Below are 72,089 nucleotides of genomic sequence, written 5' to 3'. Positions count from 1 at the left end.
AGTCGTAAAGGAACGCTCGCTTGAAGAACAAGACAAGAGGGAGGCGTGAAAGAAGGAAAGACTGCCTTTACGTCAGGTGGTCTAATATCCCAGAGTCGGAAGAAAACTAAATGTGATGGCCTACAGCAGGGCCTGTCAAACGCCCAAAATCTCACGCATGCAAACTGAGGCGCAGAGTTCCTGTGCACAGTGCATCGGTCCCACTAGGCTCGGCTTGGACCAACGCTTCGTATCTGGGCTAGTCGGCTAAGCTCGCCTCAACTCGGCTCAGATTTGGAGCGCTACGGAGCAAGTGAGGAAGAGGGAGACGGGTGGAGTGAGCGAGACAGGCGTGGGGAAGGAGAGAAACAGCGCTGTTGCTCCTAATCGAGAAGTGGGGGTCTGCACTCTGGTCCACCATAAAAAGGTCGTCTTTTGCACCGTGCACCCTGAGAGGCCCTGGCCTACAGTATCGAAAGCTCATAAAACTGATCAACAATACCATTATATTGATCACTGTTGTGATGTGATTTGTCTCTTCTGCTGCCACTCATCTCCGATAAATAGGATTACTGCTGCGTCCCCAGTGAAACAGCATGTTTGAATATTGGCGGAAAGTAGATGGGGAGTTAGATAACTTTACATATTCTGCGTGTTCGTCCCGTCAACGACAGGTACTGCCGCTAGTCAAGAAGTATAGACAATCACTGTTCAATGTTCTGTTTCGTCAAATAGTATTAGACTGCCGCCCCCACTGAGATTATATAGGGATTCAGGAGATATTTCACAAGCGTCTGTTTATACCTATGTATTTTTTAATTTTACAGTTTCCTTACTGCTCGTGTGCGGGTTACTGTAGTCATGCCCTTGTTCGTGAACCACGGGCAACGGCTGATGGGCCTAGAAAGTGCTCCCGAGAGAGGGGATACCAGTTGGTATGGAATGGGAGTGGGCATCTCGGATATATTGGGAGTTATGGCCCTGCTTGTGCTCTGGCGGCTAGGACTGAACAATTTACCGGTGGTCCCTAAACCGTTCCATGAGTGATTCTCACTGGAACAATGTGTAAGTAGTGTAGCGTCCTGCTTCACAGAATTTACCGAGCTCAGAATACTTTCAGCAAGCCTCGGACCTATGGGAGTAACAAGTGTCCCACTTCAATTCGGCAAAGGGGGACTTCTTGGAAACAATGTGGCGAAAGAAATGGAACTCGATGGGGGAGATATTAATGTCAGTGTGGCTTAAGAAAGAAAGAAAGAAAGAAAGAAAGAAAGAAAGAAAGAAAGAAAGAAGGAAAGAAAGTAGAACTGCCTGAGTCACCAAAGAGGATGTGACTGGATGTGTTAAGAGCTATTGATATTTAGGTAAGGGGAATAACAAGGAAAATATAGGAGATTATAAAGTGGTCTTAACAGGTGTTTGAAAAGGCAGAGTGTGGGGTAGGACTGTTTATCGGGAATGCCACATAGCTTCAGTAAGGCACGTAAATGAGCTAGTAATGGGAGAAGATTTGGCTGTTGGTTGAATTAGGACAAGAATTGTCTAAGTGTATTCACAATGTGAGGGTGCAGATGAGGAGGAGGTTGACAGGTTTTATGAAGTATTGAGTAACATCGTAGTGAGGGTCAACAACAAGGATAGGATAGTGCTAATGGGCGATTTCAATGCGAGAGTTGGAAATAGAACTAAAGGACCGAAAATGTGATGGGTAAATGTGGGGAAGATATGGAAGCTAATAGGAATGGAATGCCTTTACTGGACTTCTGTGCTAGTATGGAATTAGCAGTTACGAATATATTCATCAAGCATAAGGCTATTCACTGCTACGCATGGGAGAGTGCGGTCCCCAGATCCATAATAGACTATACCATAACCGACTTTGAAAACAGCAAAATCTGTTAGGAATGTACGGATTCTCCGGGGATTTTTGACGATACAGACCACTATCTGATATGAAGTGATTTATGTATATCTAGGCCTAGGACAAAGAAAGTGAAATCTGTCTGCAGATGAAGAAGGGCAGAAAATCACCAGGGCAAGGAAATTACACAGAAGTACATGGATACGATTAGTGAAAAGTTTCAAATAGACAGTAAGAATGTTCATGATATAAGAAGGGTGTGTGTAGCATATAGGAATGCTGCAGTAGAAACAGCGATGGAATGCCTAGAAAAACTGTGAGTAGAGATGGTAAAAAGCTAATATCTTGGTGGAATTATGAAGTGAAGGCAGCTTGTAAAAGCAAAGGGACGGCGTACCAGAAATGGCTCCAAACAAGGACTAGTGCAAACAGGGTATTGTACGCAAGTGAAGGAAACAAAGCAAAACTAATAATTTGTTAACCCAGAAGTTGTGGGAAAATTTTGGTAATATCCTTTAAAGACTAGGTCAAGCAGCAGGAAAACATTCCTGGATAATAATAAATAATCTTGCAGGGAAAAAGGAAATGAATAGAGTTTTGCGTAAATCAGGTGAACTCATAATAGAGTACGTCTGAGGACGTGGAAGAGTGGTTTTTAAACTCCACTGATATAAAGCTGCGGGAGTAGATACAATTAAACCTGAAATAGTGAAATATAGTGGGAAGGCAGGGATAAAATGGCTTCATAGAGTAATGAGATTAGCATGGGATGTTAGTAAGGTACCTTCTGATTGGACAAAAAGAGTAAATGCACCTGTTTATAAGCAAGGGAACAGTAAGGACTGTAACAAGTATCAAGGTAATTCATTGATCAGTATACCGCGCAAGGTGATCACTTGCATTTTGGAAGGGAGGGTGCGATCAGTGCTTGAGAGTAAACTGGATGAAAACCAGTGTGGTTCCAGGCCACAGAGGGGCTGTATGGATCAGATTTTCAGTATGCGCCAGGTAACTGAAAAGCACTACGAGAAGTTTGTTTATGTTTCGTTGATCTAGAGAAAGGGTATGGCGATGTACCGAGGGATAAGGTATTCGCCATACTGGGGGACTATGGGATTAAGGGTAGATTATTAAAAGCAATCAAATGCATGTAAGTTGACAATCGGGCTACGGTCAGAATTGATGGTACAACGAATTCGTGATTCAAGGTACTTTCAGAGGTTAGACATGGATGTAATCTTTCCCCTTTGTTGTTCATAGTTTACATTGATCATCTGCTCAAGTGTGTGAAGTCCGACTCGTTGGCTGAATGGTCAGCATATTGGCCTTCGGTTCAGACGGTCCCGGGTTCAATTCCGGCCGCATCGGGGATTTTAATCGCTTCTGATTGATTTTGGCTTGGGAACTGGGTGTATGTATCCATCACAACACTCTCCTAAACATATTCAGCCAACATACCACACTACCAATCACCACAGAAACACGCAATAGTGATTACATCCCTCCATACAGGGTTGGTGTCAGGAAGGGCATCCGGCCGTAAAACAAGGCCAAATTACCATGTGAAACGCAGTTCGCACCCGCGACCCCACTCGTGTGATAAAATTCGGTAGAAAATAAGAAGAACCAAAGTGATGTCAATAGGTAATAAATCTAAGATAATTGAACGTCAGGTTGGGATTACAAAACTTGAACAGGTGGATCATTTCAAATACTTGCCTTGTGTGTTTTCCTTGGATGGTAGTATATTACGTGAGATTGAATCAAGGTCCAGTAAAGCTTATGCAATGAGGTCGAAGTTGGCATCAACAGTACTCTGTAAGAAAGAAGTCAGCTCTCGGACGAAACTACTTTATCTTTACACTGGTCTGTTTCATACCAACTTTGCTGTTGGGAGTGAAAGATGGGTGGGCTCAGGATATCTTATTCATAAGTTAAACGTAATATACAGTACATGAAAATGGCCAGAATGTTCATTGGTACTAACAGGTGGGAACAATGACAGGAGGGTTCACGGAATGAGGGGACAAAGGATGTTGGGAATGACTTTGATCGATGAGGCTGCACGCAAGAAACGGCTTATTTGGTTATGTCGTGTGATTCGAATGGTGGAGGATAGTTTACCTAGAAGAATAATGGACTCGGTCATGGGGGGTAAGAGAATTAAAGGGAGACCAATGCGACGGTGGTTAGAATAGGTTTCTAATTATTTAAATATAAGAAGTATAGAACTAAACGAGACCACAGAGTTCTTACAAACAGAGCATGGTGACGGGTTTGGTAAATTCACAGAGGCTTGCAGGCTGAAAGCTGATACTAACTCTTCACTCTATAAATGAATAATTGTCGTATCTATACTTACGCTAGAAATATCTCGTAATAATTACATATAAAGCCGAGAAAGTGACTGCGTGGTATGGGTCATGTAGCTATCAGCTTGCATTCGACAGATAATGGATTTCAACACCACAGTCGGCAGCCCCGAAGAAGGCTATCCGTGGTTTCCTTTTTTCACACCAGAGAAATTCTGCAGTTGTGCCCTAATTTAAGGTCACGCTGAATTCTTTCCCACTCCCAGCCCTTTCCTATCCCATCTTCGTAAGGAGACCTATCAGTGTCAGTGCAACGTAAAGCAAATTGTGCATAAAACTTCATTAAAGACGTGTACGCCCATTAGCGTTTTAGAGTCACCATTACTATCGGAGTTGACTTTTGATACAACCAAAACCAAAACAATGTCATTTCCCTGATGAATTCCACACGTTTCACTTCGAATAATTAAGACACGCCACACAACCAAAACAATACCATTTCCTTGATGGATTTCACACGTTTCATTTCGAATAATTCAGACATGCTACACAGTCAAAACAATATCATTTCCCTGATGAATTTCACACGTTTCATTTCGAATAATTCAGACACGCTACCCAGCCAAAACAATATTTATCTGATGAATTTCACACATTGCACTCCAAATAATTCAGATACAGCACTCTAGAAATAATTTTGTAAAGTTTACTAACTCAGACGTTGCTGATGAAAGAGGAGTAGTGTTTGACTTACGCATATACTAGGACGTATGATACATCCGTTGAAATGAAATAAAATGGCGTATGGCTTTTAGTGCCGGGAGATCCCAGGACGGGTTCGTCTCCCCAGATGCTGGTCTTTTAATTTGACGCCCGTAGACAACCTGCACGTCGTGATGAAGATGAAATGATGATGAAGACAACACATACATCCAGCCCCGTGCTAGGGAAATTAACCACTGATGGTTAAAATTCCCGACCCTGTCGGGAATCGAACCTGGGGCCCCTTTGACCATTTAGCCTTGGAGCCGGACATACATCCGTTGAAATACCAAAGTTTTATATGGTGTGTGAGTTGCAGGGATGTTGGGAACAGTTCAAACACCCGGTCCCTGAACCAGTGGAATAAACCATTTAAGGTTAAACTCTCCAACCCGGTCGGGAATTGAACCCGGGGTCCTCTTAACCTAATGTGACTGCCCTGACCATTTAACCAAGGAGCCGTGTATGGGCAGGAAGTAAGAATAGGGATAGTCTGAGGATTTATTTTCAGTGAGAGACGAGGATATCTGGAAACACTGTACTTATCATTCTAGTCTGGTAATTTTACCATTTGTGTAAGTCAATGAAGTTTATACTTTATATTTCATAACTTGTAGATTTTTACTTTATTTTATTGTGGAGCATCAAGTTGCAAGTCACAAGAGCTACAGTGACAACCTTATATTCAACTCTTTCATGATATGTCCGAATTAATTCTGGCTTGTTTATCCATTTTTTATTATATATATTACTGTTATTCCACATCCCTCATAAGCACATTACTGTTTTCAATCTTCATGAATTTCAGGTAATATTAATCGTTTTTCTATCGACTGTCAAATTTAATTCGCAGTTATATACTTCTAACCCATTCAAGAATAAGTTTTCTTCCTCCCAAGCGCTGCGATGAAGACATGGCTGCGGTTGCCGCGTCGCTCTTGAAAGCAGAAGGGAAATAAATTCATTACACCTGACAGGGTTATTATTAATATGCCTGCTTCTTGCACACTGGTGTCTGGTATGGCACCTTAATTCCTGTCGTCGCTCGCATACCGAAGGAAAAGGGAGGAGATAAAGGGGATAGAAGCACCAATAATATTCCATCGTGATCAGCTCGCTCGAATATCCTGGGGAAATTATTCCGAAATGAAATACACAAGTAATTTTAATGGAGTATTATTTTTTTAATGAAAGATAATACAGTTCTGGTTGAAAAGAAATTGTACTGTACCCGTTCACTCCGAGTCCCAGACTAGCACTTATCTCGGGAGCGTTTGGTTCATCTCAAAAAATCTAACATCAAAGTATGTATTCTAATAGTGCGCTCATGTAATAGTAAGGGGTGAACGGGGCATGCAAAATTTATAGGGGTAAGGGCTCATCCATGTTAAATCAAAGCGGGCTGCAACGGACTACTTCACGATAGGCTTGAGAAGATAATATGATCAATCACCATGGGCAGGACCAACTACCTGCGATGTAAGGGACATGTTTCCTTTTGAAATGCACAAAGGAGCAATTTATTTAATCTATTTAATATAAGGTTTGTCGCTACGTTGAGCTGAAAATACATGTTTAAATAAGACTGAAGATAAACATACAAAACCATATAACATCCATAAAAGCATTCTGAAATGTGGAACAATGGCCACCTGGAGTCGAAGAGCAACCCGTATACTGTGACACACCGACCTGTATAGGTCGAACCACTGACCTGTGTGGGTCGAACCGATGACCATTTATGGGCCGTAGGTGCGAGTGCAAAGATATCTTGAAGTCGCTTCCACGTTCCCCGAGATGAACTACCCCAGAGTTCTTTATACATATATAGCCTGAAATCCAATGCTAATTATTAATCAAACAACATGCTATTAAGCTATCCCCGTGAAAAAATTGACTTCTTTTCTCAGGTTTATCTCCACGGCTGATCTCATGGTGTGATGTTATATCCCCACATTTTTTTCAACGGTCTTGAATACACGAGTTTTATCCCGTGGTCTCAAATTATAATTTAAAGAACATGTTCACCATGATTACTTAACCAAACACAATCATGAATTGAGCATATAGTTGGTAATCCCTAATCGCTCTTACTTTTAAACATTTCATATCTAACATTTACCACTGTTTACATTTAGATATTAGATTCAATTCCTGACGGTTGACGCCAATGGCAGCCACCAGCAAAATCTTAGCACCTCGGTTACATTTATTCTTAACAAAAGCGACCCTCTTTCCAAAACTGTTTAAAATTGCCCTTATACAACCTTTTCCAGAAACTTGGATATTCAACTCAAATGTTAAATTTGTGTTAGTGTATGGAAGTGAGACCTGGAAAGTGACCAAAGATATTAACACAAGGTTACAGACTTTTATAAATCGGTGTTTGAGGTACATTACGAGAATATGGTGGCCAAAGATCATCTTAAACAAAGACCTTTGGGAGGCCACAAGTCAAAGTCCCATACAGGAACAGTTAATGAGATCAAAATGGAGAAGGATTGGGCACACCCTGAGAAAACCACAAGAAAGGATGACAAAGCAGGCATTGAGTTGGAATGCACAATGCAGTCGCAGGCAAGGCAGACCGAGGATTACCTGGAGGAGAAGGATAGACAAGGAGATTGCTGGAGTTAAGAAGACATGGGGGGCATGGGCGGCAGATAGAACAAGCTGGAGAAATTTCGTCGAGGCCCTATGTTCCATTTGGAATTAAAGGAAATAAGTCAAGTCAGTTCCGAAACTTCCTCACGTCTACGTATAATAGATTATCGACCTGTTTGCATACTGTCGTCTCTCTCCAAGCCTCTTGAACACATTGTTCACGTGCCATTAACCGATCATTTAAATAAATACATACTATTTGACCCTTTACATTCGGGTTTCAGAAAGGGACACAGTACGGCCACTGCCCTGCTGAAGGTTACAGACGAAATGAGAAGTGCTATGGACGAAGGGCAGTTGACGTTACTTACACTTCTTGATTTTAGCAGCATCCTTGACACAGTAAATATAGAAGTACTGATTGCTAAATTGAAATCACTTCACCTTGGACAGACGGCTCTAGTATTCTTTCTGTTATATCTTACCTAATGAAAACAACGCCTAATTCTTCACAATAGGTCATCTGAATGGGTAATGAAATATACAGGAGTGCCACAAGGCTCAGTACTTTGACCACTTTTCTTTGTAATCTATATTCAAGATTTCTAGACACGGCTAAGACACTGTAAATACCACTTGCATGCTGACGATCTACAAATCTATTATCACTCCAAAATTTCAGACATCAACCAAGCAATAGGTTATATTAACATCAAGATCTAAAGTTATTTTTGTTGGGCAGATGAAACAAATTAGTGCGGAAAAAATCAAAAACATTCCTCTACCAACTTTATCTGGTAAAATTATTGTATTCCGTACTAAAAATAGGTAAGAAATCTTGGTGCAATTATATACGAGAAGTTTAACTGGGGAGAGCACATTACAAATATCTGTAGAAAAGTATACACCTCCATTCACACAGTAAAATATCATCAAAATATTCCGCCACTAAACATGAGAATTAGGCTTATAAATACTCTTCTCCTACCTATATTTTCCTTCTATGACGTAGTACTCTTTGATAACACGAGATAACAACTAAATCGATTACAACGTGCCAGACATAATTTCCTAAATGGAATCCCAGGAGTATGGGTTAGTGACTAAAAGGCGCCTACCTCAGTATGGCATCGTTACTTAACTGTGCCAGACTCCTCACATCCCACCTCCCTTTGTCAGCTCTTGTTTACTTCCTCTCCTGACGGAATTAGGTTTACGGGGCCTAGGAAGTCTTTCATTTTCACGCTCTTCGTGGGCCCTCTCTTTCCTTTGCCGATACCTCCATTCTTCGAATGTTATGACCTCTTCTATTTCGCCTCTGATTTGTGTTAAGGAAGCATGGGTGCCCAGTTGTACCTCCTCAACACTATAACCACAGTCTTGAGTGACTGTTGATATCGTGATTACAGTCGTCGAAGATCCATTTTTACATGGAATTCTAACCACAGAGATTCAGTTTCATTTCAGTGCGACACAACTTTACATTTCATGAACTTCGAGTTAATTTGTGTCCCTTTCACTTACTTCATCAATACCATACCTTCATACATAGAATGGTCAGAGCTCCTGCATCTTTCCCTGTTTAGCGTTAAACGGGATAGAAGTAGTAGAAAAAACAATAATTACCACCAGGCGAGTTGGTCGTGCCTTTAGGGGTGCACAGCTGTGAGCTTGCATCCGGGAGATAGTTTGTTCGAACCCCACTGTTGGCAACTCTTAGGACGGATTTCCGTGGTTTCCCATTTTGACACAAGGCAAATGTTGGGGATGTACCTTAATTAAGTCCACGGCCGCTTCCTTCTCTCTCCTAGTCATTTCCTGTCCCATCGTCACCATAAGACCTATTTGTGTCGGTACGACGTAAAGCCAATTGTAAAAAATGAATAGAAACAATAATTACCACCACTGTGAATCGGATTCCACACTAAACTAAATGTTCCGTACCTATGATCAACATGAAAAAATGAAATGTCGTATGGCTTTTAGTGCCGGGATATCCCAGGACGGGTTCGGCTCGCCAGGTGCAGGTCTTTCTATTCGACGCCTTTAGGCGACCTGCGCGTCATGATGAGGGTGAAATGATGATGAAGACAACACATATACCCAGCCCCCGGGCCATTGGAATCAACCAATTAAGGTTAAAATCCCCGACCCGGCCGGGAATCGAACCCGGGACCCTCTGAACCGAAGGCCAGTACGCTGACCGTTCAGCCAACGAGTCGGACTATGATCAACATATAAATAGCCCTATAAAAATACAAGCTTGCTTGCTTGTTTTGCATACTTATTTATCAATTATAACAATTGCGGAGAACTGGTGGGATTTTTTGAAGGATTATAAGCCAATACTGTTGTTTCTAATTGAATATTTCAGAAAGGAAGACATTTGCTTAAAAATATGAATGTAATGAATGACAAAACTGTGTAGTGGAGGGAGGTACAGATTATGTATGTACGAAGTGAGAGAGGGAGAGAGAAAGAGAGAGAGAGAAAAGAAAGCATTTTATTGAGGGAAAACGCTCTATTTTGTACTTTAAAGGTGTGAAAGGGGGAACGAGTTATTGAGAGAGAGTATTGACACTAATACGGGAGAGCGAGCGAGGTGGAGGAAAGTTTGATGATAAAGTGCGCACGGAGTACTGGGTAACTTTTATATTCGGAGATCCTGAATATACTATTATTGTCCCTGAAAATGAGTGAGCCTGTAGGAGTAATTAAAACACGGGTAAAGCAATCCTGCTCATTTTTATTGTGCGAACACTGGCTTTGTCCATGCTCCACTCAACACCGTAGCACCACTTGTGCATGGCCGAATGAATATTTTACTTTGGTTCTAGTGCAATCTACTACTACAACAAGCTAAAATATCTCCCTCTGTGTTCACGTACGTGGCTAGGGAAAGAGGACTTCCGTTGCTACCTGTATTTGTGTGCACCTAACAACAGAGCCGCAAGCTCTCTGTGCAGAAGGGTCCAGCTGTTACACATCATTTATGACACATTTTCATTTAGAAGAACGTTCTAGGGTTAGGTTAATTTATTTATTCAAAAGTGTATCAGTAAGTATGAAATGAAGACGCTTGGAAGACACTGATTCATCTTCAGACATGTAGATTCTGACACAAAAGTCTGAGTGAATGCCTTCGCTTCAGAAAACCTTCGTTTCGGTTCCTGGACGGCTCGGAATTTTAGCGGCATACAGTTAATTTATCCAGCTCATGGACTGGCTGCTTGTGTTCCTTTTAATACACGTATTTTGGTTCAGGTACATCAAATCATACTACTATCCAGGATAGAAAAAAAGTAATAGTGAAAACATTTATCTAAATATGGTTTTGGGTCAGAAAAGGGACGCGGCAGGTAAAACTGGGCTTAATTCACATCTAGTACCGACCTTAAGTAATTGGGGAAAGGTCAAGAAGAAGATTAAGGTTCTGACACCAGGAGAGACATCAGTAGCAGTCTAGACTTTATGGTGGAGGATGCTGACTGAGTCCCTGGTTATGCATTTTATAATTTTCTCCTGTATAAGTATGCTGTATCTTAAATATTTTTATAACATTCCATGTATATTTCGTCACACCACTTCTTCAAATAATAATAATAATAATAATAATAATAATAATAATAATAATAATAATAATAATAATAATAATAATAATAATAATAATAATATTTTTAGCTACTGGTTTAACGTCGCATTAACACATTGAAGGTTTTCGGCCAGGCAAGGGTGGAAAAGGAGTAGCACTGGGAACAAAGCGACGGTGGCCTTGATTAAGGTACAGACCCAAGATTTGCCTGATGTGAAATTGGTAAACCACGGAAAACCATCTTCAGGGTTATCGACAGTGGGGTTCAAACGCACTATCCCCCGAATGAAAGCTGATAGCTACGTCATTCAAACTGTGCAGCCACTTGCTCAATAATAATAATAATAATAATAATAATAATAATAATAATAAAAAAATAATAATAATAATAATAATGATGATGATGAATGAATGAATGGCGTATGGCTTTTAGTGCCGGGATATCCCAGAACGGGTTCGGCTCGCCAGGTGCAGGTCTTTCTATTTGACTCCCGTAGGCGACCTGCGCGTCATTATGAGGATGAAATGATGATGAAGACAACACGTACACCCAGCCCCGTGCCATTGGAATTAACCAATTAAGGTTAAAATCCCTGACCCGGCCGGGAATCGAACCCGGGTCCCTCTGAACCGAATGCCAGTACGCTGACCATTCAGCCAACGAGTCGGACATAATAATAATAATGATAATGATAACGCTGTTAGACAGGAGTAGGCTATGTGCCGACACCGAGTTTCACCGTCACCCTTCCTGCTATCATATATCACGTCATTAATTTCATCCCCACTCATCTGATGAGGTTGACGTCAGGAAGAGCATCCCGTCATAAAAACCCGCCACGAAAGATTCATCTCACATCATATCCGACCCTGTAGAGAAACGGGACAAAGATTGGTCTTTAATAATAATAATAATAATAATAATAATAATAATAATAATAATAATAATAATAATAATAATAATAATAATAATAATAATCATAATAATAATAATAATAATAATAATAATAAATTAACTACTAGAATTAATAGCAAGAGTAAAAAATGCATCCTTAAAATTTGGACTAGAGATCAACCTGACCCTGACTAATATTAGTTGTTAGAGCAGCACAGATCCAGCTGACAGGTCGATTACGGGAACTTGTGTGGTGAATGGCTTTATGTACTTTGGGTCAACCATCTGTGATACAGGAAATTCCATCAACGAGCTTAGGAAACGGAAATCCTTAGGCCCAACTGCCATGAGCAACATCACTAATTACAGGACAGAGCCAGAACGAATAGGATAAAGGTCAGACTGGTGGAATCACTTGATCGCATATATCGCATATAGAATCGATCCGTTGGAGACGCCGAGGTGTCAGAATTTTGTCCCTCAGGAGTTCTTTTACGTGCCAGTAAATTTACCGACACGAGGCTAACATATTTGAGCACCTTCAAATGCCACTGGACTGAGCCAGGATCGAACCTGCCAAGTTGGGGTCAGAAGGCCAGCGCCTCAACCGTCTGAGCCGCTCAACTTGGCAAAAATGTATTTTTACTTGTACAGTATTTCTTTTACGTTGTCGACTCTTAATGAATGTCTTTTCCTCCAAGGATAGTTAAGGACAGGAATTGGAAGTAATTCGACCACGGTATATCAAAAGTACCGTCCCGGCATTCGCCTGGAATTGAGCCTGGGAAACCGTGGAAAACCATTCCAAGGATGGCCGAGATGGGATTCGAACACACGCTCTTCTGAATGCAACGCACTACTAACTCACTGATAGTGAATTCGAAAATGCAACCGGCGCTCCATCAGAAGAAACAATGACTCATAGAGAGGCAACAATGCAGCTGGACAAACTGATCGCCTATTTAGAATCCTAGATTGAAACCACATCGGCAGAACTGTTGTTAGTAAAATGCCTTCGTGATCGTGTTGCGCACAAACGGTATACAAATGTAAACCAGAACAAACTTGCACATTATTTTAGTGCAAAAACAGAGTCGTAAATGTAAGAAAAAATTCTCATATTTTTTGCACACTTGAAAAAAGGGTTTTCACTTACGTTAATAGACTATATAACATCTACTGTATTTGTTTCTTAGTTTTCCGGATTATTCCGATTTTCGATAATCCGGATCAGTTCAGGCCCCACTTAATCCGGATAAACGAAGTTCTTGTGTACTAATTTTCTCCGACTCCCAATTACGTTACAAAAGCCATCAAATTATCATTACACCACCACAGAGTTTCTTACGTGTTCACTAATGTGTCAAAAGCAGCAATTAATTGTTCACAAGGAAAACTAAGTAGCAGCGGTAAGCCGCATAAATTGAAGAAGGTAATACTAAAGAAACTTGTTTGAACTTGGGCGTTTTCCTTCCAGTGACTTTAAACGGTGGCTGTAGAGAGGTGTTGAAAAGTGGTGAGAGGCTGTAATACCAATCGAGAAACCGTAGCGAAGGAACGTAATAAAGAAAATTACCTAATTATACCGTACAAACGGAACGATCACTTGTTCATAGAATTCTGAGGGCGTGGCTGGCTACCCCGACCACTCTATGTTTGTTTAGACCACTGTGTAGGATTGTAAAATTAACAGTAGACAGCATTAGAATTTAGACTGGTGTACCATTTTAAAGGTGAGGTGAAGTAACGAAAGGAGAATAGAAATATATATGACCTATTTTACGAAATACGGAGGCGTTACGTGCCCCATTTAATGACAAAGTGTCATATAGTGTCTAATAATGTGTAGTATGTGTAGTAATAGTAGCTCCTGAACTTATCTAGAGAGAATATAAAGCTCGAGTTGTATTTATTTGCGTATTTAGCGAATAAGTACAATGCTAATAAAATGAATAATTGTTAATAATTTCGTGTGGCTATTTCTAGCCAAGTGCAGCCCTTGTAAGGCAGACCCTCCGATGAGGGTGGGCGGCATCTGCCATGTGTAGGTAACTGCGTGTTATTGTGGTGGAGGATACTGTTGTGTGTGGTGTGTGAGTTGCAGGGATGTTGGGGACAGCACAAATACACAGCCCCCGAGCCGTTGGAATTAACCAATGAAGGTTAAAATCTCCGACCCGGCCGGGAATTGAACCCGGGACACCCTGAAACGAAGGCCAGTACGCTGACCATTCAGCCAACGAGTCGGACAATGAATAATTATGAAACACATTAAATAGATTGTTATGTAATTTCAGCAAACGATTTATGTACTGGTTTCCCTTTCCATATATACTTTTGGACCACAGCCTGCCAATATGTCAGCTATTTGCTACATCATAATTACAGTTAGATCCTGTTGATTTTGGGTAATCTGGTCAAATATATTATTGAATACAAGTGATGTTTAGGAAAAAGAAGCTATAATAAGGATGCTTCAGTGCATTGCTCTGACGAATCTACAGTGTTTCAGTTCACTGCTCAGATTAATTTATATATATCAAACGCACTTAGATGCAATAAAGCGGAAGCAATAAAAGGAAAAGGATAACTTTGTGGCGATAGGCAGCTGTGATTTCCTGAAATTCCTGATATTCTTATGCTGGTTTATAATCACTGTAACACTGTTGGCCAAACAACAGTCTACCAAGCTTGATAGCTAAAGTCGCTTATATGCGGCCAGTATCCAGTAATCGGGAGATAGTGGGTTCGAGCCCCACTGTCGACAGCAGCTGAATATGGTTTTCCTATCCTATCGTCGCCTTAAGACGGTGCGATGTAAAGCAAATAGCAATAAAAAAATAGTCTGATGACACATGAAGTTCATTCGACTTCGAATAATTTATTAAGAAGACAAAGTTTAGTTGGTTGAGCATGAAATATCCTGATTACAGTATCTTCTCAATTTACCTTCAGTGCCTGCAGGAAAATAATTGTATCTTAATTCTATCAACTACGGTCCTTCAAAATAGCAGGTTTACGTACGCACACACACACACTTACACATGAGGCTGCCTAAACAAAATGAGTCTGAGTCAATAAATAAAACACACACAAATCAGTTGACATCCTTATAGCTTCTTTAGCCTAAACATCACATGTCTTCAATAATATATTTGACCAAAGAGTGCACAATAAAGACGACCTAAGTCTGTTATTACGATGCAGTCAACAGCCGACATATTGACAGGCTGTGGTCAACAAAGTATGTAAATCGTATCGAAATTTTATGATTATGCTTGACCATCTTTGAGATGTTTATAATTTGGCTTCCTTCCTTTTCTTCTTCTTACTGATTTTTATGTGGTTTCTGTTGTGACCTCTTGATCAACGCTTGTATTTTAATTGAATACAGCTCATCTTCTCCTTTGGGCATTTCTGTAACATGCAACTTGATCTCTGAATCCTTTTCCGTTCTTATGTTTTGCTGTAACATGTGACTTGATCTCTGTATCCTTTTCTGTTCTTATGTTGTAGTAATTCTTACTTGATTTCAACTTCAAATATACTTGCAATTATTGTAAAATTATGATAATTGAATTAATTCTTCAGGTTATGAGTCTGAGACAATACCAAAACGCATACTCAAAGCTGTGACCCTAAACTCCGACACAATGTGTCCCAATGGCTGGTAGGGTAAGATCCTGTAGATATGCATGACAGGTGTGAAAAAGCCTGAATTAGGAAGGAACTGATAAACTCTTAATAAACTGAATCCACACAATTAGAATTCTAGAAACAAGGGTAAGTTAAGTTTCGAACAAAATTGAACCTGACCAGAGAGAAATTGAATTTTTAATGTCATTGGTAGGAACGTACTTGAGTGTGAGGTCGCAAGTGCAGTGTTTTATTAGGACAGTTCGAAATATTATCAGTACTAACAAATGTGGCAACAAAATATTAGCTGGTAATCACGTGCGTAGTAGAAGGACAAAGCTGGATGTAATGGGAGGTGCAGAGAGCAACTTTCTACGTAATTTATTCAACACACTTCAAAATTAACTATATAGACGTTCGCCAAATGTTTAAAACAAGCCTTTAATTTGCACTGTGAGCATCCAGTGGAAAAATAAAGCGCCGCAGTTATCACGAAAGTTTGCACCAGCAAGATCAAAGGCGAACTCCTCTGGTGTTGTAAAGCATTCAGACCATCAGCATCGAATGAAAGTTTTTCCCTTAAAAGCTGTCACATACTCACGTTTCCTTTACTCAATACCTATGATGATATTAAACGTTTAAAATGACACCATGCCTTCATATCATCTTAAGGATACAGTAGAGTGAATATGTAGCGAATACGTAGTTTGTCAGAAGAAGGTGATGTAACTCTGTAGTGCATTCCAATAGAACCCATAAACGAAGCACGTTTGAAGACATTTACGTTATCTCGAGAAATATTTGGCACATTTTGTAAATATTGTTTCTGAATTTTCAATACCTAGTGTAGGTATTATTAATGTAGTTCCATTTTGAAATAACAAAGTTTGTACCGTTTTCTCGGCAGATATTGACACCCTGGTAATATGTATCAAGTTCGATTGCGAGTCCCTTGGTAACATGAGTAAATGTGAAAATATATTTTCGATGTCTTTAACGGTTTACGAGTTATTTGAGATGAACTTTATTATCTGAAAATATACGTATTTCCGCATATGTAAAACAGGCTAATGATATAGAGACGACAAAAAACCTTTCAATATTTAATTTTCTTTCTAGCATAGGTTTATTTTTATGTTTGTAAGATTTATTCCTCGTAGAGTCCGACTCGTACTGGCCTTCGGTTCAGAGGGACCTGGGTTCGATTTCCGGCCGGGTCGGGGATTTTAACCTTAATTGGTTAATTCCAATGCCACGGGGGCTGGGTGTATGTGTTGTCTTCATCATCATTTCATCCTCATCACGACGCGCAGGTCGTCAAATAGAAAGACCTGCAACCTGGCGAGCCGAACCCGTTCTGGGATATCCCGGTACTAAAAGCCATACGACATTTCATTTCATTCCTCGTAGTTTGCAGGCATTGGGAATATCACGCTGAAATACTTCATTCGATTCTGGAAGAAAATATGCCCATGAGATCTTTCTCTAGAAATGATCAATATATAACCTAGTGAATACAACTAAAAAATAAAATAAAAATGAAATCTTAAGTGGAATGCATTTTGAATATCTAGCTGTTCGTCATACCGTCAATGCATTTATACGAAAATAAAGCGATAAACAAATAAACAATGCAGACGGAAATATGAATTGTATTGTAAGGATTTGCAAATTTGATATTCAAATAGCACAAGATTTCTTGTCTCTTTCCCTTCCTCTACTCTTCTTCTGGTGCCCTACATACACAAATATACGACCAAGAGTCTAAAAATAAAGGGGAAAAGTCAACAGAAGTGAAAATCGAATTAGTGAAATCATGTAGAATGAAAACAAGTTTTCTGTTTCTCTGCAGGATAAAGAAGGAAATCACAAAGGAGGCAGAGTGGAAATGAAATGATAGAGGTTTGAAGAAGTGTAAGGTGTCATGAAGGCAAAGACGTTGCCAGATATGTCGTGAGAACATATAGCAATCTTGACGACAGAATTGGTGTATTATATTTTCCTTTGTAGACTGGCAATATAGGTGCCAGATATGTTATGATCTTGTAGGTGCGCGCGCGCGTGTGTGTGTATATATATACACGCTCTCCTTTACTCTGAATCTCCCTTGAGGGATTTTGTGCGCCTTTTTTTCACTCGAAAGAAACAGCAGAGTATGAAAGCTAAGATAAGACAAGGAGAAACTAATAAAAGGTAGAAGGATAAGAAGGTCTTTTCTCCCCTAAGCTGACCCCAGGCCATAAGGCTTTAGCATTAAGAATTGGATTCTCAACGTGCCGCATGCTGATTGGTTCAAGCCTGCCTTTGTTCTGTTGTTCTCTTTCACTACACATTCTGAAGTAAGCTCAGGCATTGTACGTATAAAAGTGACGTCTCTTCAAATTCATCTGAGAAAGGCATACGTTATTATACGAAGACAGCAGTCACTACATATAATTATTATAAAACAATCACGTTTCAAGGTATTGCAACTAAAACATGAAGCAATAAAATGAAGTTAATATTATATGTGAAAAAAAATTACTGCAAAGGAGTAATCATCATTCGAAATCACATTGACATATTAAAATATGTTCATCTGAGGCACTAAATAGACAAGAGGTGTTCAAGAAACACAGCCTGACCAGTCACCCAGGTAAAACAACATTGGATGAGTGGATAAGGTTTTAAATTATGTTATTTGTTTTAGCTCCAAGTAAATATTTGCATAGTGTTAGAATCTTAAAAAAATATACATGAAATTATGCAATAAAGAAAAATATGAGCTCGAAAAAGACAAAATATGACATGTTATAAATTAATGTGCACACCAATATGTTCTCTCGATGCCAAAACTGCTGTTTATTATCGTGCATTTTCAAACTCTCCTTCTCGTGTTCTCAGTCACCACTGTCTTGTACCATGAGAAGCTCCCGTGGAACGCCACAAGACGTCTCGAGAGCGTACTTAAATGAAGTCAAGTCACTGCAACTGAGTTCAGAATCGTCTTCACTCAAAACAGCTTCACCACCTTGTAAGATGTCGCTAATTTAGTACATTGTTTTTACTCATCATTCGCATTTAAAAATTTATTAAAAAATCCACAGTTCAGGCAAGCAACTCAATGTTGAAAAGTTCCTAGGAATATGAACTACGAATTTTAGGTACATAAAATGTAATAAAGTATGAGAATATATTCTTCATTTATTCCTAAAGATTACAATCACTTCCAATCATCGTTATCAGATCGATTAGATTAGTAATTTGCATTTCTCTACCACTACGAGCGCTAATGTGAGTCATGCGTTGTTTCACTTAAGCACCACTACGAGCGCTAATGCGAGTCAAAGCAGAGTTTCTCAGTCCTTATAATTACATTCGATGTGGACATTTTTCAAAAAAATATTCCTGAGGATATTGAATCAAGGAGCTCTTGACCTGCAACCGACGGAGAAATTCCAAAAAGTTTCAATGTTTAATTTTTTACCTCCTAAAACTATCGTAAATTGGAAGCAATTTTCATGACGGTGCAGACCATCGTTTCGAGGTTTTTTTGTGGCTAGACGGTAAGTCGAATCGCTAAATGGACAAGACATTCGGCAATTTTTTCTATGATTTGAATCTAAAAGAAAACGAGTAAAGAAATAATTGATTTTAGGCTGTTTTTCCGGAACTGCATTTTGGCCGAAAGTGATTTTCGATATTTGAAACATTTCAGGGCCCTTTAGCCTTTCAAATTTCGGCACAATGGAGGAAGTTGCTTAATTTTACGTTTTTCTTAGTATGCCTGCTAAGAGATGTTTTCAACATTAAATCTGCTATATTGCCCTCTGCTTGTCCTATCTCAGCTTCCACGGATTATTTCCACTATCCCTAAATGTTAATTCATTTCTAAGCCAACGGCTGCTCGTCATGAAATTAATTTTGTGAAGACATCATAGTTTGACTTTATTCAGGCTACATTTTTTCCATCTAACAATTGAAGCGTTCATCTCCAGATCTCACTAAGTCTGTTTTCTTACGAAATTGAGCGATCCTTTGCGTCTTGTTTGTAATGTGTAGGCCTATCTATGTCGATAATATTTTATTTTAGAACTCACTAAGATCATCTTAAAATCTGGGGTTGGAAATCGTATTTTCTTTCACAAGTGTACTAAATCAGGCCGTGATGTGTTCCAAACTCTAGTAAGTCTAATACGCACGCTTACGAGTTAGCTTCTATTTCCTATTTTCCATGAGGGAAGAGAGAAGAGCGTGCAAAAACGGAAAAAAATTTTTGCAAGAAAATCTACAATGGAGACTTCAATGAATACCAAGTGTTAAAGAAAAAGTCAACCTATCCTTGGAGGAACTGTTAGAGATTGGTGAGTATAGTACAGGAATGCAATAAAATATCTGAAAATAGGAAGAAGAAGGATGTTGGAGAAACTACGAAGTTTGTTTCTTTGCCTGACCAAGTTCAGTTACACTACAATCAAGCTCTGAAGAACTTAACAGATGATGTAGATGTGGTTGATCACACAGGAGTAAACTATGTTAAAGAAGAGCCATTTACGGTACATTACACAGCAGTTGAGACAATTAGTACAATGTTTAGGCTGTGGCAGTGTGCGTGTTCTTGAATGTTAATTGATACAATATCTTGCATTTAAAAAATGAATGACATGTATTCAACAAGTCAACGTTCGTTTCTTTACCTCTTTGACTTTAAAAGCAAATTTGTGTCTATTTGCACTTCAGTAAATACACAATATTACATAATTACTTGCAAATCTGACGTGTCTGTATATTTATTAAATATAAAAGTAAATAAGAAATCTAAAATCCCTAAAATCCCATGATTTTGAGTGCTTGCTGCATTGAAGGTAGCCTGCGGGGTCCACCGGTTATGGATTTATCTCACAATACAGTTTGTTTCTTGTTTTAGTGAGCGCAATACCTGCGGGCAAAGTGAAGTGGGAATAAGTGGAAAATAACAGTAATAGGCCTAATTATTCTATTTTAGATCGATTGTTTATTTACAAATAATATGACCCTACAGAATTCTCTCATGATAGTAGGAGATTATTTTAAAAGAAATTCCCAGGTGTTCGAGATCTAAGTCGTGGGACGGTTCATAGATTAGCCGATAAATTTCATGAAAAGGAAAAAATGAATGATAAGAAGCAAGGCAGGTGACGTACATCGGACATCGGTTAATGCATTAATATTCTCCTCAGAAATCTCTTGGAAATCTTGGAGAAGAAAGTGCATAATAATGTCGTGTGGCTATTTCTAGCCGAGTGCAGCCCTTGTAAGGCGGACCAACCAACCAACCAACCAACCATGTGTAGGTAACTGCGTGTTATTGTGGAAGAGGATAGTGTTATGTGTGGTGTGTGAGTTGCAGGGATGCTGGGGACAGCAAACACACCCAGCCCCCGGAATTAACCAATGAAGGTTAAAATCCCTAACCCGGCCGGGAATCGAACCCGGGACCCTCTGAACCAAAGGCCAGTACGCTGACCATTCAGCCAACGAGTCGGACAATAAAGTGCATGATAGAGATATTGATCAGAATCTCATTCTCGTCTCAGACGTAGTGTGGTTCCACTTACGTGGGTATATACACTAGTGTCCAAAAGTCAAGCATAAGTTACGAGTACCGAGCTGCATAGCTGCAGTCGCTTAAGTGCGGCCAGTATCCAGTATTCGGGAGATAGTAGGTTCAAACCCTACTGCCGGCAGCCCTGAAAATGGTTTTCCGTGGTTTCCCATTTTCACACCAGGCAAATGCTGGGGCTGTACCTTAATTAAGGCCACGGCCGCTTCCTTCCCACTCCCAGCCCTTCCCTGTCCCATCGTCGCCATAAAACCTATCTGTGTCGCTGCTACGTAAAGCAACTAGCAAAAAAAAAAAAAAAAGTTACGAGTATGTAGGGCAACAGGAAATAGATCGCAAATCGCACGACATATGCACCTACTAACCTTACGTGTTTGCTCTTTATAGGAAAGAAGTGTTCCCTGCTTTGACTAGCAGCGTAACCGCACGGTAAACACAGCCAGTGCCTGCGCCCCATATTCCCTCAGTCGTGTTTGCCCTGTTATCGTGTGCGTAGTGTAGCCTCGTGATGAACTTGACAACATAATGGCACAACGACGCCATTTGGACCCCGTTTTGCAGGGTAGAATACTCGGCCGTCTGGAAGCAGGCCAAACACAGACCGAAGTCGCCGTATCCTTGAATGTGCCACAAAGTGTCATTTCCAGCCTTTGGAGACGATTTGCAGACTCAGGAGATGTTAATCGTAGGCCAGTAGCAGGTCGACCAAGGGTAACCACCACACAGCAGGACCGATATCTGGCCTTAACCGCCCGACGAAATCGGAGTGCACCTGCTAGACATCTGTCGGCGGAGCTTGCAGCCGTGTCAGGGGTTGCCGTTTCCCGGCAAACTGTGTACCAGAGGCTTAGAACTGCAGGGTTGTTTGCCCGACGACCAGCGGTGTGCGTTCCGCTCACTTCAGCACAGAGACTGGCCCGTTTACTGTGGAGTAGTCAACATCGCAACTGGACCATGAATGAATGGAGGCATGTGCTCTGCACAGATGAATCCCGCTTCAGTTTGCAGAACGATTCCCGTCGCACATTAATCTGGAGAGAACCAGATAGCCGATACAACCACAGGAACATCGTGGAACGGGACCAGTATGGGGGTGTTGACGTCATGTTGTGGGGCGGCATCATGTTGAATGGTCGTACGGACCTGTATATCTTCATGGGGAACCAACCAACCAACCAACCAACCAACCAACCAACCAACCAACCAACCAACCAACCAACCAACCAACCAACCAACCAACCAACCAACCAACCAACCAACCAACCAACCAACCAACCAACCAACCAACCAACCAACCAACCAACCAACCAACCAACCAACCAACCAACCAACCAACCAACCAACCAACCAACCAACCAACCAACCAACCAACCAACCAACCAACCAACCAACCAACCAACCAACCAACCAACCAACCAACCAACCAACCAACCAACCAACCAACCAACCAACCAACCAACCAACCAACCAACCAACCAACCAACCAACCAACCAACCAACCAACCAACCAACCAACCAACCAACCAACCAACCAACCAACCAACCAACCAACCAACCAACCAACCAACCAACCAACCAACCAACCAACCAACCAACCAACCAACCAACCAACCAACCAACCAACCAACCAACCAACCAACCAACCAACCAACCAACCAACCAACCAACCAACCAACCAACCAACCAACCAACCAACCAACCAACCAACCAACCAACCAACCAACCAACCAACCAACCAACCAACCAACCAACCAACCAACCAACCAACCAACCAACCAACCAACCAACCAACCAACCAACCAACCAACCAACCAACCAACCAACCAACCAACCAACCAACCAACCAACCAACCAACCAACCAACCAACCAACCAACCAACCAACCAACCAACCAACCAACCAACCAACCAACCAACCAACCAACCAACCAACCAACCAACCAACCAACCAACCAACCAACCAACCAACCAACCAACCAACCAACCAACCAACCAACCAACCAACCAACCAACCAACCAACCAACCAACCAACCAACCAACCAACCAACCAACCAACCAACCAACCAACCAACCAACCAACCAACCAACCAACCAACCAACCAACCAACCAACCAACCAACCAACCAACCAACCAACCAACCAACCAACCAACCAACCAACCAACCAACCAACCAACCAACCAACCAACCAACCAACCAACCAACCAACCAACCAACCAACCAACCAACCAACCAACCAACCAACCAACCAACCAACCAACCAACCAACCAACCAACCAACCAACCAACCAACCAACCAACCAACCAACCAACCAACCAACCAACCAACCAACCAACCAACCAACCAACCAACCAACCAACCAACCAACCAACCAACCAACCAACCAACCAACCAACCAACCAACCAACCAACCAACCAACCAACCAACCAACCAACCAACCAACCAACCAACCAACCAACCAACCAACCAACCAACCAACCAACCAACCAACCAACCAACCAACCAACCAACCAACCAACCAACCAACCAACCAACCAACCAACCAACCAACCAACCAACCAACCAACCAACCAACCAACCAACCAACCAACCAACCAACCAACCAACCAACCAACCAACCAACCAACCAACCAACCAACCAACCAACCAACCAACCAACCAACCAACCAACCAACCAACCAACCAACCAACCAACCAACCAACCAACCAACCAACCAACCAACCAACCAACCAACCAACCAACCAACCAACCAACCAACCAACCAACCAACCAACCAACCAACCAACCAACCAACCAACCAACCAACCAACCAACCAACCAACCAACCAACCAACCAACCAACCAACCAACCAACCAACCAACCAACCAACCAACCAACCAACCAACCAACCAACCAACCAACCAACCAACCAACCAACCAACCAACCAACCAACCAACCAACCAACCAACCAACCAACCAACCAACCAACCAACCAACCAACCAACCAACCAACCAACCAACCAACCAACCAACCAACCAACCAACCAACCAACCAACCAACCAACCAACCAACCAACCAACCAACCAACCAACCAACCAACCAACCAACCAACCAACCAACCAACCAACCAACCAACCAACCAACCAACCAACCAACCAACCAACCAACCAACCAACCAACCAACCAACCAACCAACCAACCAACCAACCAACCAACCAACCAACCAACCAACCAACCAACCAACCAACCAACCAACCAACCAACCAACCAACCAACCAACCAACCAACCAACCAACCAACCAACCAACCAACCAACCAACCAACCAACCAACCAACCAACCAACCAACCAACCAACCAACCAACCAACCAACCAACCAACCAACCAACCAACCAACCAACCAACCAACCAACCAACCAACCAACCAACCAACCAACCAACCAACCAACCAACCAACCAACCAACCAACCAACCAACCAACCAACCAACCAACCAACCAACCAACCAACCAACCAACCAACCAACCAACCAACCAACCAACCAACCAACCAACCAACCAACCAACCAACCAACCAACCAACCAACCAACCAACCAACCAACGAACGAACGAACGAACGAACGAACGAACGAACGAACGAACGAACGAACGAACGAACGAACGAACGAACGAACGAACGAACGACGCATGAAACTGAAAACACTTCCATAACGTTTCCTCTGTGAATTGGATTTTAGAATACATACATGGTATTCACTGCTTGTTTTAAGAATGGATTAAAAGGGGTGAAAACTTCGTGGCTCTCAACACTGGAGTCACTAGCTGAGGGTGATGACTTCCTACTTATTTGTGCTAGGCTGTTCACTTTCATCTTTCCTGAAATACCTCGCGCTATAAAACCTTGTTTTTGTTCCGACTCCGACTGTTAGGTTCATGACGTCATGGGGATATTTTATTTTCAGTTTTTTCCAACATTTCCCCTTCTTAATTGATCTATCGTGTTTCTGACAGATACAAATCCAATAATTAGAAACACGTACGTATGATGTACGCACGTTCGTTAGAATACAAACGATACTTAACTACATAATTACACACACTATACTTACAAATATATGAATAACATTCGTGGTAGTGATGTTAAATAAGCTTAATATATAGTAACGGTACTTAGTCTTGCTTAACCGTGATAATAATCTGTGCATGTCAGCTGCTACAGGTGAATTAGTGAAAGACTCATTAAAGCTACAAGAGTAAACATACACTCATGATCATAAAACACAGAACGCCTTGAAAGACTAGAGATAGGAAATTCATACTCACAGGACATGTGCATTAGTGTGTTCTGAAGAAATGACTGGCATTAGAATCATGTCGGCCCTCAGATTCAAGGTGCACATCGATATTTCGACGCAATACCACCGACTGGTAAAATGTGCCTGCGGCTCACGTTGTCGCTATAAACCGAAGGAAATGTATCAGTGTGACTTGAGCGGACGTGCAGGATGCCTCGCAGACGTATGCGAGAACCGTACCGTCAAATACGTGAGTTTCAAAGAGGGCGCATTACAGGCATGAGACAACGTGATGCATCCATCCGGGAAATTGCTGCTCGTGTGTGACGAAGTGTGTAGGCAGTGCAACGGGTGTGTAGAGAATGGTTCACAGAAAGCCGTAGAACAGGACGTGATGGGTCTGGGCCCACCAACTAGACCACCCCTGAGAAGATCGACACCTCATCCGAATGGCATTGCAGGACAGATGTACATTCTTCTCGGCTCTGGCCCAACAGTGGAGCAGTATAACACGTCGTGCACTCTCAGGAGTGACAGTCCGCCGCCGTTTATTACGGTCTGGGTTATCAGCGCATTCTCCATTCCTCCGCTTACCTTTGACTAGTGTGCATAAATATACTAGATTGCAATGGTGTATGGAGCGACGTCACTGGGGATAGGAATGGCAGCAGATAGTATTTTCGGTCGAATCCAGGTTGTTTGTTTGAAAATGATGGCCACATTTTGGTTCGCCGCAGATAGGGGGAGAGGCATCACATTGACTGCATTCGCACAAGACATACAGCGCCAACTCAAGGCCTTGTGGTGCTATTGGGTACAACCACAAATCACAGTTGGTGCGTGTCCAGGGTACTGTGATCAGTTTGACTAACGTGAATGACATCCTGCGACCCGTAGCCATACCCTTTCTGCACGACACCCCAGACGCCATATTTCAGCAGGACAATGCGCAACTACATGTTGCTGCACGAACATGTGCGTTCTTGTTGTCGCAGGATGTCAGACTGTTGCCCTGGCCCGCCCAATCACCGGACTTGTCGCCAAACGAAAATGTGCGGAATATGGTGAAACGAAGGATGCGGCACTGTGAGCCAATGCCAACCACCAAAGATGAAATGTGGAACCAGGTGAATGCAGCATGGATGGCTATACCCCAGGACGGCATTTGGGCCTGAAACGCGTCGATGCCATCACGCATGGAACAAGCTATCAGTGCCTACTAGGCAACTGGACACATGCTGAATCTAAGTGAATGAAATGCTAATCGTTTCTGCAGAACATGCCAATGAACGTGTCCTGTGAATATGAACTTCTTACATCCAATCTTTCAACGTGTTCTGTTTTTATGAACATGAGCGTACATAACACAGTCTCATTGAAACAATTTCTATAATTTGATTTACAACCTTGTAAAATGATTTAAATAAATTTAATGTACAGGAAAATATATCAATGACATACACAATACAACAGCCATTATATTTTTAAACAATTTAATAATAATTATGTTATTTGTTTTACGTCCCACTAACTATTCTTTTACGGTTTTCGGAAACGCCGAGGTGCCGGAATTTAGTCCCACAGGAGTTCTTTTACGTGCCAGTAATCTACCGACACGAGGCTGACGTATTTGAGCACCTTCAAATACCACCGGACTGAGCCAGGATCGAACCTGCCAAATTGGGGTCAGAAGGCCAGCGCCTTAACCATATGAGCCACTCAGCCCGGCTTTAAACAATTTTGTAAGGGTGAATGTTCAGTTCTACGTTGCGATAAGTGGAATAGTGTGACTTTAGGACGCAGAGAAGAGAGAGAGGAACTTGTAATTTACAGTCTGGAATTAAATGTGGACTATGAACAAGGTTAACAATTTATAGACAGTAAAAAAAGCTGTTTTCATTCGTCTACTGGCTAGAGTCTTACAACCAAGTGATGTGAGCATATCAAGAGAGCTGTCATACTTTGGGTAAATGCCTGTGATTTTGTACTGAAGAAATTTCAGATACCATTTCAATAGATGTGTTGTAAATCGATAGTCAAAAATACTTTATTTTTACGCTGGATTGGACAACTTCCCTTCACCTTTTCAGAATATAAAGGATGTTATCCAATAGTACTTCACATGAAAATAACACCACATCACTACCTACCTGTTCCACAACATAATTAAAGTGACTAACAATGTAATGACTTAATGGGACTTACCGGGCGAGTTGGCCGTGAGGTTAAGGGCGCGCGGCTGTAAGCTTGTATCCGGGAGATAGTGGGTTCAAATCTCACTGTCGGCAGCCCTGATGATGGTTTTCTGTGTTTTCCCATTTTCACATCAGGAAAATGCTGAGGCTGTATCGTAATTAAGGCCACGGCCGCTTCCTTCCAACTCCTGTCCCATCGTCGCTATAAGACCTATATGTCGGTGCGACATAAAGCCACTAGCAAAAAAAAAAATGAGACTTATGTAAAGAACAAGTGTTTTGCTTAACCTAATTAAATAAGAGTATTATACTGTATCGCATTGTATTGTATTTAGTTAAAATACAGACAACACAGAATGATAGTCAGACTGGTCAGGTTCGCTCTGACTGGATGGACGGAGCTGTGGGACTGAAGGTGCTGCGAGAACGATTACTCGGAGTTAATGTTACCACCTGAGCCCTTTCCTCGCTCTTGCTAAGAGTACAATACAAGAAAAGAAAAAAATCTACATTCTCAGTCACGGATATGTTGAACTCCTTTTCTTACAGTTGTTTAAAATTATTGAACACCGAATGTCTTATTGCAAAATGTAAGGGTCTTATGAACGAAATACTGAAAGTTTAACTTTGTAAAGGAGGTGAAGTATTTTCATTGTCATATCTTTCCCAGTGAACCATTAGGGTGGATTGAAAGTGATTCCGTTTACTGTTTTCGAATTTATTATCGGAGTTGATTTCGTGTGCTTCTGACCGACGGCAACACGTCATCTCATTGATGAATATTATTATTAGACCTGTTTTCTTGATCAGAAATGGTGTTAACGGAACTTGCTCTGGCCCCTTACGTAAAGGAAAGTGAATACTACTACTACTACTACTACTACTACTACTACTACTACTACTTAATAATAATAATAATAATAATAATAATAATAATAATAATAATAATAATAATAATAATAATAATAATAATAATATAATGCTTTTCGAAATCGTCGATGTACCAGCACTTTGTTCCCCAAGGAATTATATTAGTCGTCGGTGAATCTACCGATACGAGGCTGGGGAGTGAGTGCACCTTCAAGTAACAACGAAACGAGCAGAATCGAACCCTACAACTAGGGCTCAGAAGGCGAGTACTTCTACCGTCTGTGCCACTTACCCTAGCAAAGGAAACATTTAGGAGGAGTAAATATAGTGATTCGAATTCAGGACCTCATGGATAGCAATCAACCCCTATACAGGGTGAAAGGGAACGTATGGAAATCACACGGAGAATGATATGGCATACGTCAAAAATGCTTTTTTTTTTTTAGACGTAGGCCTACTGTAGGTAACATAATGGTACATTCTATGCAAAACACAATACAACGTAACACAATAGGTATATATAATTTCGTATGGCTATTTCTAGCCGGGTGCAGCCCTTGTAAGGCAGACCCTCTGGTGAGGGTGGGCGGCATCTGCCATGTGTAGGTAACTGCGTGTTATTGTGGTGGAGGATAGTGTTATGTGTGGTGTGTGAGTTGCAGGGATGTTGGGGACAGCACAAACGCCCAGCCCCCGGGCCATTGGAATTAACCAATTAAGGTTAAAATCCCCGACCCGGCCGGGAATCGAACCCGGGACCCTCTGAACCGAAGGCCAGTACGCTGACCATTCAGTCAACGAGTCGGACAACACAATAGGTAAGAACACGCGTTGCAATACTTTGGTTTGCTTGTGTATGTTGTGAGTCACTCCAGTCGCAAGAGCAAGTGACCTGTTGTAACATACACAACACACCTGGATGAAGGTCAAAGTAGCAGAATGAATCACAACAAGCAAACGAACTGGTTATGTGAATTGATTTTTATAAACACTCTGTGTGTCATAAACACAGACACCACTGCAATTGTTGTTTGACTGAAGGTCACCCGTGTGCAGTGAGTACGTATTTTACGAAGACTCGCCATGCGTGCTGCGTAAAGCAAAACGGAAAACATTCACTTTTTTCACTTCTGGACAATATTCTGGACAATACCAGGACATTGCCAGCTGTGCCATATCATAACAAACACACTTTATATATACTCTTCACGTATCGGTATAATTATTCCTTACATCCCGTAAAACTATTTGGGCTAATTAATGCAACATAAGAATCGAAAAATGAGTGTTCGTTCAAGAAGTATATACATTCTCGCTATCAGTATACGCTATAACAGTAATTTTTTGAAGTATTTGTTCGAAATTAATATGATAATATGTTAAGTGTTGAATAATAATAATAAGAAGATGAAGAAGAAGAAGAAGAAGAAGAGGAAGCAATCCAGCTGGTTGCCTATGTGGTTTGGACTGTGTATCTATCAGCTTGAATTCGGGAGAGGGTGCATTCGAACTCAGCAGCCCTGAAAACTATTATCTGTTGATTCCTATTTTTGAACCAGGGGAAAATTGGGGCTGTATGTGTTAAAGCCGCGGCCGCATCCTTCTTAGTCCTCGTCCTATTCTGCCTCATCACTATTATAAAAGTCCGACTCGTTGGCTGAACGGTCAGCGTACTGGCCTTCGGTTCAGAGGGTCCCGGGTTCGATTCCCGGCCGGGCCGGGGATTTTAACCTTCATTGGTTAATTCTAATGGCCCGGGGGCTGGGTGTTTGTGCTGTCCCCAACATCCCTGCAACTCACACACCACACACAACACTATCCTCCACCACAATAACACGCAGTTCCCTACACATGGCAGATGCCGCCCACCCTCATCGGAGGGTCTGCCTTACAAGGGCTGCACTCGGCTAGAAATAGCCACACGAAATTATTATTACTATTATAAAATCTGTGTGAGGCGATGCGACGTAGAACCAACAGCAAACAATATTAATAACTAGCGAATGTACCCGTGCTTCGCTACGGTATTCTACATTGTATTCGAATATCGAAGTAAATATTGTACATGCAGTAAATAAGATTGTTTTAAAATTGCATGTCTCTTAGCGTTATCCGAGAAAGAGCATGGGGAGGTCCCCGTACGTTGTTTCCAATGTAAAGTGTTTGTTACGGATTTGTGATATAACAGCAGGCTCACTTGCCTACTGCCATTCACAATCGAGTTGGAAAGTTTACATTATAATTGCAGGCCCCATTGCCTACTACGCGGACATAATCGATTTGGGGAGTTTTCGTTAAAATGGCAGCCCCCCCTTTCCTACTTCCAGACAGATTACAGTTGAGGAGTTTCTATTATAATGGTAGGCAATTACCCTACTATCACTCGAAATTGAGTTGTGCAGTTACCATTTTTAATTTTCCTACTGCCAGCCAGCTTACTGCCAGTCACACCAAGTTGGTGAGTTTCCATCAAAATAGCAGTCCACTATGCCTAATGCCAGTCACATTTTAGAAGAGGACATTTCTTTATAATGGCGGGCACCCTTGCCTACTGCCAAACACAATCGGGTAGGGGAGTTTTAAACAAAACTGCATGCTCACTTGCCTTCTGCAAGTCAATCGAGAAGGGAACTATTCATTACAATTGTAGGCCTTCCTCACTAATGACAGTTACACAGGAGTTGGAGAAGGAACCCTTTCCTACTGCCAGTCAAAGTCGGTGTGGGGAGTACTGATTACAATATCAGACCCACCCTTTCTCGATTGCTAAAAATCGACATCAGTGAATATATATAGATAGACATACGAAAGTATATGCGTGTTTACAATATTGAAGACCTTCATTTACAGATTAACTGCTACTAAACGTACGTCATATCGACAAAGGATTATACCATAAGACACGCCGGATTTAGTGGCCTAAATGGCTGGTCCTATGATATGTCATCTATTCTTGGATCAGATTGAGTTAGAAACGTGGAACAGGGTAAAGGTTTTGTAAGATTATCTCACATTACATTACTTTTCGGATAATTATGTGCCAGCTGCATACATAGCATTTGGCTCACATATGCCTACTGGGTGGGCCAATTTTCGTGAAGAGTATGATGATTCTTTATTTCATATAAGTAATTGAAAGTATGAATTATGCATGTGAAAATTCCAAATGGACTTAACATCGATTAATAGCGAAAAATCAAACGTAAAAGGATACAGATACGGCAAAAAGTCATAAGACCAAGGTTGTAGATCATTCCAAATTGAACGGAGAATGTGCAATCCGTTATGTGATAGGAATTTCCCAAGGTCTGCACCATCATTAAAATTGCCTGCATATTTCGATATTCTTCAGGGATAAAAAGTAAAAAATTTAATGATCTAGGATGTTTTCCTTTCGTTACAGGCTAAAACGTATAATTTTGTCAAATTTCAATTATCTTCTTTTTCGTCTGGCAGATTATGCCGCAATCTGGATTTTGGGCGAGGCGGATAAAAATTAGGACTTTCAGGAAACTAAACCAAATATTATGGAGATGGTCATTATTACCCCTTAAACATAAAGCTGTACGAAAATTTCGCCAAAATTTATATAGATATGGAATCTGCTCCATGTAAAACACCTTTTGGGCTATGTCCGCTGGACTTAAACTGCAAAAGTGACCATTCATGATATCTCCCTTATTAATCCTGCTGACGAAAAAATGCACATGAAAAGAAAGGTTTAGAGGTGGAATTCCATCACGTTTCGTCGATTTCCAGTCAGGTTGGTCATGTTCTGTATATATTGTGGAAGAGTAAAATCACCATTTGTGTTCTCTATAAACCGCCAGTCCATTCCGGAACATAAAATGTTATTTACGTTTAAAACCTACCTTTGGACAGGTGGATGCTAAATATAAATTTTGGTTCGAATGTCTTCAGTAGTTTTCAAGTTGTAAGGAATACGCTTTACACGCACCCGCTCGTGAGTCAAGTCCGATGGGAATTGTACAGAAAAACGGTCCGTTAATGATATCTCCCTCATTAATCCTCGTATCGAAATGATGCACATGAGAAAAAAGGTTTAGAAATTAATTTCTACCAAGGTAGGTAGATTTCCATTAAGTTTGGTTGTGTATATTTTGTGGAAGTGCAAAATCACTGTTTCGGTTTCGTATAAACCCCCAGTCAGTTCAGGGATTTAGAAACAATATTTGCCCTAAAACCTATCAAGGATAGGTGTATTCTAAATATGAGTCTTGGTGGAAATACATCCAGTAGTTTGTAGCACTCGCGTACATACGGCGTAATTAAGGAAGAAAATAATACAGTTAAGAAAGTTGAAACTAATAGAAAATGGATTATAACTGAGGACCGCCGGATAACGACAAATATGTAAATGCCAAGTTAATGTATTGGAAAATCAAATGCCCCTCAATAAATTATGCTAGTGTGAGTTATGGATATAATAAAGCGGTAACAGAGGAGAAATTTAGGTCCAGTGATTCTTAGGTAAACAAATAATAAGAAGATGACTAATGGTGTTATTACTTAATCTATTCGAGGGCGGTTATAACATCCAACGATATTCCGCCAATATCCCGCAGATAGGCCGATTGACGCCTCTTTTGCCTTCTACCCAAGGAACAACCATGAATTTAAAAGCATGATGAGGAAAATCGCAATACGTTACTTCCCTGCTGGCATGCAGTCAGAGACGTTGCCATGGTAACCTGTAGGTTCGTTGTCGGTCTGTCGGTCACTCAATGCAGAGCATGATACCAGCGGAATATTGTAAATTTCTCCGTCATGTGAAGAGTAAGGTAAATTATGAACATAACGAAAATTGTTTATAATGAAGAGACGTTTTACGTACGGTAAACGAAGTTTACAGAAAATCAATAGTATAAGAGAAAATGGAGGAAAACCATTCTGGTTTTCCTATAAACCCCCGGTCTATTCAAAGATTTTAAAATAATATGCATATCGAAACCTTCCCCGGGATGAGTATACTCTAAATATGAAGTTTGGTTGAGATGTATCCAGCTGTTTCGACGTGATGGTGGAAAAACCATTCAGGTTTTCCTATAAACCCCCCGTCTATTCAAAGATTTTAAAATGATATGCATATCGAAACCTTCCCCGGGATGAGTATACTCTAAATATGAAGTTTGGTTGTGATCTATCCAGCCGTTTTGACGAGATGGTGGAAAAACCATTCTGGTTTTCCTATAAACCCCCCGAGTATTCAAAGATTTTAAAATGATATGCATACCGGAACCTTCCCCGGGATGAGTATACTCTAAATATGAAGTTTGGTTGAGATCTATCCAGCCGTTTCGACGTGATGGTGGAACAGACAAACAGACAAACAAACAGACAAACAGACAAACAAACAGACACGAAACGTAAAAACCACCGATTCGGTCTTGAGTTGACCTAAAACGGATAAATATCTGAAAAATTGGCAAAACAAAAGAAATTACAGACAGCGGACCCCCTACAATTTTATTTATATAGATACGAATAGATTAAATGGTTACTTTAGTAATTTCTGTTAAATGTTAAATACTGAGTCACCACATGCTCTTTACTTCATTAGGGCTACTCTTTGCACATGCGTATGATTTAGTAACGGGACTCCTCTGTCAGCACATCAACTAAGCTTTCGCACCGTGAGAATCGAAGTGAATATTACGTACTGTACATGCATAAGGTGGTCGCCCACATTTGCAACCACAAGCCTCGTCTTTATTCTGAGTAGTTCGTTCATCAACTACTCATCACACCTCTCAGTATCCTGTGTTGTTCAAGCGTTTTGTTTCACCATACAATACACTTTATTAAGTGACTTTTGAAATGTCGGGCTGGAAACGCAATATATCAAACATTTTTGAGAGAACTTTTACTAAGAAAAGGAACATGGCTGAGGTCTCAGCATCTGAAAGTGTATCAGATTTCACTGTTTCAGGTTGACTCGCAGAGAGTGATGTGGCATTGCGGCAAATACTTCAGATGGAATAAGACTGAAATTGTTTACAAAAATACCACATGGTGATGGGAAGAGGCGTTTTGAAAGAATATTGGTGCAAATCTTATGCTTGAGTGGAATACTGTGTAGTAAAAGATACTGCCTGCATTTTAGTTTGCCGATGTTGTTTCAAGGTCCGTAGGCCAGACTCGATGTTACACGGTCAAGAAAAATTAAAAACGGGAGAAAAGCCGCTTCTGCTTACTCGGGTCTTAGAAAATATAACAGCGAAGTTCATAAGAAACGTTTTTATAGATAATAATATAAGATTTTGAAAGAATAACAATGCCGTGCGTTGGTTGCTATGATGAATATTGAAGCACATACAAAGGAAGTGCAAGGAAACAGCACTTACATTGGTCACATAATCGAAATCCCTAAGTACACAGCAGTAGTATAATTGGGTGGTTCTGCCGCCTCCTCCGCCGCCCGCGGCGCGGGAAATTTGAATTTTGGCAGGAAATTTGAATTTTTGGCGGGAGATTTGAATTTTGGCGGGAGATTTGAATTTGTAAACAAAGCCACGTGCTTTTTGACAGCTGTCATCGACAACAACGCATCGCTAACCTCACTGCTGCCATCTTGACGGGCCTAAACCTCACTAGTGCCAACTTAACCTAACTAACATGAGGTAAACAAAGCCACGTGTTTTTTTGACAGCCACGTGCTTTTTGACAGACAACAACGCATCGCTAACCTCAGTGCTGCCATCTTGACAGGCCTAACCTCAGTAGTGCCAACTTAACCTCACTAGCGCGAGGTAAACAAAGCCACGTGCTTTTTGACAGCCACGTGCTTGTTGACAGATTTGTAAACAAGGCCACGTGCTTTTTGACAGCTGTCATCGACAACAACGCATCGCTAACCTCAGTACTGCCATCTTGACGGGCCTAAACCTCACTAGTGCCAACTTAACCTAACTAGCATGAGGTAAACAAAGCCACGTGTTTTTTTGACAGACAACAACGCATCGCTAACCTCAGTACTGCCATCTTGACAGGCCTAAACCTCAGTAGTGCCAACTTAACCTCACTAGCGCGAGGTAAACAAAGCCACGTGCTTTTTGACAGCCACGTGGTTTTTGACAGATTTGTAAACAAGGCCACGTGCTTTTTGACAGCTGTCATCGACAACAACGCATCGCTAACCTCAGTACTGCCATGTTGACGGGCCTAAACCTCACTAGTGCCAACTTAACTTAACTAGCATGAGGTAAACAAAGCCACGTGCTTTTTGACAGATTTGTAAACAAAGCCACGTGCTTTTTGACAGACAACAACGCATCGCTAACCTCAGTACTGCCATCTTGACGGGCCTAAACCTTAGTGGTACCAACTTAACCTAACTAGCATGAGGTAAACAAAGCCACGTGCTTTTTGACAGCCACGTGCAGCTGTCATCCGCCATCTTTAATCCAGAGAGCACAGTGCTGCCCTCTTTAGCTACTTACCTTTGACAGCTGTCATCCGCCATCTTTAAGCAGTGCTGCCCTCTATGTGGTGGCGGCAAATTCTAAATGCTTTACAAACCTATGCCCTTTTTTGACAGCTGTCATCCGCCATCTTTGAGCACTGTGCTGCCCTCTTTCGTCACCTGTCATCGGCAGTGCTGCCATCTTGACGGGTCTAAACCTTAGTGCTACCAACTTAACCTCACTAGCGCGAGGTAAACAAAGCCACGTGCTTTTTGATAGCCACGTGCTTTTTTGACAGCTGTCATCCGCCATCTTTAAACCACAGAGCACTGTGCTGCCCTCTTTAGATCCACCATCTTTGAGCATCGTGCTGCCCTCTTTAGCTACTTACCTTTGACAGCTGTCATCCGCCATCTTGCATCCGAAACCTCAGTGCTGCACTCTATGTAGTGACGGCAAATTCCACGTGCTCTTGTTTGGAAACAAAGCCACGTGCAGCTGTCATCCGCCATCTTTGAGCACCGTGCTGCCCTCTTTAGCTACTTACCTTTGAAATGTGGTACGTCATCCGCCATCTTGCAACCGAAACCTCAGTGCTGCCTGGTGACGGCAAATTCCACGTGCTCTTGTTTGGAAACAAAGCCACGTGCAGCTGTCATCCGCCATCTTGCATCACAAACCTCAGTGCTACACTCTATGTGGTGGCGGCAAATTCTAAATGCTTTACAAACCTATGTGCTTTTTTGACAGCTATCATCCGCCATCTTTAATCACCGTGCTGCCCGGTGGCGGTAAATTCCACATGCTTTACAAACCCATGTGCTTTTCTGACAGCTGTCATCCGCCATCTTTAATCACCGTGCTGCCGGGTGGCGGCAAATTCCACGTGCTCTTGTTTGGAAACAAAGCTATTAATCCAGAGAGAACAGTGCTGCCCCGGTGGCGGCAAATTCCACGTGCTTTACAAAGCTATGTGCTTTTTTGGCAAAAAATTCTGCTCTCGAGATACTTACCGAACTAGACGATACTATACTTACGAATCTGCTCATCACCTTCTTTCTTCTATGAGTAATAAACAAAAACTCTATCTTGCAAATAAGGAGCGGGAGGAAGGTAATACCTATCCTAAAATAAAAGAATATGCCAATTCTACATTATTTATTTTCATCTTGTATGTACAAGTTTTATCTCGAATCATTTTACCCTAGTGATGTTTGCGTACTTCTCGATGCAATTCTTGAATGTACAAGTTTAAACTTGCTGTACTACGCTCCCAGCGTACCTCATTGTGATGTAAGACAGCGTAACGTAAGTACACACCTCTAGCATAATGTTTATGTAAAGTAGTACCTATCAATACTACTATGCCCCCAGGCTAGCGTGTTGGTAGAATTTGGAATGACAAACCGTTTACAATCATCGCTATTAAGGGCTACCTTACTAATTACATGAGTGTACAACTGGTGCTTCTTGCTTCTAATGACAGACATTTGCTTATGCAAAACAGGCGGATTACTTTTAATGCAATTGTTATAGTTTTCAAAACTTAGCTGATTCTGAACGACATTCTTTTTAACCCCCTTCAATCTCTTTGTTTGTAATTCATTTAAGAGTTTTATGCAATATGACTTGGATTTAGTACCTACAAATGAATCGATAATATTCCCAGCACATTCATCTTTCATTTTACCTAGAACCTTTTTGTTCACTAGCGGTAGATGATATTGATTATCTGCAGGATAGTTACTTGTATCAAACCTACCCAAGTCCGGCTTTATATCATTGTAATAGTCATCAGTTTTGATTTGATAAATAAACGAATCGGTATCTGTGTAGAGCAATTGCGCATTATGCGCGTACTCCTTCATCATATAATCGTAATGGAATTCATACATGAGTGTTTTAGCCAATTCAAGTACTGCAAAGCCGACGTAGGTAGGTTTGTCATACTTAACCTTAACACGATTCATCTGTATAATAACTAAATTCTCATGTATGATGGTGCACCTGTGGAAATTTGGTTTACTTATTAAATAGTTAGCACCATACCTTTTCTTAATATTATCCCAGTTTGTAATCAATTTTACATCAACGCGTTTGTCAACATTTTCCATAGTCTTACCAAACACACTGTTATTCATGAGCTTGTAGAAATCTTTTTCAAACTCGTTAACCGCATTCGTTCTTAAATTATTGTTCAGATCGATATATGGCTTTAGCCACGGTGACTGATTAAATTCTAGTACGCGATGAATTTTGGATAACTTCAAACCATGCTGCAAACACTGTTTTAAATTTCGGTAATGAATGATATACTTAGATTTATCGCACAAATTAGCAATGAGCATTTTCGTCGTTGATGCAATGTACGGGGGCTTCATATTTTCAGGGCAGAACGGTAGGTCATTATGAGAAGTGTGTAACTCTTTAGGATACTGTAAGTCAACTTCGAGGAAATAGCCTTTATCAGCTTCATCACCTAGAGCGTGTAGCTAAATAATAATAATAATAATCGTATGGCCTCAGCTACCGTGTGCAGACATTTCAATTTGACGCCATCTGGCTGTCTGCTCGTCAATTTCGACGTTCCGTTTTACTCTAGGCCCCCACTAGATGGCAGACCGAGTAAACCGAAACTCTCTCGGGCGTCTATGGCTGAGATTTAATGAATTTTGTCGGGTAAACACCAAATGTGTCACCAGAGATTTTTTACATGCCGACATCGTACGACATGGAGTGTCGAATGGACTTTTTTCCGCCCTTCAAAAATCCGACTACCTCTGCCGGGTTTGAACCCGCTATCTTGGGATCCGGAGGCCGACACTCTACCGCTGATCCACAGAGGCAGCTGAGCGTGTAGCTGTAAAGCATCAATTTCGCACTGCGTTAGCCAGCGGAAACCACTCACCGGTAGATGCTGACTCATCGCCCACCCATACTGATTATTAGCATCGAGGTAAACGATATACCGAGATTCCTGACTAGATTCGAAACTCGGCATGTACTTATTATTCGCCTTCGAATACCGCCCGCTGCACTGACTCAGACCGCCTCGAATTGATGATAGCCAGCGGAAACCACTCACCGGTAGATGCTGACTCATCGCCCACCCATACTGATTATTAGCATCGAGGTAAACGATATACCGAGATTCCTGACTAGATTCGAAACTCGGCATGTACTTATTATTCGCCTTCGAATGCCGCCCGCTGCACTGACTCAGACCACCTCGAATTGATGATTTTATAAAGTGCACCATATCGATATCGGTCAGCAGTTCCAAATTCACATGCGTGTGTTTTAGCATAGCATCCCAACTTAACCCAGGTGCAGTAAAATACTGACATGGGTCAAGGCTGTAGGTGTTCATGCAAACACAGCGAAAATTTTCAAAAATAATCAGCTAACAATAGTACATCTGTCTTTAAATATAAATCGGAGTATTCACCCAGCGTTTGAATGTGGAACTGCTCCCAGATATGTTGTGCATGTAAATAGTCATCATCACTAATATCTGCTGAATTCAGCGAGCTGTAAAATGATTGTTTCGATGGTAAGGCAGTTCTTCGAGGCGGTCTAAGCAGTCGAGATATTCGTAACAAAAAACACCCTTACGCCGAAGTAAATTAAACTGCGCTTCTTCGGGAAAAACGCGTCGAATTTCCGTAAATTGTTCAGGCTGTAAATGACTAGAAAGTTTATCGAGGCTACTCGCCATAAAGCGAAACGAGTCAAGGAATCTCAATTTTATAGAATGCTCAGCATCTACTTTTACAGACTTTGCAAACGCAATGTACCGCTCTTTATTCTGAGGGATTATATCTACTTTTTCATCTGAAGCTCCAAATTGTGAAATTATGAAATGAGAGTCGTAACCAGATAAGTTATGAAAAATTTCAGGGATAAATTTAGGAACTCTATACTTAAAATTACAGCTATAATGAGCGGCACATCTGTAGAAACCAGTTAAATGATCATGATCAAAAACTTTAGGGTCATTTTCGGAAAATCCCCCATCACAAATGCTACACTTTGTAGCACGTTCATGATCATTTAACTGAATTTCGGTGAGTGGCTTCATAGGAATATTACTATTCAGAATACGACCGAGACGAACTGCATCACTTTCAAGTCTTTCTAAAAATACTTTAGCAGCATCATGTCCTCGATACAGCTCTAACTTGTTAAGCGTACTATCGTAACTACACTTGATGTAATACGCGAAGCTATACGGGACATGCATGTGCGTAGTATTAGTGAAAGAGTTGTCAGTATTAGGTGAGCATGTGTTGCATGGCGTGAGGATGGCTTCAAAGTCTGCATAAATCGCGAACGGTACCCACATCTGCTTGTGAAAATTTGTAAATTTTAAAACATTATTGCCTGTAGTAGGTATCTCTGTACGTACATGATTGCAGTCATTCTTGGAATGCTTCGTTAACTGATCTTCAGTTCTAAAATACTGCAAGCATCCATCACATAGCCACTTTTTACACTCATGTTTTGACAACTGACTACCAACAAGTCTACTCAGATTTTTAATCCAGCAAAAGTGGCTATTCACACTGTTTTCAATATAGAGTAAATTAACATGAGTACTCTTCTTATGACATGTATAATACAGAGGACCTACTACAGACTTTTTCTCTACAACATACACATTAATACTAATGTTATTTAGTTCCTCAAAGCGCTTAATATCCTTTATCTGCACAGGAAATTCTATACTATCGAAATTTAGCTGCGTTGAATAGTGTAGATAGGATGATGTTCTATATGCTACATTCGATTTAGCAGGATTTAAAGCTGACATCACCGCCCATGCAAAACATGCTTCGTCATTGTTTTGGATGTTTACAACAGCTTTTCTTTGCTGAATCCAAGTCGGCAGCTCAATGTGCGAAGATCCACGCATAGGATTGTACTTATTGATGTTAACTTCTAGATACATTATTTCAACTAAAGCCCACCCTGATTCCTTTTCCTGAAATTCCTCGCTCTTAGTTGAAATAATGTTAGAGACATCCCTAAGTACATCACCAAAATTAGTTGACTGACTTATGACAAAATTCTTCGTATTAAATGATTTAATGTCCGTTATTTCGGATTCATCCGTGCTTTTAATGTACAAGGCGAAAAGTTCAAAATTAACTTTAAATAAATTATGATTGGACAAAGATTTAGCAAGAAGCTGTTGTACATCCGGTTGAACGCAATTTAAAAAGTTTGAAGTGCTCTGAAACTTTTGACTGGTGCGAATTCTGTAACTAGCAATCCTACTTTTAAATGCTGTATTAATTTCCTCGATGTTTGCGTTACTACCACTTCTACACGCATTATTTTTATGCGCATTACTCCGTAAGTGCCCCTGAAAATGCGAAGATGGTACATCAGTGTTACAGTGCTCGCAGTGAATAGTTTGAAGTTCATGACTTTTTCTAGGTTTTTTACTACTAGTACTTTCTACAGCTACATCAGTAGCTGCACGCTTTTTCCCTACTACTACCTGAGGGCAAGTAGATATTTGATGTACCTCTGCTAAGTGAGCCTCGTATCGCACTACGTTAGCGAAATAAACACTGCAAACTTTACATAAAGCAGATGTTATGCTAGGGTGTTTTGATTTCATATGGCGCATGAAGTTATCACGCCTTGCAAACGTTACATTACATTTCTCGCAGCAGGGGAACATCTGAAAAGAGAACGACCGATAGAGATTAGGTGAAAGTTACGGAAGAAACCAAGTTTCAACGTATAGAGGTTGGACATGGCTGTGAGTTAGGCCTATAGCATGAGGATTGAAGAGAACGACTATTTATCAATAGACTAAAGTTACGATGTTCGGAAGAAACCAAGTTTCAGCCTGTTGAGGATAGACATAGCTATGTGCGCGTGTTTGAAATTATACTACATCTATAGTATGAGGATTAAAGAGAACAACTATTTATGATTAGCTTAAAGTTACGATGTTTTAGAAGAAACCAAGTTTCAACCTGTTGAGGTCGGACATTGCTGTGAGTTTGAAATTATAAGATTAACTTCGTTTATAGTATGCGGGTTGAAGAGAACAACTATTTATGATTAGCTTAAAGTTACGATGTTTTAGAAGAAACCAATTTTCAGCCTGTTGAGGACAGACATAGCTATGTGCGCGTGTTTAAAATTATACCTCGTCTATAGTATGCGGGTTGAGGAGAACAACTATTTATCAATAGCTTAAAGTTACAATGTTTTAGAAGAAACCAATTTTCAGCCCGTTGAGGATAGACATAGCTATGTGCGTGTGTTTGAAATTATACCTCGTCTATAGTATGCGGGTTGAAGAGAACAACTATTTATCAATAGCTTAAAGTTACGATGTTTAGAAGAAACCAATTTTCAGCCCGTTGAGTATAGACATTGCTGTAAGTTTGAAATTATACCACGTCTATAGTATGCGGGTTGAAGAGAACAACTATTTATCAATAGCTTAAAGTTACAATGTTTTAGAAGAAACCAAGTTTCAGCCTGTTGAGGGCAGACATAGCTATGTGTGCGATTTAAATTATACCCCGTCTATAGCGTGAGGATTAAAGAGAACAACTATTTATCAATAGACTAAAGTTACGATGTTTTAGAAGAAACCAAGTTTCAGCCTGTTGAGGACAGACATAGCTATGTGTGCGTGTTTGAAATTATACCTCGTCTATAGTATGAGGATTAAAGAGAACGACTATTTATCAATACTCTAAAGTTACGATGTTTTAGAAGAAACCAAGTTTCAGCCCGTTGAGGACAGACATAGCTATGTTTACGTGTTTGAAATTATACCACGTCTATAGTATGAGGATTGAAGAGAACAACTATTTATGATTAGCTTAAAGTTACGATGTTTTAGAAGAAACCAAGTTTCAGCCTGTTGAGGATAGACATAGCTATGTGCGCGTGTTTGAAATTATACCACGTCTATAGTATGAGGATTGAAGAGAACAACTATTTATGATTAGCTTAAAGTTACGATGTTTAGAAGAAACCAAGTTTCAGCCCGTTGAGGATAGACATAGCTACGTGTGCGTGTTTGAAATTATACCACGTCTATAGTATGAGGATTGAAGAGAACAACTATTTATCAATACTCTAAAGTTACGATGTTTTAGAAGAAACCAAGTTTCAACCTGTTGAGGACAGACATAGCTACGTGTGCGTGTTTGAAATTATACCACGTCATTTGTGCGTGTTTAAAATTATACCACGTCTATAGTATGAGGATTAAAGAGAACGACTATTTATCAATACTCTAAAGTTACGATGTTTTAGAAGAAACCAATTTTCAGCCCGTTGAGGATAGACATAGCTATGTGCGCGTGTTTGAAATTATACCCCGTCTATAGCGTGAGGATTAAAGAGAACAACTATTTATCAATAGACTAAAGTTACGATGTTTTAGAAGAAACCAAGTTTCAGCCTGTTGAGGACAGACATAGCTATGTGTGCGTGTTTGAAATTATACCTCGTCTATAGTATGAGGATTAAAGAGAACGACTATTTATCAATACTCTAAAGTTACGATGTTTTAGAGAAGAAACCAAGTTTCAGCCCGTTGAGGACAGACATAGCTATGTGTACGTGTTTGAAATTATACCACGTCTATAGTATGAGGATTGAAGAGAACAACTATTTATGATTAGCTTAAAGTTTCGATGTTTTAGAAGAAACCAAGTTTCAGCCTGTTGAGGATAGACATAGCTATGTGCGCGTGTTTGAAATTATACCACGTCTATAGTATGAGGATTGAAGAGAACAACTATTTATGATTAGCTTAAAGTTACGATGTTTTAGAAGAAACCAAGTTTCAGCTTGTTGAGGACAGACATAGCTATGTGCGCGTGTTTGAAATTATACCACGTCTATAGTATGAGGATTAAAGAGAACGACTATTTATCAATACTCTAAAGTTACGATGTTTTAGAAGAAACCAAGTTTCAGCCCGTTGAGGACAGACATAGCTATGTGTACGTGTTTGAAATTATACCACGTCTATAGTATGCGGGTTGAAGAGAACAACTATTTATGATTAGCTTAAAGTTACGATGTTTTAGAAGAAACCAAGTTTCAGCCTGTTGAGGATAGACATAGCTATGTGCGCGTGTTTGAAATTATACCACGTCTATAGTATGAGGATTGAAGAGAACAACTATTTATGATTAGCTTAAAGTTACGATGTTTTAGAAGAAACCAAGTTTCAACCTGTTGAGGTCGGACATAGCTGTGAGTTTGAAATTATACCTCGTCTATAGTATGAGGATTAAAGAGTACGACTATTTATCAATACTCTAAAGTTACGATGTTTTAGAAGAAACCAAGTTTCAGCCCGTTGAGAACAGACATAGCTATGTGTACGTGTTTGAAATTATACCTCGTCTATAGCGTGAGGATTGAAGAAAACAACTATTTATCAATAGACTGAAGTTACGATGTTTTAGAAGAAACCAAGTTTCAGCCTGTTGAGGACAGACATAGCTATGTGCGCGTGTTTGAAATTATACCACGTCTATAGTATGCGGGTTGAAGAGAACAACTATTTATCAATAGCTTAAAGTTACGATGTTTTAGAAGAAACCAAGTTTCAGCCTGTTGAGGGCAGACATAGCTATGTACGCACCTCGTCTATAGCGTGAGGATTAAAGAGAACAACTATTTATCAATAGACTAAAGTTACGATGTTTTAGAAGAAACCAAGTTTCAATGAATAGAGGTCAGACATACCTTAAAATCTTCGCGCTGCAAACTGTTACTCGGATAAATAAAATGCGTGCGTTCAAGCCTGAAACTCGAATGATAATATTCTGGTCGTACCTAAAAAGAAGAAACATATATGAATGTAGTGTTGGGTACATCATCTAACCTAGTTATCTTTACAACTCAAAGTTCGAAAACATACCTTTAAAAAATGCACGTGCTGCAGGCTGTTACTGGGATGAATAAAATTGCGTACTTTCGAACGGTACCTAAAAAGAACAAACATATATGAATGTAGATGTCTAGCGTAGAAGTTGCTTTGCAAATAAAGAAGTAACTAACAGTTCTACCTTACCTTAAGATAAAGGCTGAAGAATAATATTCACAGCAGACGGGAGATGTGTGTACGTAATAAACGCATACAGAGAACTGTGAGCACTTCGCGCAGACTGCAGCGAGTAAATATGCTGCTTGTTACCAAGCGGATGTGAAAAAATCGCTGACAACTGCGGTACAGTCGGAACGAAGTGTTTATGCAACAAGAGCTCGCCTGTAGTCCCGCAGGCTGACGTATTTAAGCCGGAATCGAACCTCCTGTTGATGCCGAGGTGTCAGAATTTAAGAGTTCGAGCCTTGGAAAGTTAGCGCGCGATCCTCGACTTCTCGAGGGTACATACGCGGTATTCCTTCCCTGTAGGCACTTAAAGGTATTGAGCTACAGCTAGATCATGTAATGACGATCGCGCAGGCCCCTCACCTAGCATTTGCTATTTTTACAGCTTCCAGTTCGAACCCGCTATCTTCCGAAGTAGCGAGAATGATTGAAGAGTGTTGAGGGTGATTCATTTGTCGGATGGAGGCGTTAAGCTGTGTGCAGGCTTCTTCGGTAGGAGTAGGCTATGTCAGGATATCTAGTTATCGATTTAAAATCCTAGTCAGGAAGGGTACGCGATTCAAATCCTGGCAACTTATACCGTCGGGAAGGGCATCCGGCTAGATCATGTAATGACGATCGCGCAGGTCCCTCGCCTAGCATTTGCTATTTTTACAGCTTCCAGTTCGAACCCGCTATCTTCCGAAGTAGCGAGAATGATTGAAGAGTGTTGAGGGTGATTCATTTGTCGGATGGAGGTGTTAAGCTGTGTGCAGGCTTCTTCGGTAGGAGTAGGCTATGTCAGGATATCTAGTTATCGATTTAAAATCCTAGTCAGGAGGGGCAACCGGTCGTATAAAACTATGGTGTGAGGCGGGGTGTGCAAAAAAGCTAGCAATAAGTAAGGGCTGTTGATGGGGACGTTAAACCTTGTGCAGACTCCTTCGAAAATGATTTTTTGAGTACAAGACGTTGAGGGTGATTCATTTGTCGGATGGAGGCAATAAGCCTTGTGCAGGCTTCTTCGGTAGGAGTAGGCTATGTTGTAATGTTCGGAAGAAACCAAGTTTCAGCCTACTGAGGTCGGACATTGTCGTGAGGGGTTTGAGTTCAGCTCGAGAAGCTGCTAATAATTTTAATGCGAACTGTACGCGTGTAGCGGACTCTGTACCCTGCTGAGGCAAACACATTCCAGCGAGGAGCTAGCGAGCCGGATGCAGCTTGCGTGCGCGCGTGTGTGTAGGCATGCTTCATAAACACATCCCAGAATATTTTTTCCTCGTTCTAGAGTCTGTTACCCTTCCTGATGTAACAAGACTAGGATTTATTTTTTAGACTGCACTTGGCTAGAAATAGCTACATGAAATATCGCAAGAATTTGTTGAGTTGCCCTTCCTGATGCAAAACTGGGAGTATCTAGCCTCTTACATCATACACTATGGTTATCAACCGGTTGCCCTTCCTGACGTCAAAGAACTCGGATTAAGAATCTGTCGAGAATCGGGGGTTTTACAGCTAGATGCTCTTCTTAGATTTTAAATAGCTGTATCACGAACTATTGTTTTACTGCTGGATGCCCTTCCTGACTAAGATTTTAAATCGCAAGAATTTGTTGAGTTGCCCTTCCTGACGCAAAACTGGCAGTATCTAGCCTCTCACATCATACACTATGGTTTTCGACCGGTTGCCCTTCCTGACAATTCGGATTAAGAATCTGTCGAGAATCGGGGGATTTACAGCTAGATGTACTTCTTAGATTGTAAATCACGAACTATTGTTTTACAGCCGGATGCCCTTCCTGACTAAGATTTTTAAATCGCAAGAATTTGTTGAGTTGCCCTTCCTGACGCAAAACTGGCAGAATCTAGCCTCTCACATCATACACTATGGTTTTCGACCGGTTGCCCTTCCTGACGCTGAAAGACCAGGATTTAGCCAGTTACCCTTCCTGATGTAACAAGACTAGGACTGCACTTGGCTAGAAATAGCCACACGAAATTATTATATAGAAAGAGAATTGCTGGGCTGATGACAGCTGTCAGAAAAGCATATAAGTTTGTAAAGCACGTGGAATTTGCCGCCACCGGGGCAGCACTGTTCTCTCTGGATTAAAAGCTTTGTTTCCAAACAAGAGCACGTGGAATTTGCCGCCACCCGGCAGCACGGTGATTAAAGATGGCGGATGACAGCTGTCAGAAAAGCACATGGGTTTGTAAAGCATGTGTAATTTACCGCCACCGGGCAGCACGGTGATTAAAGATGGCGGATGATAGCTGTCAAAAAAGCACACAGGTTTGTAAAGCATTTAGAATTTGCCGCCACCACATAGAGTGTAGCACTGAGGTTTGTGATGCAAGATGGCGGATGACAGCTGCACGTGGCTTTGTTTCCAAACAAGAGCACGTGGAATTTGCCGTCACCAGGCAGCACTGAGGTTTCGGTTGCAAGATGGCGGATGACGTACCACATTTCAAAGGTAAGTAGCTAAAGAGGGCAGCACGGTGCTCAAAGATGGCGGATGACAGCTGCACGTGGCTTTGTTTCCAAACAAGAGCACGTGGAATTTGCCGTCACTACATAGAGTGCAGCACTGAGGTTTCGGATGCAAGATGGCGGATGACAGCTGTCAAAGGTAAGTAGCTAAAGAGGGCAGCACGATGCTCAAAGATGGTGGATCTAAAGAGGGCAGCACAGTGCTCTGTGGTTTAAAGATGGCGGATGACAGCTGTCAAAAAAGCACGTGGCTATCAAAAAGCACGTGGCTTTGTTTACCTCGCGCTAGTGAGGTTACGTTGGTAGCACTAAGGTTTAGACCCGTCAAGATGGCAGCACTGCCGATGACAGGTGACGAAAGAGGGCAGCACAGTGCTCAAAAATGGCGGATGACAGCTGTCAAAAAAGGGCATAGGTTTGTAAAGCATTTAGAATTTGCCGCCACCACATAGAGGGCAGCACTGCTTAAAGATGGTGGATGACAGCTGTCAAAGGTAAGTAGCTAAAGAGGGCAGCACTGTGCTCTCTGGATTAAAGATGGCGGATGACAGCTGCACGTGGCTCTCAAAAAGCACGTGGCTTTGTTTACCTCATGCTAGTTAGGTTAAGTTGGTACCACTAAGGTTTAGGCCCGTCAAGATGGCAGTACTGAGGTTAGCGATGCGTTGTTGTCTGTCAAAAAGCACGTGGCTTTGTTTACAAATCTGTCAAAAGGCACGTGGCTGTCAAAAAGCACGTGGCTTTGTTTACCTCATGCTAGTGAGGTTAAGTTGGCACTACTGAGGTTTAGGCCCGTCAAGATGGCAGTACTGAGGTTAGCGATGCGTTGTTGTCTGTCAAAAAGCACGTGGCTGTCAAAAAACACGTGGCTTTGTTTACCTCATGCTAGTTAGGTTAAGTTGGCACTAGTGAGGTTTAGGCCCGTCAAGATGGCAGCAGTGAGGTTAGCGATGCGTTGTTGTCGATGACAGCTGTCAAAAAGCACGTGGCTTTGTTTACAAATTCAAATCTCGCGCCAAAATTCAAATCTCCCGCCAAAATGCAAATTTCCCGCCAGAATTCAAATTTCCCGCGCCGCGGGTGGCGGAGGGGGCGGCAGAACCACCCAATTATACTACTCACAGCCATCCAAGATATTCCTGATCGTGGACATCATGAGAGTCAAGATAGTGACAATCGAGGAATTTTTCAACAACATATGTCTTGAAAATATCAGTAAAGATGCAATCAAGGCTATGTACTAGACTTTGATTGTTGGTGATTTTAAATATGAAAGAGAATTTATAGTTGTAGCCCTATTCTTTCAAAGACTGCTAAGATTCGATTCTGCACATCTCTAGATTCCCCTTCAGTGCTGGCTATCGTGGAGGAATTTTATGTTAGTGAGAAATAAATATCCAAAACAATGATTTTACGAAAAGAAATACCTCAAACAATTTATACTCATTGCGCGAACCACCGTTCAAACTTAGTTAACTGTGAATGTATGTAAGAATTTCGGGAGTGCAAGTAATATCTTGCCGACTTTGCAACATCGATATGTTTTCATTTTAGGTACAGCCATCCATTCTCTTTTCCTTAGTTAACAACGTGATGTGGGGATACTGTGATTGAACTGAAAGTTCTAACTGATGCAAGATGGATTTGCCAGTCATCAGTGACTTGTGAAGTTGTTAAGAAAACATTACTTGCTATGGTAGTGACTAAAGACAGAGTAGCTGATGAAAGATACACTCGTGCTCTAGAATCAAGGGGTTTGATAAATGTCATAGAAAAATCGTTTTGGGTACATTTTTTCATTTAAAATTGTACTCCTAAAACATATTAAAATTAAATCGGATATGCTGCATAACCGACTTACTTATATTAGGCGACTGCTTATCATAGCTGCAGCTCCGCAGAGTGTCTTTCTTCTGTTCATTTCAGCTCATAGCAGGAAATGAATGGCTTTCAAAAAATTAGCTATCAAAGACTATGATCATTGTCCTAATCGAACAAGGGGACTTTCAAAATATCTTGAACAATTTGTTATGATAGAACAGAACAGGGCGAAGCCCCTTCAGACACATTATTCTTGCTTATTCTGGACAAAATGCTAGCGGAACTGGACAGAAGATTTGAAGAAAACAGCTACCTATATTCTGAAAGGTATAATTTACTTCATACTGATAGTGGAACATTTCTAAACATTGATGAACTACAACTGTGTTAGGATGGTTTCGAAGAAGAAGTCAAATTCATTCCTAAAGCAATAAATCGTGCAAAATGTGCCAGAATGACAGTATAAAGTCATGGAATTTCGACTTTTTTAAGTTACTAGGCGAATTTATGAGAAACAATCGCCATAGTGATTCGTGTTTCAAGTGCCATATGTGAGCGCACCTTCTCCTGTATGCGACGTATTAAGAAACGAAGTACGGAACAGAATCTCTGACGATCGCCCTAACAACATGGTCGTTTTTGTGATTGAGAAGGACATATTGAAAGAAATAGGATACAGAGACTCTAATTGACTGATCCGATGGGACACGTGAGAATCGTCGCATAGTACTACATTACTATCGCACCACACCATGCTAATTATTTTTGTAAATATGCAGTACAGTATGTTGAGAAGTTAGCTTGTGTGTATGTATGTATGAATGGAAAGTACTTACAGGTATCTAAATGGGTTTTCATATATGTTATAAGTGCTAATATTAAATTAGAAACATAAAGTATTAAGGTAAATTTTCGTTCAATAAACATTAATAGTTTCACATTCCGCTCTATATACAGCACCCCATCGGCACCCACAGGTATAAAATCCCAGAGTTGCTTCTGTTGCCGAGGTGGTGGCTCAAGTTATAAAAACTACCTCACTGCTCGTGAAAGTTTGCCTTTTCACCTTAATGATTTTGATGAAGACATGATAAATATTTACTATGTTGTGTTACTGCGTTATTGTGTTAGCCACGTTGATAAGTATTTTATAGCTCGTCCATCCATTACAGAGCGGAGTGGCAATGCGCGTTAACGCGCTACGGCTATGGAACCGAGCTTTGTATTCGGAAGACGCGTGGGTTCGAACCCCACCGTCCTGAGAATGGTTTTCTGTGGCTGCCCATTATCACTTCCAGGTAAATGTCGGACAGATCCTATTCACATCCCACAGCCGATTATTTCCACTTCTTACTCAGTTTCATTCACTGTCATTCATTTCATCTTCATTAGCTCCTCAACTCAGTTTGGCGTCAGAAAGGTCGCACGGCTATAAAACTATACCATGTAGTCTAATTTCTTTTCATCTCATCCCCGATCCTACATCAGGAAATGGGGCTAAAAGGTAGCCTAAATATACATAGCTAGTCCATGCATTGAAATTATCAAGGTTGGGATATGTTTCAGAATGAACTCCCACCAAACATATTGAGGATTAGCGCGGCATGCAATATTTGGTTACCGTATTCCTGTGTTATCAAGACAAACTTTTTGAATAGAACTATGCATTAATTTTCAAAGTACTATTTTCCAGCTGTATTTCAATCTAGATTATGGTTATTAAGTTTTTTCACGTTTAATTCATTTTAATTATTCCATATATTATCGTAGGATTTCCACACGTATGTGGTCTTGCTTTTTTTGTTTTATATACTGTGTGTCAATCAGTCGTTGATAGTGTATTTACTTCATCCCATCCTCATGTTTTGTATTTATGCTGTTCTTCTAGACCAGGGGTTTCCAAAAGGCGGCCCGCGGGCCGTATGTGGCCCGCGAAGACAATTTTGCGGCCCGCAAGAGCACTGTAAGAAATAATGTGAAGAAAAGTCACAAAAATATTTAATAGCTCCTTCAAAAACGTATTAATTTTTATACGCCTTATAGACCCAAGTCAAGGCTAATTATTCTTTAATACTAGCTCCTCTTTTCTAGTATTCACTTATTCTCAACAGATTATTTTTGATTTTAAAACATTTAAAATCCTAATTTAAAGTAATAATGTTGTTATTTTTGCGTCCCAGTGACTACTTTTTATGTTTTTCGGAGACGCCGAGGTGTCTAAATTTTGTTCCGCAGGAGTTCTTTTACGTGTCAATAAATCTTCCGAGGCTGACGTACTTGAGCATCTTTAAGTACAACCGGACTGAGCCAGGATCGAACCTGCCAAGCTGAGGTCAGAAGGCCGGCGCCTCAACCGTCTCAACCACTCAGCCCGGCTCGAAATTTCACTTTTACGCAATTTTAAAATAAGGTTTTAAGCAATTAAAATGATCAAACCCTCCTTTCAATTGAACTATGCATATTATTTCATAATGGTGCTTCTGTACTATTTGCAGAATTTTACGAAAATTGGTCTATTCGTGCCGCCCGCGAACATGACTAAGGTTTCCAAAATGGCCCTCAAGCCCTTACAAATTGGAAACCCCTGTTCTAGACTATCCCAACTTTTGCATATGTCTATTTTTTATAACTTCATTTTGCCTGCACAAATTCCCACGCGGCGTGCAAAGAGCGTTCAGAGTCGATCTAATGTCATTTCAAACGGGGCAAGCCAAAAAAGAGAGATAGTAACCCTATATACACAGGCATTCCTTGTCGCGGCATTAACATATTTTAAAACTAGTCTAGCAGAACAAATTATCAGGTGACAGCATTGTTTAAATATATATTATAACCATAGTTTATAGGTAGTTTCGTAAATTTTGCTTTATTTATCCACTACTCCGGCCTTATTACTGCTGTATGCTATTAATCTGCAAAAAATAATATAATTTCTATTGAAGAGATAGCGGTCAAGTGGTTGAAACGCCATCTAGTGCAGGTACAGGTCATAAAATATCTATCGTACACTACCAAGATGATGAAAAATAGATAATAATGTGGCGTTAAATAAATGAAAATGACAGTGAAGTTTGATTTCCCGAACACAGTAAGTATAATTTCAGCACCACTTGATAAAATACACATTTCAAACTTATGATATTACTACTAAGTTACTTTTTCGAGTTGAGCAGTGTTGTTTAATGTACCTCTTGTACAGTTTGCTGAGGTTTCGAATATGTTTTAGTATTCTTTGTTAATGCGGCTGGTGTATCCCTACTCGATCCGAGCAATCAGTCAACCCACGCAGCTAAAATCAACTACGGAAGTGTGTGAGATAAAATTTAGAATATAGTAAACTTTACTTCATTTTTCGTTTTTAAAACTTTCATTCGTCCGGATTCTTAGCTTATCGATGCACAGCCGGGCCGGAAATTTTAAATGTGTATGGTTCATTTATCTGTCTCCTGGACTCTCCGTAAAAATGGGCCAAGCCCACATGAAATTCTAACCTCAGTAAATTTGATAAGAGAACAAGAGAAAGAGGAAGAAGATTTTAATCGATTTTACAGTTGACACGTAATAGTAACCTCTGGAAGAAATAAATCGGTTATTGCAGAAATGTCATGAGTCAGAGGACTCTAATTTTACAGGAGAGAGAATAAGAATTTAGACCGTACGTAAATTTTCAATTTTAACTCTCTTATTTGTTTGCCAAATTTGTCTTTCAAAAACAGACTCAAGTTGTTTCTGCAGTGAACGAATAAACCATGAAGGTAAACGTCAATTTTTATGCTACATAAAGTATTTATTTCCCTATAAAATTAATTAAAATATATTCTTCATGCTAACTGCTTGTAATAAAATCCAACTTTTCAGTCAGCAATCAGAAAGGAAATCTTCCCCCATCAGAACAATCATTAGCTGTTTCAGCTGGCCGTACTAACATTTCTGCATAAAATTCTACGTATTCTGAAACTATGTACTTATTTGTTTTAATACTAGCTGTAAAATGCTGCAATGTATTCGAAACATTGACAAACTGTACGGAATATACAGAAAACAACCCGGGAAAAGAACTAAATAATTCTACACACCGTTGACGCCTCACTTCTAGGACACTAGCTGTAGTACTTGTCACTGACGGGACAATCACTTAAAAATGCACGATGATATATTTGTCCCCCTCTCAATGTTCCGCAGATTCTGGGCACAAATGTGGGCATTGCTCTCCCTGTCAGCGGCTTGTCGCGACGTACTCGCTTCGTTGCTTTCTGTGGCCCTTGACATTTTCATATACTCTTTTTGCCTTATTGCTGATCTTAATTTGATCTCTTTTTTCTGGTATGAAAGAAAGAGTATCGGGTTAGTATTCAAAAAATACTGACAAGTGTACAAAGTCTTTAAAACGTTGCTGAACGGTCTCCATAACGACTATCCTTATAGCCAATAGAGCTATAGATCATTCCATGTTAAGAAAACAGTAGTGCTCTAATGGACCCACAAGGAGTGAACACACTCCCTCTTAGATACAAAAAATTTTCTCGTGATTGAGGAATATTGTAAAGTAATTTATAGAGTATTATGACATAAAGATAGGGGATTAGCAATTTTCTTGACCGAGAGTTATTAAAATTACTACTTAACAGTCTCTATTTCATAACTACATTCGCAGAAAGGGAGACCAATGGTGCGAACACCCATCGCTTTTTTTGCCTTCCTTCATTTTCGTTCTAAGTTGCTCTGGCATATATCAAGTTTCGTTATTTAATATGAATGGATAGGACCACTAATAACCTAGATATTTGAGAATTCAATCTTAGGCCTTCCCCTAAAGTATCATTTTACTCTAGACTGAAGGACAACGCATTTTTCCGCGACTTTACATACTGATTTTCATTAAATTCTATTCAGTCACTTTCTCGTGATGCACGTACAGACAGACAGACAGACAGACAGACAGACAGACAGACAGACAGACAGACAGACAGACAGACAGACAGACAGACAGACAGACAGACAGACAGACAGACAGACATGATGGAAATTTAAAAACTGCATTTCCTTCTTACTGCGGACACGACCGATACAGAAATACTATAGTTTAAAAAAAAAATTCTGAACAATGTACAGACAAAACTCTTACTATATATATAGCCTACATTTGTCATCATGATATTGATAGGCAGTTTATTTGATGGATATACAACTTCCTTAGGAAGCTCGGGTTTTACTCGTATATTAATGTTGGGCCGATGACCTTCGATGTTAGGCCCCTTAAAACAACAATCATCATCAAGCATATATTCATGTTATGAAGAAGATGGAAGCATTGTTTGTTAAGACTAAATTATTCTGTGACAACATGGCCAAGTGTGATCCACTTCGAAGGGGAGAAAGGTATTTTAGTTTTCTTACGAATTCCTACCATCCTTCAAACTAAAAGACATGCCATCTCATTTTTTTTGCTACTTGTTTAACGTCGCACTAATACATCGAAGGTTTTCGGCGGCAGAGGGATGCGAAAAGGCTAGGATTGGGAAGGTTTCAGATGTGACCTTAATTAAGGCACAGCACCGGCATTTGGCTGGTGTGAAAAATGGGAAACCACGGAAAACCACCTGCAAGGCTGCCAACGGTGGGATTCGAACGCACTTATCTCCCGAATTCAAGCTCACGGCCACACGAATGTCATCTAATAATTATAAGTTAATTATAATGAACAGGCCACAAATATTTAATATAGGGATGATGTCATTATCTTCTATACTGTAAACTTAACATCTTTATTTTTTGCTAGCTCCGCAGTTTAACCCGCGGGAAAGGTCCGAAACCTTTACCATGTAACCCATCTTTACAAATATGTAAATTTCTACCAGTTTATGTAAAAAAAAGTAAATTTGTAATTGTAATTCGGGGATAGAGAGTGATTTACCCTCTCGAGCCCCCCTTCATATTGGTTTGAGGTGACTACGTTTTGGGAACTGATTTTCTTCTTTTCCTCAATGTTTTAAATTTCTTCCTTGTATGAGTCACCTCCATAGTTTTGGAATAGCCCCTGTTTCATCGGCCTAGTGCCTGTTAGGTTTTAAAAGGTGTATTTAGGAGTGCAAGTATACGCCTCCATATTTTTTGGTATTCCAGGCCATTTACTTAACCTGTTCTTTTCCTGCCAAGACCCAGTAGATTGGGTACAAGATACCCCGTGTCATTGTTGTAAGTTGTGCCTTGATGGCAATCAATGGTAAAGTCTAATATTGCCTTGAATAGGCGTGAAAAACTGAGAGCGTGTTAGCTCTTTTCCAGTGTGTAATAGTGCCTCTGGGAGGCTTGAGGTTCAGAGTTGGGAGCAAGTGCTCCAGGTATTAGGGGTTTTCTGCCCTTTGGTAAATATGTGTTTGTGAGCTGAGAGCTCAGAAAATGTAAAGGGAGGGCTTGAAGCCCAAGTTCTGTTTATACCACCAATCTTATCTTTCCTAGAGTAAATTTTTGCTACTTGTACCTATTGCATTGTTTCTTGTTGTTAAAAGAAAGAAGAGAAAAAATATAACCTTGTTACAGTTTTAAATTAACTTTGATTTTGGTAGTTAGACCCATTCACCCCGGCACCTTCTTTCACCTCTGTTGATCCACTAAACCACGGTGACAATTATTATTATTATTATTATTATTATTATTATTATTATTATTATTATTATTATTATTATTATTATTATTATTATTATTATTATTATTATTATTATTATTGCAACGAACTATTCAGATAACTTATTAATGTACCATTTTTCTTGGATTTCAGAACAAAATTTTGCAAGTAATGCATACATTCCTTCTTTTCCTTCCACAGCGACGTTATTCTATATTCGATTTCAGCTACATTGACAGTGTGAAGGACACTCAACTGTAATAAGGGACCTCACGTGTTATGCACTAGTTTTAATCGTGCCCAATTTATGGATTAATATTATCATTAAAAGTGTCACCGAAGGAAGGTAAAAAACCAACCGCTTATACTCCCAGATGGAACAATATTAAATGAACATTACACAGGAAAGTTATTAAGGTACACCTTCAGCTCAGCATATTCTTGGTACAGTATGGAAATGAGATGTCGCTTACAGGTACAGGATCCGTACTGAGTAGCCGACTAGCTCAGTGATTAATGATCTGTTATTATTATTATTATTATTATTATTATTATTATTATTATTATTATTATTATTATTATTATTATTATTATTATTATTATTTCAAGATATTTGTTTCACGTCCCTCTACCTACTTTTATGAATTTTGGAGACGCCGGGGTGACGGTATTTTGTCCCTCAGTAGGCCTATTTCTTTAATAAATTTACCGTTACGCGACTGACGTATTTGAGCACCTTCAAATGCCACTGGACTGAGCGAGGATCGAACCTTCTGACTTGAACTCAGAAAACTAGTGCTTATACCGTCTAAGCCACTCAGCCCGGCTATTCTTCATGTTATTCTTTCTTCGTTATGCCCATTCAAAGAGCGTGTTTGAACTTCTTCGTTGGCCTGATGATTTTCGCCTTTTATTCTTCTGAAATCTCTTCATGAATGCGCTGTGTTGCATCTTGTGTTCTGTTGAACACTTCCTACCAGTATTAATTTTAGGTTTCTCCACGAATTTGTGCTTGATTACTATTTTACTAAAGGCTCCACGATCTTCTATGATGTCGTCCGTGATATTCATTTCTTGGAGGCCCGTCTAAATCTCTTCTTTTTCTTATGGACTATTTTCTTGTATCCTTACAAATGAGCACGCTGTGAGGAATCTGCTTCCCAGAGAGTTGATTTTACAATGAATTGGGTTTCGTTAAGTTTGCTCAGCAACGATCTGTGAGTGACCAACGGAACACAGTGAATTGCCAGTACAGAATCATCAAGATCATCAAGAAAGTCACTGAGCTGCTCAAGTGACAATGATAGACAAGTACAATATTGATGATGGACTATGATTTACTATGAATTCGAGTGATTCATCTGAAGACGGGGCTACCTAGCCGTGCTACAAAGGTGTGATGCTACATTTAGGAAAGAAATTTCTACTTCTGGAGAGGTATATGACTTGCAGTTCATTTCGTACCTACTTAAGTCATGGAAACAAACAATATTACCGGTAGTTAAATTACTCTATTCCACTTTGAGTCGAGGTTACAGTTAATGAAACCTGCGAGTAGCCTGGAAATCTATGAGGTCTCTCACATAAACTAAGACCGACCGCACGGCGTTTGTACTCTGTGCTACGGCACCTGCCCCAGCCTAACTTACGTTTTCTTTTTTTTTTTTTTTTTTTTTTTTTTTTGCTAGGGGCTTTACGTCGCTCCGACACAGATAGGTCTTATGGCGACGATGGGATAGGAAAGGCCTAGGAGTTGGAAGGAAGCGGCCGTGGCCTTAATTAAGGTACAGCCCCAGCATTTGCCTGGTATGAAAATGGGAAACCACGGCAAACCATCTTCAGGGCTGCCGACAGTGGAGTTCGAACCCACTATCTCCCGGATGCAAGCTCACAGCTGCGCTTTCCCAACCGCACGGCCAACTCGCCCGGTCCGATCTAATGTAGCGCGTGGCCGCCCTGCTTTCTGCGTGTATACAATCTTATGTAGAGACGTACTTCGCTTATACGTCTTACTGTTTTGGTTCGTAGTACGATGTGCATATGAAGAGAAACAAACACAAACTCGCAGTCTCCGAGGAGTTAACCAGACACGGCCAAATTACCCAACGAGGCCGGGAAACGAAGCCGGAAACCTCTGAACCTTAAGCTACCGAGCTCGATAGCTGCAGTCGCTTAAGGGCGGCCAGTATCCAGTATTCGGGAGATAGTAGGTTCGAACCCCACTGTCGGCAACCCTGAAAATGGTTTTCCGTTGTTTCCCATTTTCACACCAGGCAAATGCTGGGGATGTACCTTAATTAAGGCCACGGCCGCTTCCTTCCCATTCCTAGCCCTTCCTTGTCCCATCGTTGCCATAAGACCTATCTGTGTCGGTGCGACGTAAAGCAACTAGCAAAAAAAAAAAAAAAAAAAAAAAAAAAAAGAAGAACCTTAAGCTGACCATTCCACCAAGGAAACAGACAAATGTCCATGATGGAGTATTTTTTCCTACTTTGCCCTTTCAGTATAAGAATTACCGTATCGTGGATGTCTACGTTTCCATTCTAGATTGTCTTCCATAATCAATAATTTATTGTATCAGGCTGGATTTTTTTATTTCGAAAGCCGTGGCCAAAATAGGCTGTATTCCCGTGTTTTCTGAGGGTAAATATTTTGCATTATTTCCCGGCAAGACGGAGAAACTTTTCGTTGCAGATGAAGTCAACTCATGGGACTTTGAGTCCAGTGAAATTATATGTTTATAGTTGAACGTAGGCAGCCGACTCGTTGGGTGAATGGTCAGCGTTCTGGCCTTCGGTTCAGAGGGTCCCGGGTTCGAATCCCGGCCGGATTGTGAATTTTAATCGCTTCTGATTAATTATTCTGGCTTGGGGACTGGGTGTCTGTGTCCGTCTCTTCTCTTCATATTCACACAACACATTACACTACCAACCACCACAGAAACACGCAACAGTGAATACATTCCTCCATATAGGGTTGGCGTCAGGAAGGGCATCCGGCCGTAAAACAGGCCCAAAACCACATGTGCTACGCAGTTCGCACCCGCGAACCCACAGGTGTGGGAAACGCGGTGGGAGAAGAAGAAGAAGTGTAACGTGGGCAGCCCAAAAAGCGTAGGCTATAGGCCTATTCGGTGATGATGATGATGATGATGATTAGTAGTAGGAGAAGGGGGCTTTTAACATTGAATTAACGAAAGTATTCTTTGATTATCAGTATACCATTATCTGCATGAGAAAATAGTAGTAGTAATTTGGTGGTAGTAGTAGTGGGTTTTTTTAACGTTTAATTCGCAAGAGTATCCTTTGATTATGAGTATACCATTATCTACATGAGAAAACGGCAGTCTGCTCGGTCCCTCACGAGTTAACTATAATTTATTCATTACTCTGTAAAGAAATGTTGTCGTTTATTTTTCAGCGTCGAGGAGGGGTTGAGGATGACGCTTGCCGACGCAGCATATAGCGGCAGCTCTCGTCAGCTAAGTCGCAACAGTTGGTGTGGTGGGGGTATCGCCGATGATGCGGACCATTCATCATGCCGCCTCATTACTCGTTCACAGACGGAGGAAGAGACGGGGTGAGAGGGTTTGGCGAAGCTTTCTTGATGCGACGAGAGCAGGCTAATACCGTGCTTGAAATTCACGTGACCTGGATGTTCAAGACATTGTACACTCCACGGGAGTGCTCTTCAATATCAGTTTCATGCATACTATCCTGAAGAGCGGCCATCTTCATGGTTTCCGTCCACGTACAGCATCCGAATATCATTGTTTAGTGGCATTGTTGTTTATAGGGGCACCGCATAATATTATCAGACCCTCTCGACACTAACGATAACGATGGTGCAGAATGAAAACCTTTTATGTCAATTGTTAGCTTAATAGGAGAAGGGAATAACCAATTTTAAAGTAGGAAAAACTCTTCTATATATCAATAAAATCATCCTGTCTGTAATTACTTTTTATACCGGACATGACAAATAATAGCCTGTATTGGTTTCAGATTAATTTTAGCCTGTCCGTCTGTCTATCTGTCTGTTACAGCATCGTAGGAAAGCGAATAGGGGTATTTTCACGAAAGTTTAGAATAAGCACAAGTAAGAACTTAGCAATGCACTGCTCAAAATAATTGAGCAGGAGAGTCTTCATAGCGGACCTAAAATGTAAAACCCGATGTAATTCGTTTATAGTTATTTTTGCGGAAAATTACCTTCTTTACCCTCCAGGGTTGGTTTCTTCCTCGGACTCAGCGAGGGATCCCATCTGTACCACCTCAAGGGCAGTATCCTGGAGCGTGAGACTTTGGATCGGGGGATACACCTGGGAAGGAGGATTAGTACCTCGCCCAGGTTGCCTCACCTGCTATGATGAGCAGGGGCGTTGTAGGGGGATGGGAAGATTGAAAGTGATAGACAAGAAAGAGGAAGGAAACAGCCATGACCTTAAGTTAGATGCCATCCCGTCATTTGCCAGGAGGAGAAGTGGAAAAGCACAGAAAACCATTTCCAGGATGGCTGAGCTGGGAATCGAACCCACCTCTACTCAGTTGACTCCCGAGGCTGAGTGGACCCCGTTCTAGCCCTCGTACTACTTTTCAAATTTCGTTGCAGAGCGGGGAATCGAAACCGGGCCTCCGGGGGTGGCAGCTAATCACACTAACCACTACACCACAGAGGCGGACTGCAGAAAATTATACCTGACAAAATTGATTTAGAATCTCACTTACAAACATTTTTGTTCTATACATTTTCCGATAACGTGAAAGGAAATGTCATACAGGGGGCTTCAGAGTCACCTAAATCACAAAAGCTCGATGTAACTCTTATGACTGGAATTAACGTCATCAACTTTGCGTGGATCGGAAACTGACACCGCGGTAACCAAGCTACCAGTGTTCTTCATCTGTCTGTACTAAGCCATCGTCGTTATCTTTTTCCTCATGTTACTACCATGTGCCAGAACTCTGTCTTCTATGCAGGGTGTATGTTAATTATACCGATCGAAGCCCACTGTCGGTGTCCCTGAAGATGATTTTCCATGGTTTCTCATTTTCACACCCGGCAAATGCTGGGGCTTTAACTTAATTAAGGCCACGGCCGCTTCCTTCGTATTCCTAGACCTTTCCTGTCCCATCGTCGCCATAAGACCTATCTTGTATCGGTGCGACGTAAAGTAACTTGTAAAAAATTATACTAACAAAAACAATCAGGGATGCTCTTCGTGTTATGTAAAGAACCATGGCGAAATCGGATTTCTTTTCGAGAAAATAAGGTTACTTTATTACTTACTAGCGCGCAATTCAGATTGTCGAACTCGACGTAGCCTATTTAATACGCCAGAGCACAGGTCGCTCCCGCTGCTGTGCTCTAGAGTTGGGTTCTTCCGGGCGAGCAATTCAGATTGTCGAACTCGACGTAGCCTGTTTAATCCGCCAGAGCACAGGTCGCTCCCGCTACTGTGCTCTAGAGTTGGGAAGGGAATGGAAGGGAGGGGAAGTGGGTAGCATGATATAGGCAGACAGAGATAATGCTCGGTTCGAGTACACAAGTTTCTCGTTTGTTTAGCTCAGTCACTTCACAGCCGCAGTAGGCAGTATACATTTTTAAAATGTATTTGTCCATATTAAGTACTAGGTTTTCGGTAAGAAATTAGTGAGAGTGGCTACGTTTAGGTACACCGAGGAAGAAATGGCTAATATGCACCTAGCCTATGGCACAGCAAATGACAAAGGAGAAGCCGTACTGGTTCATGGCTTTAGGCACCCTAATCGCCGCCAGCCTCATCATTCAACCTTCATGAGCATTGCCAGGCGACTGCGTGAAGCAGGCTGGAAGGAACTCCTCGTGGAACAATAGTATGCACATTTCAGCATCCGCTTAGTGTCAGTATTTGGGCCGGCATTGTTCGTGACTATTTATTTGGGCCGTATACCCTTCCTCCTCACCTCGACGGTGAGGAATGCTACCATTTCTCGGTAGAAGCATTGCCTGGATTATTGGAAGAAGTTCTTCCGGGTATTCGGCTTGGTATGTGGCATTTCACGTGCCGTGTCACGCAGCACAAGTGATCATTATCCAGGGAGACAGGTGGGTCTTGGTGGACGAGTTAAATGACCTCCGCGCTCGGCCGATTTAACCCGTGAGGGGTCGCAACCGGTCGTTTCAACCATTTCTGTTTATTTCGATCAATCCTTCCGCGAACACTGTTTATTATACTTCCTACCCCTCAGTACCTTTTAATGGACTCATCCACACGTCTGTCACGCCACTGTTATCCCTCTCCACTCCTTCAGTGAGAGACAAGCTGGCTGTCCGGTCGTTTCGTTCGCACGCGAGTCCCCACGTTACCCGTCTCCGTTCTATTCAAGCATACGCGACTCATGGTGTAGACTTATTTATAATGCAGAAAGTGCACTGTTATCATTCATTTTTGAGTAGAAGGAAAAGGAGCATTGTCTAGATGTGTAGTAAATTAAATTGAAGATCATTTTAAAAGTATTTGCCATAAACAGACCTTCAATGTCATCAGCGAAAGGCAATCTCATTATTATAATTATTATGTTAAAAGTGTGTGTATGGGTTTAAACTATTATTTTATATTATTGTAACAATAAATAGCGTATTAGGTATGCGTATGATGTTTTATTGATTTCCGGTCGAAATGAACGTACGCGACTCCTGACGATACACTAGGCACGCGACTCCTCGCCATGGACTTTTCTTGTTACGTGAAGATCGAAGTAGAATGGTGGAGTATTGAAGATTCACTGTAATCAAACCACTGGGCGGATTGTTTATTTCGTTCAGTACCGGTATTTCATTCCTTTTACAATGTTGTGAGTAAAGGAACGAACGATATTGTGGCGGCAGCGATACGTCTTCGCATATGTTAAATAATAGAGAAAGTTACTGAGATCAACAGACGAAGGGAGAAATGATCGGGTGCATTAATTGACTGGCAAGTGTGTCTTAATTACAGTGTGTGCAATTACGGCTGATTAATAAACAAACTGTCGATATTGCCTGTAACGGACAAGGACAATATTCTGTGCGAGATGAACGAAGAACCTTGTGCATTCGCGCGGAGCATTATCTTTGTTTCCGCCCATCATACACGCCACTTCTCTGAAGCACAGCAGCGGGCGGCGATTTGGGCTCTGCCACAACAAATACGGCGAGTTCGTCAATTTTAATAGCGCACCATGAAGTAAAAACGTAACCTAATTGTCTCAAAAAGAAAAAAATTTCTGCGCTAATCCGTTTGCACCATCGTTGTTTAAATAACACGAAGAGGATCCCTGATTTTTGTCGGTAATCATATTTTGCAGCATGTTTATTTTAAGTCTCTTTCGCCGCGTACGGAGGATAAGAGTTAAATTTAAACGGGGGGGGGGGGGGGGGAGGGGATAGCGTACAGTATGCTGGTTGGTATGTTTTCAGTTAGCATGGCTTGCACATGAGTCAGAATTGGTTTATCTGAAATGAGCCTTTAGATATGAGCGCTGCCCACACCCTCGATCACTATCATTAAGCAAATAAGGCCGACAAACGGAGGGTTGCAGGGCCTAGCGTTCATTCAACTCCAAATTTGAAGGTTTTAAGTTAATTTCTCACCGGTGTCCATTTGACCGTTTTTCTCCTCTGCTCAATATCTCTTAGGCATGGCTAATACGTACTCAACACGACCTAATGTAGGGTGATAATTGTAATAGATACCGCGACAGTTTAAAATGTCTTACTAATATTTTTCTCGGTGATTAATTTCCCAGAATATATTTTCAAATGCTATTACATCCGTAATAAGAATAACATAACGAAACATCGATAAGTTCACACAGTATAAGCGTTTACACAAGCTGAAGGTAGAATTTGTCTAGGTCGTGATGATTTACTCAGCCATGTCGTATTACGGGTTAAAGGAAATACCAGGAATACAACTCTGCTCACTTTATCACCTGGGTGGAGATTTACGGCAGAACTCATTTGTCAGTACTGTAGTTCCTTTATTTCTGTACATCTTAAAGGAACTAGAGACAGTATTCACTGTCACGTCTGTAAACGTCAATGAAGAATGAAAAAAAAAAGTAGGGAGAACAATGCTACAGGTGCTCATAAACTCCTAACGTGGAGTGGAAAGCTCTTGATTCCACTTGAATCTGACTCTACTTCCACTTCCTTGTTCCAGTCTTCTCACCTTAACCCTTCCTGTCTGACCTCGCTTGACAATAAGAGTTGATCTTCCGATTCCGACTGTATGAGGTTTGTGAGGTCTCAGGAACCGTGCTTTTATTGAACATTCCTTTCGATTAGCGCAGGGATGGCCATGCTGGATTCACCACACACTTCGTTAAATATCGCCCGGATCCTTTTTCAATACGTCAGTGCCAGTGATTAACTGTGGCATGGCGCAAGTTCACTAATAAGTTCCGTCGCTCAGCCATAGTGTGTTATTGACACTCGATCACACAACGAAATACAGATAGGTACTTCGCACGCTCCGTGAAGGTCACCAGGCGATTTTGCAGCAGGTAAATGCTGGGATTGTAACATAATTAAGGTCGGGGTAGATCGTTCCCATTTCTAGCCCTTTCCCATCGCAATCTCGCCGTAAGACCTATCCGTATTGGTGCGATGTAAAGCAAACCCCTGGATTAGAAGGTATTTTGCTGGTCTGAGTGGCGCAGACGTTTGAGGCGTTGGCCTTCTGACCTCAGTGTGGTAGGCTGGATCCTGGCTCAGTCTGGTGCTCAAATACGTCAGCCCTGAGTCCGTAGGTTTACTGGCACGTAAAATAAATCCTGCGGGAAAAATTTATGCCACTTCGGCGTCTCCGAAAACCGTAAAAGTAAATAACACTGTTATTTTATTAGTTTTTTAAGCCCACTAGGGGGCGCTAATGACTAGTTCTTTTGGGTGATCACTTTCGTTCCCAATACCACTTGAGTCCTGCTATTAGCTTTTTCTTTCTTTCCTGTGAAACAGGTTAGCGAGATTTAACAACGTTTGGTAGAGGAGACCATGAATTTACCAATTTACCAAATTTAGGGTGGTCTAAGACATCAGTATCAGAAATCCCAGCGGAAGCTAAGTCCTTTTCTTAACACATTGAGCGACATGCGTGTAGCTTTTGATGAGTGAGAAGATATTCTTCGTAAGGTTGCCGTTGTCCAACGTGGGTTGTCAACCACGAGACACGTACCTAAATCTCACACTGCTTCCACTTATTTGTGCTAGTCTCTCACTTTAATAATTGCCATCTGACCTCCCTTGGTGAAATCTTGCTCCCTGCCAACCCGAACGGTACTAAGTGTGCGAACATAAGGAGTGTTTCTTTTCCATATCCGCCGTGGTCCCTCCCATTCTTTGTGCTACACCTTCGTTCTTCTTCTTCATCTTCCATTCTTTCCTCTGATGATCGTTGTACTTTCTCCTAAAGCAATAAAAAAACCACCTTCACCGACACGACCATCACCAACAAAGCACAAAACCCGATGGTGGTGCCATAGTGAGGAGTGAGGCAGTTTGCCATTGTTTCGCCTCACTGAGCCAGAATGTGCTATTGCAGCACAACCTGTGTAGCGCCTTTCATAACATATTGACACACTAGTCATGCCTGAATGTCGTTACTTCACACCTTCCGTACTGTTGAAGCAAATAAATGGAATAGAGACTTCGATGGAAGCTACGTTTTGCTATGGACTGTACCCAGAGACAGATGCAAAATTTATTCTCTCTTAAGTAATAGAGTATTCCGAAACATTTTCGTAACACCATCTCGGTGATTGACTCCTTCACCTGAAGGTCAGCCTGTGAATAATTTATCCCGAACCTCTTTTTACTTCACTTGTAATTCCCAGCCACATTTCGCCGCCCTCCGACCAAATCGGCTTAAATATCGGTCAGCATTGTTAATTAATCCCTTGTTCCTGAAATCAATTAACAAGTAAGTGGTCGGTAAACATTTTTTCATTCCTTCAGTTTAGTTAAACATTATGGTTCTACAGGGGCGTAGCCAAGGGGAGGGGTTTATTGTGGGTTGGAACACCCCCACCCTGCATGGAATTTAAATAAAAAAGAAACAGAAACTGACAACAAATAATAAACTAAACAGACATTCTGAGACATAATTGTACAACCAACGGATCTGCCGAAATTGTTGTCCAAGTTGCCTCCAAAATTGTATCTTGCATTGTAAACTGAACATACACTGACTGACAGAGCAAATGCAACACCAAGAAGGAGTGGTTCGAAAGTGATGAAAGTTGGGGAAAAAACAGAGACGGCACGGACGAATAATTGATGTTTATTTCAAACCGATATGCAGGTTACACAATGCGCACAGCATCGACTCAGTAGGATGTAGGACCACCGCGAGCGGCGATGCACGCAGAAATACGTCGAGATACAGAGTCAATAAGAGTGCGGATGGTGTCCTGAGGGATGGTTCTCCATTCTCTGTCAACCATTTGCCACAGTTGGTCGTCCGTACGAGGCTGGGGCAGAGTTTGCAAACGGCGTCCAATGAGATCCCACACGTGTTCGATTGGTGAGAGATCCGTAGAGTACGCTGGCCACGGAAGCATCTGTACACCTCGTAGAGCCTGTTGGGAGATGCGAGCAGTGTGTGGGCGGGCATTATCCTGCTGAAACAGAGCATTGGGCAGCCCCTGAAGGTACGGGAGTGCCACCGGGCGCAGCACATGCTGCACGTAGCGGTGGGCATTTAACGTGCCTTGAATACGCACTAGAGGTGACGTGGAATCATACGCAGTAGCGCCCCAAACCATGATGCCGCGTTGTCTAGCGGTAGGGTGCTCCACAGTTACTGCCGGATTTGACCTTTCTCCACGCCGACGCCACACTCGTCTGCGGTGACTATCACTGACAGAACAGAAGCGTGACTCATCGGAGAACACGACGTTCCGCCATTCCCTCATCCAAGTCACTCTAGCCCGGCACCATGCCAGCCGTGCACGTCTATGTTGTGGAGTCAATGGTAGTCTTCTGAGCGGACGCCGGGAGTGCAGGCCTCCTTCAACCAATCGACGGGAAATTGTTCTGGTCGATATTGGAACAGCCAGGGTGTCTTGCACATGCTGAAGAATGGCGGTTGACGTGGCGTGCGGGGCTGCCACCGCTTGGCGGCGGATGCGTCGATCCTCGCGTGCTGACGTCACTCGGGCTGCGCCTGGACCCCTCGCACGTGCCACATGTCCCTGCGCCAACCATCTTCGCCACAGGCGCTGCACCGTGGACACATCCCAATGGGTATCGGCTGCGATTTGACGAAGCGACCAACCTGCCCTTCTCAGCCCGATCACCATACCTCTCGTAAAGTCGTCTGTCTGCTGGAAATGCCTCCGTTGACGGCGGCCTGGCATTCTTAGCTATACACGTGTCCTGTGGCACACGACAACACGTTCTACAATGACTGTCGGCTGAGAAATCACGGTACGAATTGGGCCATTCGCCAATGCCTTGTCCCATTTATCGTTCGCTACGTGCGCAGCACAGCGGCGCATTTCACATCATGAGCATACCTCAGTGACGTCAGTCTACCCTGCAATTGGCATAAAGTTCTGACCACTCCTTCTTGGTGTTGCATTTGCTCTGTCAGTCAGTGTACAATCATGGGGAGAAGTATACGTATACCTTAAACGTTAAGGAATGTTGTTGTTTGTAGTTGATGCATTGTCCCTAGGCTGCTAGAAATTTCTCTACTTTTTTATGTTTCGCTGATGGTCAAAACATGAATATGTATTCGTACCGCAAATAACGGTAGTGCTTTAGAAATGTTTGTTTTAACAAAAGTATCATCCAATAAGTTCAAATTATAGGTGCATTAAAAGTATTCGTACAGGTGGTTTACCTTCACATCAAAGTCCTTGATGACATCCGTCGCACCACAGATAAGCAGTAAAGGTCACATCTTGTACCAACTTACTTGTGCTTCAGTCGTTCTAAACAACAAGTGATACAGTCAATCGGTCAGATGGGCCGCAAAATGAAAGAAACAACAGAGGAAGAGAGAAGAATTATAATCCAGGCTCATAATTCCTGTAAATCTTTCACGGAAATATCGAAACTTGTGAAGAGACCAAGATCTACAATTCAGGGAATTATTGACAGGTATGGTGAGAGAAAATCTTTCAAAACTGCACGTTGATGTGGATGTCCATGCAAACTAAACGATCGAACTAAAAGACTAATCCTAGAATCAGTGCTGCAGTACTGAGGTCTGAACTAGGAAATGATTTAAAACTGAATACCTGTGCTTCCACAATTCAAAAGTTTTTATATACGAATGGGTATCATTGTAGAAATGCCAGGCAAAAACCTTTAATTACCCCAGCAAATAGGAAGAAAAGACTACAGTACGCTACAGACTATAAAAATGCTTCTCTAGAATTCTGGGATCGAATTATACTTACGGATGAAATTAAATTCACTGTTTTTCAATAACACAGTAAAAAGGTGTGGTGGAATACGAACACAGAATTCGAAGAAAAAATCTGCTTCCTTCAGTGAAGCATGGTGGAAATTGTTTAATGGTTTGGGGTTGCTTGAGCTCAGCTGGAGTAGGTGCCTTAGAATTCATAGATGGAAAGATGGACCGTAAATTCTATATTGAAATTTTGAAGAAACATCTAGCATCTAGTGCACAAAAAATGGGACTTCTGGGTAATTATGTATTCATGCAGGATGATGATCCAAAGCATATGGTCCTTGATACACGATTGTGATTTTATACAACACACCCAAATGTATGGTAATGAAATGTCGTATGGCTTTTAGTGCCGGGATATCCCAGGTCGGGTTTGACACGTCGTGATGAGGATTAAATGATGATCAAGACAACACATACACAGAGCCCCGTGCCGTAGGAATTAACCAATTAAGGTTAAAATCCCCGACCCGGCCGGGACTCGAACCCGGGTCCCTCTGAACCGAAGGCCAGTACGCTGACCGTTCAGCCAACGAGTCGGACAAATGTATGGTGATACCCCTCCAATCCCAGGATCTGAATCCGACTGAACATGTGTGGGCTTATGTTAAAGAGAGTGAGAGAGAGCACAATAAATATTTCATCAAAGCTAGTTTTGAAAATGGCTCTTTTGGAAGAATGGAGATAAGATTGAGCCCACCTTCACCTCCAAGCTAATTCATTCAATACCTAGGCGGCTTGAGGCCATTGTAAAATCTAAAGGATTGCCAATAAAATACTAAATGTGCACTAAAATCAGTGGGAAATGAAAGTAAAACCGGACTGTACGGATACTTTTTATGAGTATGAAATTATGGTATTTTCATTTATTTATTTATTTATTTATTTATTTAATTTATGTATTTGTTTATTTATTTATTTATTTATGTATTAGTGACAGGGAAGTATATCAATTTTAAATTTTATGATGTACAGTATATATCTTTATATAGTGTACAGAAAGCTAACCTACTGATGTTATACAACGTACATGACAATAAGCGTACTAAGTAAAGTATTTTTGTTTCAGTATTAAGTGTACGAATGTCCGGCCCCGTGGTTAAGGGGGCAACGCGTCCGCCTGCCAACCGGCGGCCCCGGGTACGATTCTCGGCCGGGTCAGGGATTTTACAGTGTATTGATTCATATCCCTGGACTGGGGACTGGGTGTTTGTGACATGGTTTGACGCCCCGAACAAATAGCATTTTAAAAAAACGTGTACGAATGATTTTTACTATGATCGTACATTTTGCTGTAAAACTCTTGACCCGGATAGTACAGTTCTTATTCTGTATTTTCATGTGTAATGTGTAATTTGTAGTGTACTGCAATCTGAATATATATTTAATTCACATGTGTCAGTGTCCTTATAATGACAAATCGTGCACGGGTGCACACCACACGCACCTTCACTATGTTCTATCAGCATTTTGTAACTATAAACCCCATCCCATCGGCCGATCCTGGGTACGCTACTATGCTTCTATTGTGGTTTAATACGCTGCCCATCTGTTGTTCTTTCTTGATTAATGCAGTGCTTTTTCGTCTGTCTCTTAGTACAGATCAGAGCCGATTGTAGTTTCTACCGAAGTTTCAGTCCCATAAGGCTGTGACAGGATTGAAAGTGCTGTGGAATGGGTCGTGCCGAGTAGTCATGTTCGATGCACCACTAGTGCTTCTGGATGTTACGGAAACTGTTTCCCATAAGGGTAGCGTGCAGAAATGCCATTTTCTGGCCCAATGCAGAGAGCAGTGATAAACTAAATCATCCTTTACCTTGCTTAGTACACCTCATTTCGGCGCTGCCATAGGTTTGAGTGGTTTTTGTGTAAACCCTTAACCCGCTGAGTGCTATTTGAGGATTCACCCAGCTCCCAAGCTGATGGGCTATCAGCCAAAATACATTGGCTTAATACTTCAAAATAATGGCAACTATAAGCGTTTATTAATTTCTTTCTTAATCTGCTTACCCTCCAGGGTTGGTTTTTCCCTCGGACTCAGTGAGCGATCCCACCTCTATCGCCACATGGGCAGTGTCCTGGAGCGTGAGACATTGGGTCGGGGGATGAAACGGGGGTGAATGAACAGTACCTCGCCCAGGCGGCCTCACCTGCTATGCTGAACAGGGGCCTTAGTGGGGGATGGGAAGATTGCAAAGGATAGACAAGGAAGAGGGAAGGAAGCGGCCGTGGCCTTAAGTTAGGTACCATCCCGGCATTTTCCTGGAGGAGAAGTGGGAAACCACGGAAAACCTTTTCCAGGATGGCTGAGGTGGGAATCGAACCCACCTCTACTCAGTTGACCTCCCGAGGCTGAGTGGACCCCGTTCCAGCCCTCGTACCACGTTTTCAAATTTCGTGGCAGAGCCGGGAATCGAAACCGGGCCTCCGGCGGTGGCAGCTAATCACACGAACATGTACACCACAGAGGCGGACTTAAGCGTTTATTTTCTGCGGAAAAATTGCGTAGTTGATTGCGAGCTTAGTTCTCGGGCTCTAGGTTGCAGGATCGAATCCCAGTGCAGTTTAGTGGCATTATGGGGTTCTTGAAGGCGAAAGAACCTTACTAGCAGATTTACTACCACATCAAGGAAACTGTCTTCAATGAAATGAAATGGCATATGGCTTTTAGTACAGAGAATGTCCGAAGACAAGTTCGGCTCCCGTAGATGACCTGCGCTTCGTGATGAGGATGAAATGATGATGAAGACAACACATACACCCAGCCCCCGTGCCAGCGAAATTAACCAATGATGGTTAAAATTCCCGACCCTGCCGGGCGGGAGTCGAATCCGGGACCCCTGTGACCAAAGGCCAGCATGCTAACTACTTACTGTCTTCAATGTTAGCATCTGTTAAGACTATAGAAATTTAAGGGTGTCTTACTTAAGGCCACGGCCGCTTCCTTCCCACTTCTAGCCTTTTCCAATCTAATCGTCACCATCGTCACCATAAAGGCCTATCTGTGTTGGTGCGACGTAAAACCAATCTTAAACAGAAATTCGTAAAATAACAATCACAGTAAAGAAATATAAGGATTGTTATCATTCAGAAAATGAAGTTCTAAAACTAGCCCATGATTCACAACATCCAAGATTATATTTCAAACTCTCTTCCATCATAGCCCACAAAATCATTTTGTCATGGGGCCTCACGCCACGCCTCCGACACTGACCAACCGCCAACGCTGAATATCCCTTTAGTTTTTGTTTTGTTTTATACCACTTACTGTTTTTAATTTAAAAAGAGTGAGCACTGATTATGTGAAATTTCAACCTCGTATGTCAAACGGCTACAGAAAAATTTGTTTTGTTGTCAGGCCTCAACAATCCAGTCAAAAGACTTTAAGAGTGTTTTGTTTTAAGACCCCTTCTCATTTAAAATCTAAGATATAATAATAATAATAATAATAATAATAATAATAATAAGAATAATAATAATAATAATAATAATAATAATAATAATAATAATAATAATACCGAGCTCGATAGCTGCAGTCGCTTAAGTGCGGCCAGTATCCAGTAATCGGGAGATAGAGGGTTCGAGCCCCACTGTCGGCAGCCCTGAAGAAGGTTTTCCGTGGTTTC

This window comes from Anabrus simplex, chromosome 1 (genome assembly GCF_040414725.1).
Source record: "Anabrus simplex isolate iqAnaSimp1 chromosome 1, ASM4041472v1, whole genome shotgun sequence".
Taxonomy (NCBI): Eukaryota; Metazoa; Arthropoda; class Insecta; order Orthoptera; family Tettigoniidae; genus Anabrus; species Anabrus simplex.
Note: the sequence above shows the minus strand (reverse complement) of the source record.